General features: G+C 35.9%; 3 protein-coding genes across 8 annotated transcripts in view; 2 read left to right on the forward strand and 1 right to left on the reverse strand.

Annotated features, from left to right (window-relative positions):
• Positions 1-10,956: 10,956 nt before the first annotated feature.
• drn (doctor no) lies at positions 10,957-45,000 on the forward strand. 6 transcript variants are annotated; one of them, XM_069847348.1, is made up of 5 exons: positions 10,957-11,109; positions 12,079-12,232; positions 37,707-38,064; positions 39,803-39,965; positions 42,359-45,000. In XM_069847348.1, exons 3-5 carry the CDS (start codon positions 37,801-37,803, stop codon positions 42,505-42,507), a joined length of 576 nt encoding a protein of 191 aa, XP_069703449.1. In that variant the 5' UTR covers positions 10,957-11,109; positions 12,079-12,232; positions 37,707-37,800; the 3' UTR covers positions 42,508-45,000. The 6 variants fall into 6 exon arrangements, with proteins under 6 accessions (XP_069703449.1, XP_069703451.1, XP_069703452.1 ...); XM_069847350.1 differs by having other exon boundaries at positions 11,105-11,539; XM_069847351.1 differs by lacking the exon at positions 10,957-11,109 and adding an exon at positions 11,893-11,995.
• A 15,499-nt stretch (positions 45,001-60,499) lies between these two features.
• On the reverse strand, positions 60,500-64,304 carry Srp19 (signal recognition particle 19). The gene is made up of 4 exons (XM_069847355.1): positions 64,150-64,304; positions 63,752-63,827; positions 63,024-63,204; positions 60,500-60,759 (listed from the first exon to the last, which is right to left on the reverse strand). Exons 1-4 carry the CDS (start codon positions 64,194-64,196, stop codon positions 60,623-60,625), a joined length of 441 nt encoding a protein of 146 aa, XP_069703456.1. The 5' UTR covers positions 64,197-64,304; the 3' UTR covers positions 60,500-60,622.
• Positions 64,305-64,513: 209 nt separating this feature from the next.
• Positions 64,514-72,089, forward strand: part of Cchl (Cytochrome c heme lyase) — a 17,321-nt gene continuing 9,745 nt past the window's right edge. Inside the window, exons 1-4 of the mRNA XM_069847347.1 lie at positions 64,514-64,637; positions 64,780-64,959; positions 69,034-69,090; positions 70,669-70,791. Of these exons, the coding sequence (XP_069703448.1) occupies positions 64,816-64,959; positions 69,034-69,090; positions 70,669-70,791 (324 nt within the window). The 5' untranslated portion in view covers positions 64,514-64,637; positions 64,780-64,815. The remainder of the gene's footprint in view (positions 64,638-64,779; positions 64,960-69,033; positions 69,091-70,668; positions 70,792-72,089) is intronic.

A 72,089-nucleotide genomic window follows, 5' to 3' on the forward strand; every position in this document is an offset into this window, starting at 1 on the left:
GTTCATCTGTAAGCTAACTTCTTAGTTTGGATTTGTTCAACTTTAAGAGGGATAAAAACTATTCGCAAATTTATGTGCTACCAAACATTGAAAGTATTTTAGCAGCATTTATTTTTATTGTGAAATATTTTTCATCCAAGTATTTTGAGCGAAATTTACATTTGTAAATGCCTCTTCAAGGACTGCATCACACTGGAAATCAAGAACTTTGAGTTACATTTCTTCTTTAACGCTTTCAACATCAACTGTAAGAAAAATGAAGATATCACATGTTAGAATTCCTTAAATCCCTCATGAAATTTATTTTGGAGACCTAAAACCAACGTTACATAATAGCTGATCGGAACATATTCTCATAATTTTCAATGGTGCTCCTTAATGGTGGAAAGTGAACAGATCTGATTTTCCCACAGCCTAAGCTTGCTTTGAAAGGTTCGAATATGTTCATAGAGCTGTGTGACAATTTGGTTCTTTCCCTGAAGTAGCAAATTTAATGAATTGAGGTGCTGTGTGATGTCAACCAAAAAAACTCAGTTATCCAGGACTTGTCATACAACTCTTTTTTCAATACAGTCTTTAAGTTCATAAAATCTTTTTATATTGTGTCCCAACTTAACCCTATAACTTTGGATTAATACGGTAGCTCTGTGTATTTTTATTTTTTTGAAGAGATGACAGGACTGTGACCCATTTTCAAGTTACACACCACGTTGGGGGGGCACACTGTGCATTATGTGTATCTGTGGAGAGTTACATCCAGGGGCGGCTTTCGAAGAGGGGCTGCGGAGCTGCAGCACCCCCAGACATTTGTGGCTCTTGTCTCGATTTATGTTGTGACAAACATTTATTATACAGTCTCTATTTAGCGGCTCGAATTTTTTTTTAAATTTCGCTCTCAATGACATGCACGCAATCGTTAGTGAAGTCACTTCCTCCCCTGGTGCTGCCAGAGCGAAACCAGAGACAAGGACTATAGGATGAAGCCACTTCCTCCCCTGGAGCTGCCAGTCTCGTCTCGGATGCTTTGCGCTTTAGTTTTACCCCTCCTCCCTGCTGCCCCTTGCCTATGAATCCAGAGTTTCCAGGTGCTGCAAAATTTGCAGCAGCTTGTCAGTAGCGCGCAGTTTTAAATACATTTTCCTTAATGTTGTGAGTATAACAAGTGCAACAATCTTTAATTCTATACAATATTTACAGTCTATTCAGTTCAGTACCTTAACAATTCAGGAGAAATGTGAAATTAAGTGCCCATCAGTTGAATCTCATAATGGAAAGAGCCGCTAAACAAAATACAAAGGCTCGCATATTTTTTACTGAATTATCCAGTATCCCTGCTTTCTTCTCTCGATCTCCACACAGTCTGTATTAGATTAGATTAATGTGTTTCAAAAACAATTCCATCAGATGGAGTTTTAAAATAAGAACAGTAAATGTTGTTCATGAGAAAAAGGAGCCATAGCTAGAATGTTTTCAAACCATAATGGAATCTGAAACATCTAACATCACAATAAATGAGGCAAGCACCCTGGTGCATACTCTTGAATATCCTGAATTCAATTTCTGGCTCAATTATTTTTTCCTTTATTGATGTATCATGTATATATATATATATATATATATATATATATATATATATATATTATACAACCAACTACAACATCGCCAGTTAGATATTTCTAAGGTTCAAATCTGCATATAAAAAATTAAATTATGGTTTATTTAACGACACTCGCAACAGCAGGGGTTATATCAGCATCGCCAGTGTGCCAGAATTTTTCCGCAGGATTCTTTTAAATGTCAGTAAATCTACTAACATGAGCCTGTCTTATTTAAACACAACTTACAAGATAAGGCGCATGGAACTAATGTTTAAATAAAGTAAGTTGCTTGGTTTAGTTTTGTATGCAGCCCCCCTTAATTCAATACCCACGAGCCGCCACTGGTTACATCGTAAGTGTGGATTAAGGTGAGTGTATTTGTATAAGTGTAGTGTATGGAATGGTTGAGGATGATGGTGAAGAAGAGGAAACCTGGTGCCGGCATGTAGCCTACTCCTGTGGAATAGCACCAAGGGGGCCACCAGGCTTAACTTCCCTGTCTGACAGACGAATCTCATTCAACAGTGACATAATATGCCTTCTCTTCATATGCACTGTGGAGAGATTTGAGATTTAACCTAGGCATCATAGGCGGAGTTACGGGGGAGGGAGGATGGGATTTGTCTGAACTTTTTTTTTTCCTATCAACGTTAGAAAATATTGAATTCAAAAGATTTGTCTTGCTTTTGTTTATGATTAAGTTTCTATGCTTAATGAATTATTGTCTTCAGATCATGTGTCTGGTCTATAATATTTATTTTAAATTTCTGAATGTATAAGAATTTCTATACCTCATTTGAGGAATGGAAGCACTGTAATGTTTCTTTTGTAACAGCCTGTACTCATGTGTTAGAAGTCTGCAGATGTTCAGGCCGCCACTTGGAGAAATATGAATAACATATACTGCAGAACAATGCAGAAAAAATAAAAGTGTTCCCAGTACAATGTGTAAACTTAAAGATGAGAGATTAAGTAAAATAATTAGAATTTACATTTCATATGATATCTTCAGGAAGGCAAGCTTCAAATAAAAAAGTTTCTGTTAGCACTGTTACGTAGTGTTATTGATGTATACATGTGTTTGTGTTTGAGAGAGAAAAAGAGGGAGATTGTTTTAAGTTATGGTGTCCCACAGGGTTCCATCTTAGGACCTTTCTTATTCCTAATTATTGTAAATGATTTAAGTTATAACACTATGGCCAAATCAACATTATATGCAGATGACACTTCTTTTATAACATGTTCGACTAGTGCAGCAGAACTGCGTCAGCTAACCTCAAATACAGTTTTGGAAGCAGCAGAATGGTTCAGAGCAAATAAGTTAATTTTAAACGAGGAGAAGACTCAAAAATTAATTTTGTCATTGAAAAAAGAAGAAGGGTCTGAAGAAAAGGCAGTAAAGTTACTTGGTATCCATCTTGATACAAAACTAACCTGGGATTGCCACATTGAATACATCTCTCGGAGACTGTCCAGAGTCCTGTATCTCTTAAGAGGAATTAGAGATAAAATACCCGGGCAGTACCTAAGAAGTGTTTATTTTGCTTTTTTTCATAGCATATTGAAGTATGGAATCCTGGTGTGGGGAAACAGCAATAAACTTATTGAAATCCTGCTCATTCAGAAGAAAGCAATAAGAATTATCACACAAGAACCAAGCAAAGCACATTGTAAACCACTGTTCATACAGGAGTCCATCTTAACAGTTGTTAATGAATATATTCTGGAACTCCTTCTTTACATCAAGAAAAATCTTTATGGCTTCACCAGTAGGATGGATAAACATGAGTATAATACTCGGAATAAAGAAAAACTGGACATACCATTTTGCAGACTATCCAAAGTTAAAAGTAGTCCTAACATGTTGGGCTGTAGAATGTTCAACATGTTTCCACAGGAAGCACAGGAAGTGTCACTTGACATATTCAAAGTCAAAGTGAAAACGTGGCTTCTTAGAAACCCATTCTATTCTGTACAAGAATATTTTGAATCAGAAAAGCAAGCTGTTGATATTTTTTAGGTTTCTTTCTCTGAATTGTATTATTATTCTGTAATATATTAGGAAATTCTCATAAATTGTTAATCAAATCAATATCTGTGATCAGTGTGTTACAATTTTCATCTAGATATTAGCCTAATTTTGATAATCTTGACTCTCAATTGAAACTCTAAGGAGTATTTGTGATCATTTTGTTTTATGTTTAGTGTTGTAATAGAATAATTTTCATTTTTGCACTATAATTTCACACGTGTAATTTGACAATGTCATTAGCTTTTGCTGTAACGACAGCTAATAAATACTATACTATACTATACTATACTATACTATTATAATTTGTAGTAGACCTACAGTTCAAGCCTTATACAACTCAGTCGGAAACATTGCAGATATGGATGTAACACTATAAGAAATATGCCCCCCAAAAATACCTTTATTAAATGAAGGGCTCAGAGCCAAAGGCGACTAATCCACAATTACAAAATGAGTAAATAAGAGTTGATATTAAGAGGATCCTGACAAAAATGATTGGTTTCACAATTTATTTTAATTGGTCTACATTGAATAAATACAAAAAAATATCATGAATCTATAACAACAATGTATAGTTTTGAAAAAAGGCTTAATAATGAACAATACAAAATTGTGGGTTGGTCGCCTTTGGCTCTGAGCCCTTCAAATGATCATATTCTGATATACTGTACCACGGTCAAGCTATAATGGGAGTGGGGGGAGAAAGTAAATAATGTCCCCCATAACCTTGTTATATGGGGATTCTATGGATTTGTTTTGCCCCCCCCCCCCCCCCCCCCAAGGAAACTGTTCTCTCTCCGCCTATGTGAGGCATATTAATACACAATTTAGTGATTCGAAGTTGTACACTGCCCTAGTCCCGAGATGGAAATTTTACACGAAATCTCTGACCCCCGCAGGGAATCGAACCCGGTCCAGCTGGTCTGGAAGGAGACGCATTATTACAGAGCTAACTCGGAGGATTACACTTGCAATGTTGTGTGCAGTCGGAGCGTGAGCTCTGTTGTTTACATTCTCCGCTTGGGTCTGTTCAACAGTGTATCTTGAACATCAGATGCAGCTGTATGTGGCATTCACTTGTTTTATGTTTTTAGATCTTTCTCGTAATGAAAGTATAAACTTACATAAGGAAGGGTAAAAGCTAAGCTTAAAAAACTGAGTCAAACAGAACTGCAGTGTTAAGCAAATAAATTTTCAGATGCTCATATATCAATAATAATAATAATAATAATAATAATAATAATAATAATAATAATAATAATAATAATAATAATAACAATAATAACAACAACAATAAAAAACAAAATACATATTTAACCAGTACAGTATTCAAAGTTCTAATAGTAAACATTTGGTTATGAGGAAATAAAATAAATTAACTTCTTAAATCCTATTTTTAATATAAAAACTGAAATATTGTTCTCTTAATTGTCAATGTTCATTCACTATCCAATAATTGTGCGCTTACTGCTGGAAACCTGACATTTTTTATTTTCCACTAATGTTTTTATTTGGCTGAGATGCTATTTGCCAAACAAATTCGAAGGCTGTTTTTCAGATTGATGTCAGAAAGCCTTTCTCTATTCTTATTTTTCAACTATTTCAACACCGAAAACCTCTGCTCGCATACATAAGTGCTACCAAATATAGAAATAAGTTTAGAAGCGTTCTTACGTAACTGCCGAAATTATGTTTCATCAAGGTCTTTGTAGAATTGCACCATATCAATAGCATTTGTCTTCAGTATTTCACAAAGGCAACGATGACTTTTAAGTTCAATGAGTTTGCAGTGTTGCACACAGTTTTGATATCTACTGAGAGTGGAGTTTCGAATACAGCTAATTCAGTGTCAAGGCTGCCTAAGTTTGCAAATTGTCTGCTAAATTTCTGAAGAAAATCAGATAATACTGTAATATATTCTCCAGTGAAAAGAATTTCTTTTGTAGTGACAGATCTTAGTCTGCAGAAATGCAGGGTATTTCCTTCCTTCAGTTGATCAATCCAGATGGAGATTTTCATTCGAAATGCAACTGCATTTTACCCTGAAGACATAGATTCAAGTTGTTCAAGTCCTCGACAAGACCAGCTAGGAAAGCAAGGTCTGCTACTCATTTCGGGTCTTCGATTTGAAGAGCGCATTTATTTTTGTTTTTTCAGAAATGAGACAATGTATTGTCGTAGTTCCAAAAACCTCGAGAGCACTCTGCTGCGGCTCAACCAGTGAACTTCACAGTAATATGGAATATCTGTATGATGCAATTCTAAGAACGCTAGAAATTAAGCGTTTGTTCTTATGAAATTGGTTATTTTCATAATGATTTCCATTAAATTGGTTAATTTTACGTTTTTGCACACAATGTTTTCCTGTGAATAAGGTATTGGATTGGTGTGGACATGGCGATGTCCATGAACTTAAATTTAATTTTCCATCTGCCAACAAACCCCAACTAGTGCAGGAGCACTATCTGTATTAACTGATATCAAATTTCCCCATGATAGTCTTTTTGAATTTATAGTTTCTTGTATGGAGGTAAAAATATCCTGTCCTGTTGTGATATCGTTTAATATCAGATCCAAGAATTTTTCCATTACGAAAAAGTCTTTATCCATCATCATCATCATCATCATCAATGGCACGACAGCCCTTCATGGGCCCTGGCCTTCTTCAGAAGTTTTTGCCATTCCTCCCTATCCAATGCCAAACTTCTCCAATTTCTAACACCTAAAGTCTTGATGTCATCCATCACACAGTCTTCCCATCTCAATCTTGGTCTCCCAACCTTCCTTCTTTCCATCGGAATAAATTTAAAAACTCTCTTCGCAACCCTATCATCTTGCATTCTTACAACATGCCCGGCCCAATCCAATCTTCTTATTTTTATAAATTTAACAATGTCCGGCTCATTATATAATCTGTACAATTCGAAATTATATCTTCTTCTCCATGTTCCGTTTTCTCTAACTGGTCCAAAGATTTGCCTAAGTATCTTTCTTTCAGATGTACATAATAATGTCGCATCTGACTTTGACAATGGCCAAGTCTCAGATGCGTAAGATAGTACAGACCTTATAAGAATTTTATACATAATAATTTTTGTATTCCTAAATATAATTTGAGATTTCATATGTCTTCTAAGACCATAAAAGCATCTATTGGCATCGTTTTTTTTTATTTCAGAACTAACATTATTTTTGTTGTTAATTTCAGAGCCAAGATAGACAAAACTATGGACAGTTTCAAATTTAAAAGAGCCTATTTCCAAGTAAGGGGGTCCATTTATATTAGCTCTCGTGACTGGCATATACTTTATTTTTTCTTCATTAATTTGTAAATTCATCTTTATTGCTGCCTTTTCCAGCTTAATAAAGGCCTCTTTCATTGCTGCCTGACTTCTTCCTGTGATATCTAAGTCGTCCGCATAAGCCAGCACCTGAATCGACTTATAGAAAATAGTTCCCCTAGTATTAATACGCGAATCCCTCATGACTTTCTCCAGTGCTATATTAAAAAGGAGACAAAAAGTCTTTATCCATTCCTCTAATATACAACAATAACACTGTGATGTATCACTTACAGTATGTTGCAACTCTAATCAGAAGCTAAAGAGAAACATTGAACATTTTGTATGTTTCAAAAGTTGACATTCTATATCAGATGCAATTTCTTGTGCAAGAATTGTTATTGTGTTACGTGAAAGACTCACTTTTTCATTTCATTCGGACACAAATTTTTTGCTGCTATTGTTATATCCTCTTTGAGAAATTCACCATCACTGAAAGGTCGACAGTGCGCTACCAATAACTCAGACAACTGAAAACTACATTTTACAACTGAATGATTAAAATACATTGCATTCAACTTCATCACTTTTTCCAATTTTATATGCTTTATCGGATCAGCACGATCCTCACCTTCTATATTTTTGTAATCATTTTGATGCTTACTCTCTCAATATGACGCTTCACATTGAATCTTTTCATTGACAGAAACTGTACACAAATTAGATACTGGACATTATTCCTCACTTTTGTGCACAAAAACACGTTCTCCTAGCTTGGGTCAAAGAAGGAACTAGAACTTGAGCTCGAGTCTTCCAGCACTCCTGCTTAGATGCAACCATGCTTACTACTGCAGGCAGCAACTGAACTTTGTTATGTCTGTGGAGCATGCAAGGAGTCATAGTGGAGAGCTCCACTCCGTTTAGTCTCTGTCTGACAATGCTGCTGTAGATGAACTTCTATTTGTCATTGACTTGAAATGGCGTGTTTCTGATCTTTTTCCAAGCATATTGTATTATTTAAAATAAAACGCGATTGTGTCGATCGATTGCCACAATGTCAGTTCTTCTTGTTGATCCATCCTCTGCTAAGCAATGAACCTTTTCATGCACTTCCTGCTGTGCCTCACAAAGACTGGTTGCAGTGACACTTCAAACACTATGGTGACGTGTATACTGCAGTACTGGTAATATCCCTTTCGGGCAGTAACCCAACACATGACTAAGGGTTTCGATTTACTGGCATCCTGGATAGCAGATAGTTGGTCTTTCAAGGAACGACCAGGAACAGATAGTATTGCTGATACATTAGTGGACATCTTGATGGCAGTAGTTCACTCCGAGAATGATAACTTAATGCTTTTCTGTCACTGATCCAAGAGTTAGATTGAGGATCTTCTGTGTACATTACCACTACTTTTCCTTTTTTGTGGGAGACGACGCCACTGTTCAAATGATCGCCGCAATTCATCTTTTAAGCGTCATCCTTTATTTTTTTTTATTTCAGTAGGTTATTTTACGACGCTTTATCAACAGCTTAGGTTATTTAGCGTCTGAATGAGATGAAGGTGATAATGCCGGTGAAATGAGTCCGGGGTCCAGCACCGAAAGTTACCCAGCATTGGCTCATATTGGGTTGAGGGAAAACTCCGGAAAAAACCTCAACCAGGTAACTTGCCCCGACCGGGAATCGAACCCGGGCCACCTGGTTTCGCGGCCAGACGTGCTAACCGTTACTCCACAGGTGTGGACTAAGCGTCATCCTGCCAGATAAAGTTTTTCACCACTATAGTGTATAATATTTAAGCTGTGAAGACCTTGTTTTTCACTCTCGAGTTTTCCACAATAATGAAAGGAGGTGTTAATCATTTATTGTGAGAAGACGGCTAGCAATGTAATTAGTGCTATACATGGGCTTTCCATTTAGCTTGAACTAATCCAAGACCACGAAGTTTCTTCGTAGCATGTAGCATACTGGTCGGACCTATGATTTCCTTGACACTTGTACGATCTGGTTTAACCTCCTGAGTCCCGAGAGTATACTATACTATACTTCATCTATGATTATGATATAAGATGTATGTACAAACCAATTTTCAGTTTATTCCAAAGAGTATAGAGTGGCGTGCTTGGCTTCTAGAGCGCTCTGGGTGGTGCCTCTACGAAATACGGCAGCCATTCAATAAGCGCCCTCCGTTGTATAATTTCCTCTTCTTTCCATGTGTTGCATGCAGAGAGATCAAAAAAGTTTCCTATGTGTGCTGCAGGAGCAGAAGAAAAAATACAGAGAATGTATCATAATTCAGCTAAATTTTATGAAGTTAAGGCATATTTTGCTAATTAGCAGCATTTTGTTGCAAGCGTAAATGTGTAACAAAGCCCGGCCTACAGTATGTACAGTTTTTGTTTTTTTCAGGTTCACTTTGAAAAATAAGGAACCGATGGAACAGTGAGTAATAAATATGAAACCAGACAAATGGTATCCCACTGAGCGTAGCTTCTTTGTGTTCACGGCACTTCGAAAATACACACACACACACACACACATATATATATATATATATATATATATATATATATATATATATATATATATACATACATACATACATACATACATACACACACACACACACTGAACAACTACGACACAAGACGCCTGTTGCCCAGCGTAGTAGTCTACTATATACAGTCACGAAGCTTGAGTTTTGAGGGTGCTAGAAACAATAGACTGTGACGGTACTATTTTGCATTGCCTGTAATGACGCGATATTAGCGATCCTAGTGGTGAGCAACTACCTAATGTTTCATATTTACTACGTATTGGGCTTCGCGACTGTATATACTAGACTGTGCTTAGTACCTACAACTTCAATTTCCTGCTCATCTTCATTAAAAACAATATACTAGACCATCGCCTTATATGCTTTTGAGTGCTTTATTAATGAACAAAATTATGTAATGTTCTTTATTTCTGTTCCTTACGTCCTTACTACGTAGAGAAGAAGACAGTGAGCTATATCTTACAAAAAAAAAAAAAAAAAGAAAGTAGGCCTATTTCGGGAACAAATGATAAACCAAATAAATGGTTCGCAAATAATGGACTTAAATACGGAAAAAAAAACACTATAATTCCTTCCTGCTTCACAGGGAGCTATGCCTGAAAGCCAGATTTGCACACTATAATTCCATTTGAAACCCAGTTAAAACCTAATATTAATACCTACAACATTAAAACTGGCATCCAAAATTCTGCAAAACTCTCGGGTTGGCCGTATTTTGCCTGGAGGACATAAAAGAGCATAATTGAAGACTTCCCCGGAAAAAGGGTGTACAATAACATCATATTATTGAAGTTATGTAGGTGGAAAAGATAATTTTAAAGCATTTATTTATAACAAATTATTACGTTCCATGGCGAAATAAACTTGAATCCTCTTTTTAGCCAAATGGTTCTGGTATTAAATATAGTCCTAATGAAATATCGCCTTGAAATTATTTTCTTTTCTTCTGACACATGAATTACACTTTTGTCGGTTACATCCTTTTTCCAGGGAGATATTCAATTGTACACTATTGCAAAATACCGCACACGGGAAAGAGGAAAAATGGGAGGAAAAATTTTAAAGGTACGCAAAACCCGTCCTCGCAAAGAGTTCGGGGTAGAAAGAAACAATGTGTGAGCTCCAAGCCTGTTGGCCACTTGTCTCACTCCGGGTTACGCTACTCCACTGAAGGAGCTCTAGAAAATTTTGAAGGGGAAAATACCGACGTGGCCTCTTAGGTACCACATATGCGAGGGGGTAACAAGTACCGTGGGAACTGGGCTTAACTGTGTGCGTACCGTTGCTTACGAGATTATAAACAAGCTGGCGCATAGCGCTTGAAATACGGGTCTAAAGTGGTTTCCTCGTATATAATCTCGTAAGCAACGGTGCGTACCCACATACAAATACCACTATGCCAATCCTACTCTAGCGCTCTCTAAACCTGTTTGTACTATTTCTCTTCATTCTGTATTCTTTACCTGGTCTTGACAACTGTGTATGTATGGTTACAATCTTGGTGTTCTGTGGTTGCAACTGTTGAATCTACTAAACAGTCTGTACCATCATGAAACATTAGAATGCTGTTGGAAATTGTTTTATGTGCTTATCTGTTGTATAGAAAGGACAAGTTACTGGGAAAGATCGAAGGACAGGTATGTTTACAGCATATAACTGCAGACGTGGTTGTGTAAAATAATATTTAGTCTGGTGAAATTCCTTTCGAGAAAAAATTATATTTTGTGTGTGGTTGTATGTTGAACATGCGTTTTAAAAACCCGGAAGATTAATGCAATAGTTCATTGAGATATATTCAACATATACGCTAGAGTGCTTTATATGAATATTCTTTTCCGTTCCGTCTGGTATCTAAATACATTTTCAGATTTTATATGTAAAACGTAAAGTCCAAGTGTCGTGTACAAAATATATGGTTCTTCTACGAAGTCTGATAGAAACAGCTGGCAATGCGAGCCAATCAGAATAGAGAAGTCTAGTCACATGATCAGTCCTGTCTTATTGTGAAGGAATGCCTTGTCATCAGTAGTTGAATGAACATATTTTAATATGCAATAAGCGTCAGTGGTGAGTTTTATTTTGTGTATATTGTAAGATTTGATATTAATGGTTTGTTTAAACAATACAACTTTAGAATACGGTATTGATTATAAGGAGTACTTCCTTGATTTGGAAAGGCAGCGACATGAAAGTCGCCATTTTCTTGAAGCATAGCGATCTTGATTGGTTCGTCTGTGGGTGTATTTGTAGCCAGATCTGCAGCTGAAAATACATTTTGAACTATGTTGGAGCAAATAATATTTAATGCGCAGTTTAGTGGATAACATAATGAACATCTATATTTCATTTGGTTACTTTGTGAGTTTAATATGTGGAATAGTGGACTAGAAGAGCAGACCTAAGTAATACGTACTTTTCCTCTAGGTAACAAATACAATGGTGCAAGTTAAAATGTTGCAATTACGACATTGCAGTTTTAACTGTTGGAGATAACACGTAGGTTGCGTGTTCAAAATTGGACGAGTGCGTAACTTTTAATTGGAATTTAGAAAGGCTGCTTAATAAATAGAGTGCAAATATGTTTTGAGAGTATTGTATTGTTTCAGATGATACTGGAAATAGTATTTTGAAGTAGTGTGGTTATGGATGCTGTGCTTACTCCTCAGACAGCTCGTGAAGTTACATCAGCTCGTCTTTGTTCCATTTGAAGTTCCCTTCAATTCATCTGTCAGCTGGTTTCTTATACTTCACCAGGGCATGGTAAGATAATTTTATATTACTTGCTACTCACAAGATTCAAGAGAAATATAGAAAAAAAGTAGAATAGCCTAGTTGCAAGCTTTGTTTCATGAACACACTAAGAGCATTTTGTTAAAATTACACAATTGCATTCAATGCAATGTACAGTAATAGTGATAGAGAAAATATTACTGTTCTTTTTGACAAAGGAAAAACCATTAGGCCTAAATTATTGTTGTAGAAATTGTTTAAATATTTAGGATTTTCATCTCTAAAAGTTTCAGGTATAAGGACAATTCGGGAAGGTAGTTATCCGAATTAAGGAGGCACAATTTTTTTCCCTAACATTCTTGGACTTCCACTTTGGCGAGAGGTCGAGGGCGTTACGTGTTACCATATGTTTAAGTATATTATTCGTCGACATAGTGGGCCCCTAATTCCTAGCAGACCTCTCGTGGCAGTGGTACAGTTAATCGGGAGAATTACATAGATAATGAGTTAGCAATGTTGCATAGCTTCAGAAATGTAATGGGTATAATTTTCCTCTGAGGACACCCTCTGCAATGGCTGAATGGTAAGACTTTGACTCACGCAGGCGGCCCGGGTTCGATTCCCGGTCAGGTCAATGAAAAAAATCCATAGTGACACTTGTGGCGGATGTCGCAAGTTGGGGTTTTTTTTTCGGGGTTCTCCTGTTTTTCCCCAAATTAGGCATTTACATCATTCCGTCACCATTTCTCCATTTCATTATCATTCCATAGCATTCCTCAAACGCCAGCTGGCGACACATGGAGGGTGCTAGCCTAGGGACGAGTGGGGTTGCCTGCTTGAAACTGGACATACAGGGAACCTTAGTGGCAATAGATCTTAACAGGTCGCAGTGCTGGGCCATAGTGCCCCCCTCCGTTAAATTCGGTTCAATTCAAAATTCCTCTGAGAGAATCATTTGGCACCTTTATTTAATCTGTAATTTCGTAGATACGATGTACTAAATCCCAGCTGTTGTGGATAAGTGTATGAACGGGTGGTTTTATGTGAGATGACACGTCATAACTGATGTTATAATATATAGTAGAAATAGAAATAAATATTATATATAGGATAAGGGTAGGCGAAACTAGCACACCGGAAGTTCAGGTGATACCTTTGACTTAGCCGGGAATCAATCCAACTTTAATCCCATAGTCTGTCTAATAAAGTAATGTATTAGTCATATCTCTACCTAATTCGGAATGTAATTTTGTTTGGGGGACTCGCTACTCACACCCACCGCTTATATGCTGTTGCTCCCAAACCTCTGTGGGTGCTTCATAAAAATAAAAAAAATAATAATAAAAAAAAAAACATTAAAATCAGTTCAATACAAGACAACAAGTATAACATCTAGTGAGGTTAAGTTGGCGGAAAAACGATATATGTGAAAGGTAGGCATCTCCTATCCATCACTGAAATTTGTATACCTTACATATTTCTATATGGGCGGTCGGGTAGCTCAGTTGGTAGAGCAGCTGGCTACGGACTGGAAGGTCTGGGGTTCGATCCCAGGTGGTGACAGGATTTTTTTCTCGTTGCCAAACTTTCAGAACGGCCCCGGGGTTCACTCAGCCTCCTATAAAATTGAGTACCGGGTCTTTCCCGGTCTTAAAAGGCAGTCAGAGCGTGGTGCTGACCACACCACCTCATTCTAGTGCCGAGGTCATGGAAAGCATGGGGCTCTACCTCCATGCCCCCCCAAGTGCCTTTATGGCATATTACGGGGATACCTTTACCTTTTTTTTTTTTTTTTTTTTTTAATACCTTCATTATTAATAATATTTTGGAAAATAATTTAAAGTCGCTTTTTTATATTCTTTAGCACAGATCGTAGTATTTTAACCATGATGTCATTAAGATGTGCTTCATTGTTTGCCTTTGTACCTAGTAATTTTACACAAACAATGCAATTATAATTTTTAACGGGCTGAACAAGCTACTCATGAGTAAGTGGACTATTTTGTAACTTTCTCATGTTGCGATCTCTAGGAATAAAGTTTTTAATACATTTCTGTAAATGTTTACCATACGATTATCTGCTATTTTGTTTTCTTTGGTAATTCTTCTTGTGATTGTTTCAACACTGCACTAGAATTCTGTCAAAATTGATTTGTCAATATCCTGTAACTTGAAATCTTTTGAGATGGAAGGTTCATAGGGAGCCGACTATGTAAAGTTAATTTTATGGCGAATTTGATTATAAGTTTTATAGTATTAGAGCAAAAGAAACTGGGTTGGTGTTGGGCTGTTTGGTTTAGCTGTGAAGGAATAGACCTACCTATTTATAAAAGTATAAAAATGTATTATAGGATAATGACCCTTGCCCATATAGTAACCCGCCAGAGTTTGGCTGCAGTGAGGACATTATTTTCTGAGTTCGAGCCTTATAAAATTATATTTAATTAGGGTTTAATTGTTGAGCTCATGGATCTAGCTGTGTAAAGGAGTTAAGAATTTTCATTATTGACTGCAATAAATTCTGTAAATCATAATGAAGTGTTGTGAAGAATAATACTTAAGTGACAATAGTTAAAGTAATCCTGGTAACTTCTTTCATTTTTCCATTGTAATACATTTGAATTACAATATTACCTCCTTCCAGTGTAGTAAAAAATTTATTGCAGTCAGTAATACTAATTTTTAACTCCTTTATCCACACGCCCTACACCAAATCCTGATTACTTACAATTTTACAAGAATTGAACTCTGGCAATAATTCCCTTGCTGGGTTCAAACAGTGACTTTATTACTATATGGGCAAGAGTCATTGTTTATATAAATTTTGACATTTTGTAACAACTCCATCATATCCATACAGATTACTTTATCTTTACAAGCCTCGAACTCTGGAAATAATGCACTCACTGGTTTCAACCTATAGCTCATTGCTATATGAATAAGGGTTATTATCTGTATAAATTTTTACATCGTTTGAATCACTCCTTCATAGGTAGACTCAAGAGCCCTAACCAATCAGAAACTACATTCTCTTCACTAAATTGTGCATGTCTGGAACACTACAAGTGAAAAATGATTGTGGCAGTTATAAGTAGTGTCATTTTACAAAGTGCTACGAAATGGTGTTTGTGTGCTTTTCACTTATCTCGTTTACAATTCAGAAAACAGTGATATTGATGCAGTGAATATTTGCGTTATATAATGCAGTATGAATAATTACATAACCTACAAATGTGACTTGAGTGAATTTCGATTCTGGTGAGTGTCTTTCGAAACATTGAGAAATCTAAATTTTGATTGCATTCAGAATAAAATCTGCTATTGACGAGTAATTTTTTTTTTTTTTTTTTGGATATGAAGGTTACTTATGTCCCTGGCACTAGAGAAAATTGTTAAAATATCTTGCAAATGCGTAGGATTTATAGTATGGAGTAGTGGAAATTGATGTGATCACTGGGAGAGCTGTATGTCCACCCAAACTGCCCCAATTATGTACTTTACTTATATACCAAATTCTTTGTACGTGAATGAAAAAGATTGCCAGATTATGACAGTGTTTTCAGTGTCGCCAACATCTGTCACATAATGCTACACACCTAATCTAAACTAACTTAACCTAACCTCTCACAATACTACACACCTAATTTAATCTAACCTAACTTGTCACATAATACACACCTAATCTAACCTAACCTATCACATAATACTACACACCTGTAGTAACATTCCTCACGTTTAAATATTTTGTTTGCAAATGTTGCCGCCTTGGCGTATGTGTCGAGAGTCGTCTAGTGAAAGAAGTGGAATGTGATGGCAGACGAGTTGTCTCCATTCTTCATAATTACATTTAGTTTGTTAAGCGTGTGTTTTGTGAATTAATCAGTGTGTTAATGCAATGATAATTTCATATAGCTATATAGTGCAGTGAAAATTGAAATGTGTTGTGGCTGTGATAAAAGCGTTGAAAATTGATTTATAGCGTCACATTGACAATGATAAAAGTGTGCAATATTCATTCACTGGCCAGTGCAACAGGTCTAATTTGTATTTCTTGTAAACTGAGGTTTGTAAGATGTCTCAAACCAGAATATGGGACAGAAACGTACAAACAGGCCTTCGTGATTGTGAATAAAGTAAATAATTAATTGAAAATTAAATAGCAGAGAATGAGGTAATTTTCATTTTATGTAGCCTATTATAATCTTTGTTTGGCATGTTTGTCATATTCAACAAATTTTTGTTTATTTTAATAAGATTGCGTGCACTATTCCCAGTAATCGTGCCATCTTTTGGTGGAGAATGGCTCCTGCAAAACTCGAGCGTCCCCAATTAACCTCCCTGTATAAGCTGAGGTTTGTGTGACATGAGTTGTGTCTAGGATAAGACTAATCAATGTAGTAGATGTCCAGAATTAAGTGAAACCTGCATAATTAGAGCTTATGTGAATGCAGTTGACTGATCTGGAACTGTATTGTGTATTGCGTTAGAATTGTCAACAAGATTGTTATGAGAGCTGTACAAATGACGTACATGATAGTCTCATACAATCAGTAATACAATAGAACCCTTTTTAACCGAATCTCTGAGGGATTACATTTCTTTTCCTTAAAAGGGGGTTTACATAAGATGGAAAGGAAAGGCTAAAATAGGCCTAACTAATACTAACGTATGTGTTATGTACCAAACATTATGATCATTTATTAGTTAGACCAATTATTATTTACAGTACATTTCATTATAATATTTTCCGGTGGCAAAGCTTGGTGTAAATACTGGGTAGGCAGAAAAAATCTGCTTACCTTATATCTTTTTATACAGCAGATGTTTCTCGGTTTTTCTATCAAAATATTTTTTTGTGACACAGACCTGACAAGATGACCACTCATTTTCATCCTCAAACAGGCTACAGATATAACAATATAACTTATTTCTCTCAGAGCACTCTGTTAGCGAAGGATATTTCTTTACCACAAAAGTTGAAACTTTCTATTTTGTCTTCCTCCATCCACTATTTTAATATGTAAATGTAGTGTCAATCTCCTATCTTTGTGAGCACATTTTGTGTCATATGTCCAACTAAAACTGTTCCTCTTTCATTTCTACAAATAATAATACTGACGTCAATGTTCTCTCAGTATGAGTCATTTTACACAAAATTGAATATGTAACACACATGCATGTACTTTTGATTAAACTAATACTCAACAACACAGTCCATTCATAGAACATTAATATAGTGTAACATATTATCACAGTTTAGTATATACAGTTGCGAAGCTTGGGATGATTTTTCGCATTTCTCACGATAGTTGCTAGCCGCTTGGAGCGCTGTGAGGACTATGAACAATAGACTGTGTCACTGCCATCATGATCTAATACAGGCTGTAAGGCAAACCATGTGACTCGCTTAACCCGATCATGAATGGTGGCTTTTAAATCATATAAATTAGTAGGAATGCATGAAGAATAACATATTTCTCTAAAATGTAGTGTAATTGCAATAATAGAATTTAAAACAATGGTTATGAGACACTTCAGACATAATTCTCTTGCGAGTTAAGGTGAAATATTTTTGGTGTGAAAATTACATTGTTCGTTTGTGTAATACCTCCCTTTATTTGAATTAAATGTTGCGAAATTCTTATACATTCATTTATGCACGATTCAATAATTTTCAGTTGCACCACACGGATATTTAGATATGATGAAATTATAGGTTATGTTTACTGTAACATTACTTCAATATTCGCATTTATACATTATAATTAAGCATAATGTCATGTATGATATGTCGCACATTCAATTTGTATTTTAATACTACAATTGAGTACGTACTGAATTATTGTATTTATCTACTTCCTAAGAGACGAAGTAACACAATTGTACGTACACTAATTTCATAGGAGTGGTATGGTAAATTTTTTATCTACAATTAAGGAAGGTAGATGTGCTAAATTAAAATCACAACATAAATTCTTTTTTATTAAACCTCAAAATAGCTTCTATTCTAAACCTAAAATGTTGATGCGAATAGATTATGTTAACATGTAAAATTCTCTTCACAATAAAATAACACAGTTTTGTAATTATTTCTGCAACAAATTATGCAATAAGAAGTAAACGGAACTTATGGACACATTACACTAAATAAAATTTAGTAATGATACGCAATAAAATTATAATATATTTTACTGAGCTCGGTACACTGAAACAGAAAACCCGAACATTCATTATCGTCTGCTCGGGAAAGGGTCTGTGCTGAGGCAATAGTAGCAATCCTGGTGGTCAGCAACTATCTATGTTTGCATATTTATTAAATATTGAGCTTTGCAACTGTATATACTAAACTGTGATATTATTGTGATGGTAGACTACAAGGCTAGCTAGGAGATATAGCAAATTGATTCCACCTTCCTGATCCCAACCCTCAAGCTTAAGAGTCAAGATGTAGCCATGTCTTCAGAGGCTTGTGGCCACAAGCCTTGCCTTACACTAAACTCTCGGATCTGGAAATGACTGTCAACAGTGAACTTAATATATGTAAGGATCGGAGTTAAATCAAGTTTATGATTCATTGTTACAGTATTACGAACTTACAGGCCTAAAATTATTAGGTATAATAACTCAAATTTTTTGGGTAGACTAACCCTCAAAAGCCTCTTAAGAGCTTTGCTACTGATATTTTCTAACTCTATAAATGGTGAGGCACAAATGGTGAACCCAAACCACACTAAAACTCTCTGAAAATGCCTTCTTTTTTATTCCCCATAATGAAGTAATTGGCAAATCATGCTTTTTTTTTTTTTTTGCCATATGCGATAGTGTTATTTGATTATTAGCCTCAACATCATTTAGTATTTCCACTTTCTGCCCAGTAGTTAATTTTTTTTCCATTTAGTCGCCATTATGATGCATAAACAGCATAAACTACCCAAAAAAAAAACTTGGAAACAGAACGCACACAACTCGTGAGAACAAAGGAATCACTCTATGAAAGCAATGCAAAGCAAGAACGTAAAGATAAATAATAATACCGCAATGTGGTGCTGCATTATATCGAATGAGATGCACTATCGAATATGCTGGTACTATTGATTATTGAAAGTCAGGTCGATGTTTCAGGCTTCATTATCACAAAATCCACTTGAAAAGTGTTCTTTAAAAACGGGATTTTTCGTAAATTTGGTTTCTTTAAAAGTGGGAATTACATTATTCTTAAGGTAATTTGGCTGGAACTTAACATACTAGTCTTTTGTTACTATACTTCACTGAAAAATTGAAGCCAGAAGTAAAAGGGGCCGTGAAATGTCAGGAAGCCTGATTTTTATCCACAAAGATGTTACTGACTGTGAAAAATAAGAAGCAGAGATTATTTGAACGAAGATAAACATTTTTCATGTGCGAAACTGAAGGAAATTTTGAAAACCAGATGCTTCCATAGATGTCAAAAAATTTAGAAGGAAATTAAAAAAATAAAATAAAAAATTTTGTAATATGTTAAATTGCTTCCATCATCTACAAGGCTTTGGCTGTTTTGATTCCAGGATTAAGTAATTGAATTTCTCTTTTCATTTCTTTGGTTGTGTCCTCTTTCTCTTTTTCCACATGGGTGAAATTCATATCTTTTTACGAATTCGAAATAGGCCTACGGCATTCTTTGCATATGTTTCATGTATGGTTGTTAATATTATTCTGTCTTTTTCACATAGGCTGTTGCAACATGTGTTCGAAATGGCCTCCTTGTACACGAGTGCATATGTGAGCTCTTTTCACCAAGTTTGATATCGCTGTGCAAAACACTTGTAAACTGATCCTGGTCACGACCATTGTAATATTCTTTAGGTCATCCAATGTATGTGGATCATTTTTATAGGCATTTTCTTTGAGATACCTCGATAGGGAAAGGTCTTCATATGTCAAATATGGCAATCATTGGGCCACAGCCCTTTAGAAGTTAGATGTTCACCAGATAATTGCACAAGAATTCCAGGTTTCATTTGATGTGTTACATGTGGCACCATCTTGGCTGCAACCAGCACCTGACACAGTAAACTATGTAATGAACTTTTGGTACACTGCACTATTCAGTGTAGTTCGAAATAAAATTCACCACACTACTTCTATATGTGATATTGCACACCACACTCCAATTTTTTTAAAGTGCAATGGCTTTTCATGCAAAAACGTTAATTTTTGGAGGACGAAATTCTATTGTTTTGTCTGTTCACATAGCCACTGAGATGAAATTACATTTTGTCAGTGAAGAGAAACCTACCAAAGGGTGGTGCAATTCTATGCTCAACAAATGACTGAAGACACCTGCAGTAGACAAAGTGCCTATGTTTGTCTGGGTTCTTGAGTTCCTGAATACTATAACCATGGTATGCACGGAGATGTAACTTGTTTGTAGCTTTCTGAGCACCTCTATGCAATATCCCTGGTGATACTGCTGCTGTCCTGAGACTTTCTGAAGGAGAGCCTTTGTGTTTTCTGCACATAGCCAGTTTAGCATCAATCATAATGGCTAGTCTTCTGGATCCCTTTTTGTCTGCAACTTTGTCCACATTTCCGAAAATGCTTGATTATTCTGGTTATCGTCGAATTGTTAGGGATTGTAGAATTAGGATATTTCTGACAAAAATCGTCTGCAACACGTGCATAAGAATGACTGACGAAATAATGCTCAACAATGAAAATCCGTTATTTCTGGGGAAACTACATTTTGCTTTCTCGAACAAATCTATACAGCAGATGTCATATGACCAACACATGACAGATAAGAGATTTTATGAAATTGCTTTATAGTTATCAATATCATCCATTAGGAGAGTTGGGACAGTCATCCCATCACGTTGTAGAATTTTAAAATTGTTTCTGCACCGCATTTACTGTAAGTGGTACACACACATTTAATTGAATTATTCCTCAAAAATAATTAAATCTTCAGTCTTGATTCACAACACTTTTATACTTAATTCTTTTCAATTTGCTTTGAAAATCTAAAATTCTGTTTTCTCCAACTTGGCAACCCAAATAATCAGAGTTCCTAATTTGTTTAATTATTAGGTTATCTATTAAAATTTTTCCTCTTTGTTCTTTTCCTTCGTTTTAGTTTAAGAAATTGTCAAATTATATATTAGAACTATTTCGGATATTATTGATGCAACATTTTTTGGAGTGAGCATTGTGAGCCTGTTATAATAACTTGGATCGCCTGCAAATAGAAGTGTTGTCATTATTGTATTATGTAGAATAGTAAAATTAACTTGCCATTCATTATGACATGGTCTAAATAAAGATGGAAAAGAACGAGTGGTGAGCTTTCCTCTTTCATGATTTCTATTGTCAGTTATATTTGTTTCCTTGCCCATATACAAAGGGACTAGGAAAGTTTTGCAATGCAGGGAAACCGTTGGCCAGACATGGCTGACACTATGAGGAATAGATTGATGGTTAAAAACCAGTCTTGGAGGCATTAGGGTGCAGCTTTACCTGCATTCCTTGCCCAGGAGTGGAAGTGAATGCATTTTAAATTGTCGGAGTGGTCTAAAACTGAATATCAGGCAATTATCCACTACAATTTCGCTTGTGGATTGATAATTGATAAGTGCTGGGTGAAGATGTCCACATCAGACATTAATATTCTGTTAGTATTGGGAGTTTAAGGAAGGGAATTTTAACCCTGAAGATTACTCTTGGAAATAGTAGCTGAGAAAAACCTGGAGGCTATGAGAAAAATGCTCCAGCAGGTTAAATGACTGTCATATTGGCAAATAGAGGAGACACACCACATTCCTGCATCAGCTGTTCAGATGGTCCTATGTGATCATTTCATTGTGAGAAAGCTTTGTAGTTTCTGAGTGCCACATTCTCTTTCTGAAGAGCAGAAACCATTTCGCGTGAAATAGCGTCAGAAAAAAAAAAAAAAAATTTGAAAATGGGATGTCACAGAATGTAAAGAGCATCATCACAGGTGATTAGATGTGGCTTTTTATGACTTTGCAATCGAGGCTCAAAACAGAGTATGGGTATCGAATTGAGAGACTGAGAAAATTCAGGTCAGTGAAGAAGAGTATGGTGGTGGTCTTCTTCACTTTGTGGGGCATTGTGTAGCAAAATGTACTTGAATCACAACACATGGTGACAGTAAAGTGGTACAGCGAAGTGTGCTTTCCTCGGGTCATCCAGGAGCTCAAGAATCTTCATCCAAGATTACGACTAAACACTTGGCTACTGCACCTCTGCAATGCACCTGCTCAAAGAGCTAATCTTATTTCATTCAGAGTTTCTTGTAAAATTAGGATTGATTGTACTTGACCAACTTCCATACAGCCCTGATCTTGCTCCACGTGATTTCGTAATCTTCCCAGAGGTGAAAATGAAGCAGAAGTGTCGGAAGAGAAATGGCAGAGTTGGTCCAGTGACATCGCAAAACTTTCTTAGTGGCGTGTGTAATATTATATATTCAGCACACAGAATTTCGAAAGTTTCTATTATAGTTTTACTATTTTTCATGTAACTATAGCAGAAAACTTAATTGTTTTCGTAATTTTACTAATATAAGCAGTATAACGCAAATAAAATAAGGAAAGGAAAGAAATATTTTTTCTGGGAAAACTACTAAGTTTTGATCCTATGTTGTATGGACATTTTGTTGATCTTGTAGACCGTCCCCCAGCGACTGTGAAAAGGATGGCACTTATGCACCTTACATCCTGTATATGCTAGTGGATTATAGTGATTTTCTAGTTGTCAGGTTGAATTTTCTTTTGTCAGCTTTGTTTTGAATTTCAGTATTGGCAAATACAACTGGTAGTTTCCTTGTTACGTTGACAGCATCATTTGCATTTGAAAACACTGCCAACGTTCATGAAACAAAAGTTACTCGCCAGTGTTTTGGAATTTGGACAATAATAATAAATATCATGCATCCATTGTGCTTTCAAAAAACTTGAAAGTTAGAATTTATAAAACAGTTATATTACTGGTTCTGTATGGTTGGGAAACTTGGATTCTCTTTTTGAGAGAGGAACAGAAGCTAAGGGTGTTAGAGAATAAGATACTTAGGAAAATATTTGGAGCTAAGAGGGATGAAGTTACAGGAGAATAGAGAAAGTTACACAATGCAGAACTGCACACATTGTATTCTTTACCTGACATAATTAGGAACATTAAACCCAGATGTTTGAGATGGACAGGACATGTAGCACGTTTGGACGAATCCAGAAATGCATATAGTGTTAGTTGGGAGACCAGAGGGGAAAAATACTTTTTGGGAGGCTGCGACGTAGATGAGAGGATAATATTAAAATTGATTTGAGGGAGGTGGGCTGTGGTGGTAAGGATTGGATTAATCTTGCTTATGATAGGGACCGATGGCAGACATGTGAGGATGGCAATGACTTTCGGGTTCTCTAAAAGCCATTTGTAATTTGCATGCATTTTTAAAGCGGTGTTCGATTTTCGGAGTGGTACTAATTTTATTTGGTCAAACAAGGGTCAAATGAAATATTTTTAGGTTAGGTCTTATGAATCGTAAACTTTAGTCAAACCAATGAATGTTGCCACACAATATATTTTAATACTTGATCAATGAAATCATAAATATTGTTTCAGTATATAGTATTGCGATTTCACCTGCTTTGTTGATATCTGGTAACAGTTGACAACATTGAAAAGACGGCCATATTAACTTTTTAGGAGGTAACCTTACGTAAACCCCATAAAGAAAGGCGCAGCTTCCCATCTCGCTAGAGATACTTTTCAGAAAGGAGGTAAAGACGACCGAAGCGTGAGAGCCCCAGCATACTTTGATGATTGACTTTCACCATGTTCCCGTAAGGCTGCGCGCGCGACCTTTAGTATTGGCCGTGGCTGGTGGCTTTGCTTCAGTCGGTGAGCGACGGCGGGAGCGCGCGGAGTCCGGCGGCGCAGTAAGTAGACCTTGAGATGCGCTCGTGAAAGTGTAAACATGTGACGTCACATTACCGATATCGATATGGGAGAGCCCAAGTGCGCAAGTGTTCCGTGGAATCGAGTGTCATCCGTAGTGATTGTTTCGTTCAGTGTGCATTTGTTCTGGTCCCTCGTGTTCTTCCTAACGTTTCTTTGAACAGCGGTGGAAATGTGGTAGTGAGTGGGAGTACCTCGAGGAAACTCTGTTCCTATATTTACCCATATGTTTCTGAGTGCCGGTAGTAGGGATCTTACCTCTCGAACAGAAAGCACATGCGTTCTCAAAAGATCACCGTGTATAAGGGTCGGTGTCGTTAACACCTACATTGTCTGCTGTGGAATTTTCCTGCAACATGATTAGATTTCAGAAGAATCTTGAGAACATATTTTATCTGTAAAAAGAACAGTCTGAAATAATGGGAGAAAATGAATTAAGCACACATTTTTACAGTAGTGACAAGTGGGGGAAACTTTCTGGTTCAGTTTCATTTTTCTATGGACATTGAACCCTAATACATGTACATAAACATGAATTGACTGACATCGCTGGTAGAAAGCATGTGCTCCCTTCGAGGAGGCGGTAGTTTTAACTTACGAATTCAGACTTCACTGTGACAATGCAAATGTCGTCATAACATCAATGAATTATTGCATGGTTTGTGCTAGAGTGAATAATATGTGTTTATATTGTTGGGATTTACCTCTTACCCTCCAATACCATTTCGTCGTTCTACACGTTACAGCTGGGATACAAAGAATGGCGGGGGGGGGGGACCCCTTCCCTCCCGCTAAGAAAATGCAACTCACTAGAGTCTCATGGCTGACCTTCACGAGTTCTGTTAAGATGGGATGAACGCGTAGCACGAGCTGGGCTTGGCAGACCCCGGCGTAACTCTATTTTAAGCTTACCTCGACAACTTGTTGTGATGGACTGTTGTCTCCACGTGGGAATTCGTTTCGGAAGATTGTATTGATATATAACGCACGTCTACTGCAATAAACGCCTGAAGTTCACTCACTCATTTTTGAACCCAGTATTTTATTTTAGTGTGTTTCATAAAATTTGTGATTAACAACCCATCAGAAATTCTTAGGTGTATAAATTTTGTTTTTAACCTCTGTGTGACAAGTGACAAAAAATCTTTTGCATTTACGTACGATCGTATCATCGAACAAACCCATTTATGTTACGTTGAATGAATCTGTTCTTCACTTGCCATTATAAAAAGAATTAGTTTATTCTAAGAAAAAGTTACATCTAGAATTAAAAAAAAAAGTATGTTTACGATTGTATCATCGATCAAACCTTCATAATTTGATTTTTGTCGGCCTGGGTTGTGTAGTTGGTATAGCGTTGATCTTCTGTGCTCAAGGTTGCGGGTTCGATCCCGTCCCAGATCGATGACATTTAAGTGTGTGCTTAAAAATTCCGGCACACTGGCGACGCTGATATAACCTCGGCAGTCGCGAGCGTCGTTTGTTTAACGTCGTTAAAGGAACCATAATTTTTACAATCTAAATTTTTAAATTAAATGATAGTTTATTTAACGACGCTCGCAATTGCAGAGGTTATATCAGCGTCGCCGGTGTGCCGGAATTTTGTCTCGCATGAGGTCTTTTACGTGCCATTAAATCTACTGACATCAGCCTGTCGCAATTAATTTTTTTTTTACTTTGAGTTTTTGTTGCGTCCACTACACAAAATTAACAAGTTTGAAGTGCGTGGAAAAGAATAATGGATAGTTAATGATGGCGATATATTTTTCGATGAATTGCTATTTGTTCACTTAAAGAGGAATTTTTTTTAAATTAGAGGAAATCTGTTTTACCATTTTTAATCAAACTTAGGTTTTGTGAGAAAGTTTTTTGAAGTAGAACTGAATTGTTTCATGGTGCTTAAAACGTTCGTTTTTGTCGAGTTCCAGCCATAAATATTATGCCTAGTTTAAATTTCCTTCAAGTTCTTTAAGGTTCATTAGAATTTGATGTTGAATATGAAGCTTAGTTTAAAAGAAAGAGGTACCTAGTAGTGGAAGCGGAGCTTTTTACGAGAACAGTGATAGATTTTTCACATCAGTGTGAAGTACTGTTACAAATGTGGAATGTAATCAGGACAGAAATTTAATGCTCGATAACATTTAGTTACTATTGAAGTAAAATGTAAACAACATTTTCCGGATGCCGGTACACATTTCTAAGTGCATTGGCAGTAGAGAAACTGATCGGATTGTCGACAGTTGATCAATGCACGGTGTTGCGTAAGTAATTTTGGACGTCAGAAGAGCATGTGTAGCACTCCTTTGTTTTGTGCACCACAACGAGATAGACCGGTGAACAAAGAAGCTCGCAAAGGACCTTGGTTCGAGCACTTCCGGATGGTTGGCCAGGGCTAGCAAGAGGCGCCCGACCCTGACCTTCCAACAAATCTGCCGCTCCTAACAGCTAGGCATTGACACGAAATGAATCAATTTTCACCCTGTTTGTGCATATTGAGACTCAAAGGACAATAATACGGCATGATTTACTAATCCGATTTGACGCACTTCCGTAACTTCTTGAAACAAAAGTATTCTACTACTACAAATACTGGAAATGAGGGTTGTGCGAATACTTATTTGTTGAGTATTTGTCGAAAATTATTTTTTGGGAAACTAATATTTGTTATAATAATTATATCGTGACCATATATATGTTCATTTTTTAACATCCATATTGTGAAACTAATTCAATAAGACACAGATGGTCGCATTATCATGGATCCTTGAGTTTAAATGTTTCAGTATTTTGAAGGACAGCGCTTTATTGTTTGATACGTTATATGACATACTGTATATCTTCGTCTTATTGTATCTAGAACAATTAATTGTAATTAGCTGATAACTTATCTCTTTGAAAGTTTTGATGGCTGTAAGCGTTTTTTCGACGTTCGCGAAAAAAAAAAATAATATGCATGTATTAGAAATAGTGTTGAATTGCTTACTTGCGTGCAATCAGTGTTGCCAGCCGTAACATAATTATGCTATTCATACATACCATGATTATGTATTGTGTAACTCACACGGAAAATACTCCTGGTATATAAAAGATATAATTATGCAACTTAATTGAAATTTTACAGATTTACGTGTTTTTTTATGAATTCTAGATTTCATCTTCCTTCTACTTCAGCCTACAGTGGTTTTTGCAGTTTAAATGTGTACACTGATCCAATAATGATCTGTCTCGTTTAAATTATGAATAAAATGATATCCATGTAGAAATGGCTTTAGTTAAAAGTTGCTTTAAGGATCATTATTGCATTAGGCCTTAATATGATGGTGCATATCGTAAATGGATTTAAAGTTGAATGGGAAGAATAGAAATGTAATATTATGGAAAGAAGGCAGTGTTAATGTGATATTTTTATTACTTTATAAACGTGATATACACTGTTAGTGGAAATTACAACATCAAGAAGGATACATGTGACTGAAATGAAATTGATACCACAAATTAGGTACATGACAATACACAAATGATTAGAATTACAGAATTGTACCTGATCTGTAACCGTGAGATTTCAGTATGGTGTGAAGCCATCTTTCCGCTGTAATCAGAGCCTCTAAGCGTCGTGGCATGGAATCAGAGAGGGCCTGGATATGCTCCTGGGGAATCTCCCTCCACGCAGTTTGTATTAGAGACCACAAAGTGTCAAGAGTGGGTGCTGGAGGACCATGACGAACAAGTTGCCGACCAACCATATCCCAGACATGTTCGATGGGCGACATGTCTGGCGAACGTGCAGGTCAGAGGAGCAGTGATACCCTCGATCTTGGAAGAAGACTTGCACAATCCTCGACACGTTTGGTCGGGCATTCTCCTGCTGAAATTCGTAATACCGCATCGCGATAATTCACATTACGCTCGCGGCTCCACTCGCCTTGGTCGAGTAATACAATGTTTATGATGCTGCAACACCAACAGTAGCCTAATACATTGGTATAAGAGACTACCAGCAGCCGGCATGAAACACTTCAACTTTATTGGTGATTCATTTTAATGGTATTTTGTCTTCCTCTCCATTCTCTTTCTATATATAGTTATTATTAGACTTCGTTGAATTGCCACAGGCAGCATGCAATCAGGTTGCCGATGTACGGTAGTATAGAGGAGGTGAGCGACCGCCCAGTCTCGTAGTATAAGCAGTTCATGTTAAGAGTTGTGACCGGTCCAAATAGATAGAGCAGCTACAGATAATGTATACCTATGTAAGCACTTGTTTTTGCATTACTGTGGTTGGAATGGTCAAAGCTTAACATTTTTGTTCATTGCAGACAAGAATTCAATCAAACATACCACAATGAGAGTGTTGCTGTTCCAAACAATTGCCCCTGGAATACCCTTACCCCCGCAGCCAGTCTTGACCCGTTGGAAAACGTGATTGGATGCTGTTAATTATTATGCAGAATATTACGGCAAAATAATGGAGGTAATTGATGCACTGGATAGCACAAACAGTTCCGCTGTTGCAACTGTAAAATCATTGCCTTTTGAACAGTTATTGGAAGATATTCTGTTCATTGATTCTAATTTTAAAATCGTGTCCAAAAGCATCATCCTATTAGAATCGTCTAAACTACAACTCTCAGAAGCCCTTAATATAGTGTATAAAGTATCACAAACCATTATCCAAAATAACAATTCACTAATTTCAGAAAAAGTGAAATGTAAGTTGAGAAACATTATTGCTAAAAATTCTGTCTATTTACAACTTTGTACTATAAATGATGTACTATCAGGTCACGACAAGGTGTCTGAAATTGGTGTACTAAAAAGTAATGACTTTCCGTTCTAACTTGAAATATGCACATATTAAATCGTGTGACGTTGAACGTACATTTTCCCAATATAAAAACTGTTTGAGTGACTATCGGAGGAGATTCACTTTGCAGTCGTTCAAAATGTACGTAACTCTTCACTGCAATGCACATAATGAAGGATGATGTGAGTATATTACATTAAATTTTAAGAGTTAATATATCTCACTACAAAATAATTGTGTATTTACATGTTTAGACATTTCCTACTTCAATGATCATTCATTATATTTATTGAATGCAGGATACAGGTTTCATTGTAACCGCAGTATACTGCTCAGTGTTTACATCAGAGGCATATTCCATCCCTTGCACGTCCCCTGCTCATACAATCTATACTGCGTACATAGTAAACCTTACGATTCTCGTGGCAATTCCACAATGTCTAGTTATTATTATTATTATTATTATTATTATTATTATTATTATTATTATTATTATTGGTGGTGGTGGTGGTGGTAATGGTAATTCTAAATCTAAATAAATTATTCATATTTGAGTAAACATCATACTAAATATGAAATGAAATACTGTTTTGAAGTACTGGTACCGAAAAATTAACCAAAATTTAATTGAAGTATGTACAAGATTTTAAATCTATGGAAAGAGAAAAATTAGTACTGTATGATAATTTTGTGCAAAAAGAAAACTATAATTTGTAAGTGTCTACAGTTCTATACGATAATTTCTTGCAAATGGGATGACAACACTGATGACTAGTTATTTGTAACCCACTTCTGAGGTTGAGGCGCCTGGGAGGAGTTACGCTGTCCCAGTGATATTTAGGATGACTATGAATATGTGGCTCTAGGAGAGGTTTCAAACCTAAACGTAACCTAATTTCTAGACTATGGACTAACATAGGAACAATCCCCTTCAAGGGAAAATTCCTTCGGACCCGGGGTCTCATGAGCTGTAGCTCTGACACTAGACCATGAGACTAGTCACAATGGCTGTTATAGTCGGGCTTTAGATTCATGAATTACATGCAAGAAGGTGTTGGTGCCATTGCCTGTATTAAGGTTCATATTTACACTTTGACAATATTACTATTCCACCTAAACACTTCTCTTTTTGTGCCATTACCCAATAAAAAAATTAAAATTATTATCTAAGTTAACTGAATAACAGAAAATATATGCTGATACAATTACAACAAGGTGGCAGTCAGCCTATGTGTCGCCATTACACAGAAACTTTAATAATTTTTTACACTTATACCAGTGAATTAAAATTGACGTAAAAATAGGGAATATAAAAAATGTATAACCTTCTCCCACATTCTTCCGGAGAAAGATGCAAACCCTCTCATATTTTGCTATCCACTCTACCAATGAAATATATTACCAGGGACGCACCCAGGATTTGGTTTGGGGGGGGGGGGGCTTCAGATAATGGGCTGTACTTGTAGTGCTCGTTACCTTCAGAGCACACTAATGTATAGCTAAATTTAATTTAAATATTAATTTCATTTTGTTACAAATATTTTCAAAGAGAGGATCTTATATTTACAAACACAAATATACTATGGAGTAAAGGATACCAACTTAAAAATATGAGGCTATTGAAAAATTTTAGTAGGTCTGCTCACCTGCTACTTGTTCTAAAGTATAGTACTTAAATCTCATTTTCAAAGTATGCCACACATTAAAAAAATTGGGTCATACAGAAAGTCACATACATTCTTGCGCCTTGTCACAGGATCACTGGCACATTGAAAGCAGGTATAGCTCGCGCAAGGAACGATTACCGAAGAGCAGTGGTGGCATTGCTGTCTGTTTTGACGTGTGTGTGTGTGTAGGCACGCCGAGGGACGAGAGGTGCGGGCCGATGGAAGTATTGTCCCTTCCAAGATGAACAAATGAGGACATTGCTGTGGAAATAAAGAACGTAGCAAGAGAAAAATTCGAAGCTAATTATTAAACTCTCAGCTTATGTTTACGAATGAACTTGCGATACAAGACACGTATTCACATGCAATGGAACAAACTGAAGTCGTAATGTAACTATCGCAACGCAAGACTGGTTCTATCGATGTCATTTCTCTTCCGACTGTACTCTTGAATATCATTTAAGCTATCTCGTGACCTTTCCTGTCGCCCGCTCTTCCTTATCGCATTGTTTCATTCGCATTCCTTCCGTCGGTATTCCCTGCTTGCGAGACCTATAACTATGTAGTTACGTCTGGAAAGAAATTATGTATCGATCTAACTATTGATGATGGAAAGATAACTCAGGCTTTGGAAAATAGGAAAAAACTCAAGCCAATAATCTAAATAGTCGTACTATGTGGACGACAGAATCTGCCGTTACGTGGTCATAGGGACCATTGTGAGTTTGATATGACTAAGTAGAGAAAGCAGGAAATTTTATAGCTATTCTAAGAGCTCGCGTAGATGCGGGCGATAGTGTGTTAAGGAAGCATTTTCGAGTTATGGTAGAAACGCTACTTACGTAAGTTGGAAAAGGAATGTGTATACCAAACTTTTTATTCGGAAAATGGTTCTGTTTGAAGCCATTGTAGGAAAATGCATGTAATTTATTTGAAATACCTCTTAATGATTTTCGTGGTTTTTCTCATATAACAAATGGCCCTAAATGTCAGCCTACTTCGTCGTTCTAAAAATCTTTACTTCAGAACAGTAATCATTAAGCAGGAGTGACATTGCTACTACCAGAAAGATGGAAACAAAAACCCAGAAAGAAAATTTCGGACTTTTGCTTAAAGGTGTAGTGAAGAATAAATTTTAGATTTGGCAATACTGTACGTTTGTGTGCAGTGTATCATTTTTTTTAATGAATGTGATACTTTCGTGTACACAAGTTATCGAGGCAGTTTCTAATCTACATCTAAAATGTGTTCTTATCCGAAATGGAGTCAGGCCTCTTTATTTCGGCTAGCGAAGATTTTACTATATTGACGCAAATTTTAGTACACGTTGTTGTGATAAATAGTGGTTTAACCATGTCCTTTTACCATTGAAATCCACATTTCTGTATATTTGCTAAATCAAATCGGGAAGCTAATCTGGACTGTTATCGTAGCTACCACTGATCGTCCAGTTGTGTTACATTCCATTGCCAGTACTTTTTACCCTTTTATTTATGAATACTATTAGTATTTGATAAATGGTGGAATGGTGACGGGAAACAGGAGTACTCCGAGAAAACCTATGTTAACAGCAAAAATGAAGCAAGTGACGGGAAGTTGCACTGATTTTAATTGTTGCACACACGCGGTTCCGGCCTTGCCAACACGGAAGCGGTGGGCATGCTGCCAAGGACGCTTGAGGAGTCTTTTGCGCCCCGCAATCGAATTTTAAATTCCACGCGGCCATGAAAATCCAACGCAAATGCGTGCGTTACACCGAGGCCAAAGGTCTGATCTGTAGCGATGTTGCCATGTTGCCCATCCCTGCGGAAGGTCATTCAACTCTACCATTGGGGTGCGCAATTCACGAGCTGTGTATTCGATGCCAGACTGTTTGTTCCTACAGCGTCATGAAGACGTCACAACCTACGCAGCAGTTCGTGACGTCACGAGCTATCAGCTGGTTTTCACGTTGACTAATGCGCGCCGGGTTATTGTTCGTCTGCATTGTTGCCAACCCGCGGATATCGTCATTAGAATGGCGACGTTTCCACGAGCCTCGTGCTTGCGGTGAAGGCTCTGCTGTTGGCGACACTGGAACTTGTGCTTCGTCAGGCAATGACGCATTAGTCTCAGCTGGGCACGGGCGGCAGTGCGTGGTGACGGTGACAGTCGTGCTTGTGCTGATAACGCGGACAAAGGAGTTGCGGGTTGCTGCTCGTTCTGGAAATTGGACAGGATTTTCATACCAAACGGTAAGAGCTCTTGTGAAGGATTTTACTTTGGACCAAGCGTACGTGCTTGAATCATGGACTGAAAACATTTCACTAATCTAGCTTCACGTTTGGTGAATGGATGTGATAAGCGGAAAATACATTCAGCAGTTCTTCGTGCATAGTGAATCGGGTTATAATTCTGAAGAGTGGTAAAGCAGTACAATGAAGATGTTGACGTCAATCGACAACCATTACAAGCTCTTAGTGAACAGTTCGAGACGTCATGTTATCTCTTGATGGACACATGGATCGTTTCCTACATAGTTTCTAAAAGTGAATAAGTTTCTCTTCAAATATTCCTTCTGCATCCGTCAACAGTAGCACGTGCACGTATTGGCTGTCATGCGACAATGGTGGTGTCGTCATGGCATCGCGAATTCGAACGTTTCTCGCGAGTCTGCTGTTCTGTGAGATATAAGACTACATGGAGAGCTGCAGTGTTGAAGCAGCTTCAGTCAGTATTATTTGCTTAATTTCTGTTTTGTTACTTATGAGCTGCGTCGTTGTATATGTGGTCATCTTATTTGGGAATGCCAGTTGGGGCGTGGCGCCCCGGTTAATTTATTTGCCTGAATGCCTGCTTATATTCAGTGCACTGTTTTAGTCTATCACACGTCATGAGATTCTGTGGAGGGGCTGTTGTACTTTATCCCTGCATTAAGAAACTGAGTCATGCCTAAGAATGATACGTTTTAATGATATGCTAGATTACATTTTATGACTTCTAGTACTGCGTCAGAGGTGTAAAAACATACAAATATGACATTGTTCTAATTTTAAGAATGTAATAATGTTAAATATAAGAATTACTGTTTCACATGTAATTTTTCACCTCTTGACTGCAGTTACCATCTTGTCTCGCGTCAGGAATGATACGCATACAATTAATGCTTGTTACATTGATTCCCCTTTCGATATAGTAGTAAAAACCATTATAGAATAGTGTGTGGATATTTTGTTGCTACTAGCTTCTTGCAAGAGAATATGGACGACACGTGGAGTCTTTCGTCCATAGTTTTGTAGATGGAGACCTGGCCTCATGCTGAACACAGGTTACGAGATCCCGTCGTGTACGCGTGCTGTAAGTCGAAGTAAATAAAAGAGAGTACTTATGAATGTTCTGAAGGGAATGAAAAAGACCAGATTTTGTTGAATACAAATCGAGACGCGTTATGGAAAGTTTTTCGTGCATTATTTCTTCCCAGTGACATTCCTTCATTGTCTTTGTTACATAGAATCAACAATTATATTCAAAATATTTTGATGGAAACTCGTACTGAAAGCAGATCACTTCATTTTTTGATATCAACAAAGAAATTATCTAATTGTGTTTACATGCGGCCGAGTTTAGTCTCTTGTTATATGTTACTCATGAAAAATATTTCAGTAGGTGCGTTGCAACCCGCCACACACTTGTTTTATTTCAAAACAGTATTGCCAGCACGGGTTTCTGTTCAGCTGCAATTTGATATTTATCAGCAATAAAATTATTTCGAAGTTGATTAACTAGTGTAGTATAGACTTAATAGAAACAAAACGAACCAATAAAAATTAAGATAAGGAGAACAAAAGCAGATTTCGTTTTAAAAAAATTGACTTCAGAGTAGGCCTACTAGCGCACCATAATCTGCGGCGATGTTGTTTAGATAGGGATGAATGGTTTTTGTGAAAGCCTTCGAAGAAGACTGTTTGAACACGCAGAAATTTTATGTTGGACGGTGAATGATAGGTATTCCTCTTCCACAGAATTTGAATTTTGAACCAGACAGCCTCAATATTAGTACAACCGATATGTCTAAAATTACCTTTTAGCCTGAATATCGTGAGATGGATCTTAGGAAGTCTTGCATCTAAAAAACTAAGCACTGTTGAGAGTCGCGTATATGTGTTAGTATATATACTTCTAAAGCCACGCAGTAGATTGATACAAATTTGTTTAATCAGAGCTTAAGTTGAGACTTGGGTAATGTTGGATTTAATTCATGGAAGCGGAAGCTATGACTGAGTATGCTGTCTGTATCATGAGTTCAGCATTATCAGTAAGCGAGAATGATGCAATCAGTCTGAGTAGTATGAACATCCTTTACTGTAACTAATGGAACAATTCGCAAACATCTATAATAAATAGTCTTGAAATTTTTTATTGTATGTATGTATGTATGTATATATATATATATATATATATATATATATATATATATATATATATATGATTTTGTCGCTAGTGGAAGGAAAGTAGCCTAGATATAATGAATTCAATTAGCATGATGTAATTAGAAATATTTAAAGCATTTTTTTTTTGTATAATTTCAATTCATCGTTCGAATATTGTTCAGGTCTGTTTTAATTAAAAATTATTTACTATTGCTGAAAGTTCATAATTATGGTTATAATGCAAAATAGTGGACTGAAGCAGTAAGCAACAATTCTTTAACTAATGTTTACAAAAGTTTTGTTTACAGTATCTTTATAATTGAGGCTTTCTCTGGAACAAGAACTTATCTGCAAAATCTTGAATTTGAGATACAGAGCATCAAACATTTTAGTTCTCGTATAAAAGCACTGAGCAGAACGACATTCAAATGTTTCTAGAGGGCGTTGTTTGTTGGAGGGAAGTAATATTTTGTCAGGAGGGAGCTGTGTTGTACTTGCTAAGGAGTCAATATACCGGTGTTGTTGAAAACGGGAAAACGACGTAACGTGAATTACGGTGTTATTCCAGGGAACGCCTCAATTGATGTTACCACTCTGAAATGTCATATTAAACCTTGTTCTACGGTTGATTATTGGTATAGAGTTAAAAAATTATACTGATAAATCAAATGCATACTCGAGCATTGCACATGGATTGGATCAAGAATTTCATTTTGTAAATTAAACGTAAAAGCTACTCGTTTCGACAAATAAATAATTATTGATCAGAAATTTTAAGCTTCAGATTCTCGAGGACTTTTTCCGCACATTGCAGAATGTTGTATTAGGCTTTTGACAGAAATATTGTAGATATAATGTAGCATAATTTTCATCTCATTTCAGTTCATCTCTTAAGACTGCCAGGACGAGAAATTATGGAAATTTGAGGATTGTACCTAGGATAAAGTTTGAAGATTTGTTTCTTACAAAATTTCTATATTGGTGTAGAATTTCACTGAAGCTGAGAAATTGCAGGGATGCAGGTCCAAATGTTCCTTCTTCCTCACTAAGGTACTATACTACCACCAAAGCACTTAGACATGAATGACCTATTGTGCTCCCCATATTAACTCAGAGAGCCCCAGTGGGTGACCAGCTTCACGGTGCTTTTATTTCCTTGGGAGACATGCATTTCCTGAGGTATCAGTGCCTGATGTGGCTTGAGCCTGGACAGTCCAGCAGAATGTAAGGTGATGACTCAACATTCATCTCTCATTTCCTGTAACTTGGATCATCTATGAGGGCCAGTATATGTAGATGTTAATTCAGATGGCAGAAACGTAAACTACATTTCTGCACTATAGACTTATGGGAGAAATTTGGTACATCATGCAAGCAGATCTTTAGAGATACTTGCTCTCCTTTTTATCCTACTGGATTTCATTAACACTTCAAACCCAGTGGTAGTACTAATAATCCTGACACTTTTTTTTAGCAGAGGAGGGACCCGAAAGCTTGAACTGCAGCCTGAGACTTGGTGTGCTTACCGCACTTGTTCTGGGAATATTTGGCGCTAAATGGTCGTACTCATACGAACTCAGCACTGTGTACCGTGAACTTAACCCAGGCAAAATTACATTTTGAATTAATGACGACGAGATGAGTCCAAGATCCAATTCCCAAAGTTACCCAGCAATTTTGCTTCATTTGGTTGAAGGAAAACCTCGTAAAAAAACCTAACCGGGTAACTTGAGGCCACTTGTTTCATAGGCAGACATGCTGTTACTCCAGTGATGGACACACCTGGCACTTAAATTGTGAAGAACCTGACAGTGGTACTAATGTACTAGTATGCCTGCATTCCACACACGTTCAAAGTTGCTAGACTTATCGAGAAAACCAACCATTCGACACTCCATTTAACCTAATATTCATGGTAAAAAAAATGGATATTCGTATATGAAATATTACCTCACGATTTTTCATAGCGGGAACATATAAAAGTGCCAATATAAGGGTATGATATTTAAATATCTCTGGGCATAGTGTTGATTCTCATATTATAATTAAGATATTCACTTTCCATTGTATATTATTGCCAACAACTATGTTAGTGGTGTACTTTTTGGTGCATTTTTGGTCAACAGTCTGAAGACTTGTTGTAACCTTATAAGTGACACCAATAAGGCATCTATGCCAGAAGATAATGCCCCATAAAAAGATGAGAAAGTACCACCTAGGGATGAAACAAAATTTAATCTAATTAGCGAAACATGGGCGAAATTTTATTTTAGAAAATTCAGAAGTTGTGTGTACTTTCATTCTGTTTGCTGAACAATGTGAAACATTGTTGTTAATCATAGACTGGTATCGTGGGTCATAACGGGGACTTGCAGATGTGCGCAAATAAAAATATTAAGTGAAAGTTGTAAAAATAGAATTCGCCCCTTCATTAGTTTCTAAATAAAGTGAACAATTTCATTGTGTTCGAGAATGCATGAATTTTACGAAGATGGTAAAATGCGAGAGAGATTGTTACACAACATTTGTGTGTGCTAATTGTTGTCAGTAAGGTTATGCATAATTCTTTCAACCCTTTTTCGTTTTATGTTGTCTTGAACTAGACAGACACACAGTTTGGGTCACTGCAGGGACATACATTATTTGACTGTGCTGATGCTGATGTATTGCAGGTGACCTGGTCCTGACGGGGTACTTGCTAGGTCCTGCAATTATAACTTTGTGTACGTGATCAACGCCGTCGCTGTCTGGAAGAAACAAGTTAGGATGGAACGTGAGTCGAATCCCATGCAGGCCATGTGCCGTTCAGGCTGCGGCTTCTACGGCTCACCGGCAACAGATGGGCTGTGCTCACTGTGTTACAAGGAGGCGCTGAAGAAGAAGCAGCAGCCACCCAACACGACGCCTAGCAGCACAGGCAGCGGCGGTTCAAGCACCAACTGTTCAAACGTGCCGAGCAGCATCGACACAGCCCAGCCCACCATCCCGGTCATTGTGCCGCCCACCACAACCACCGACCTCATGAAGGATGTAAGTACAATGTATTAATGTAACATTCTTGGCTGAAAGGATTATTTCAACATTTCTACGAACTTAGAGACAATGTAATTGCTAGAAATTTATATGGGGGAAAACAAACCACTGGAGAAAAACATATGCCAGCTTCGTTGATCAAATTTCTGAAATATCAGAAATATGATTCACTGATTGTCAAACTGAATCATGTTTGCTGTCCTTTAAGAAGCATTATATATATTGATATGTTCGCTAATGTGACAGATCATACCTCATACACGCAAAGACTTACCTCCTAGACGTAATAGTTCACCAAGAAGCCAATTATATATCATGGAGGAAAGTGATCACTCGAGAAATGCTATTCCTCCATGGTTCTATGTTCATTTGTTTGCGATTCCTTACTGCCATTCTTAAATAGTATATCTATTATTTCGTTGTTATAAGTGTTGTTATAACTTATAATTGAACACAGATTACACACAAACAGCGTTTTATTGGAGTATTGTTTGGTTTTGATTTTCTGTAAGAATGGAGAAGTATAGCCTACATTTCTATAGATTCTGAGAAAAATGCATGAGAATAGTTCTTTAAATATGAACTTTCATAGCTTGTCAGTATTTTGCAAGAAAGAACTGCAAATCGAAACAATGAAATCTTGACCACATGCTTGCAGTATTATTTATAGGCCTATGTTTACTTTTTCTGTCGCTTAATTTGGAGAGTGTTACATTCGGAAAATTTCAGACAGTCGCAGAAGTCTGGAGACTACTTGTATGAGCTTTTGGCTTTGGGTTGAAAGTTCCCTGTGGATTTAGGTTTGCACAGACTTGCCTCCGGGTAAGTCTTTGCTTGTATGAGGCCCTTGTTGGTTTACCATACCCATTTTTATAGAATGTGAGTCACTACATAATTTGACTTGAAATGTGCAACATCCAGACAGATTATGATTGGACTGACCTGTACAACAGATGAACTGTTTTCACTCATACCCTGAAAGTTACTATGATAGTGCTTTTTTTTTTCTTCCCTCTACTAATGATGAAAAATCAAGTTACGAAAATTGAAAACTACATTGTCTCAGTTTGCAATGCTGCTTTTTAAATGAAGGATAAGGAATAAAGTACTACAAACTATTTATGTAAGGATATGTCCATTTAGTGTCGCATATTTATCATTCACAGATGAGGCATGCTACACACCCTGCTGGGAACCTCGAAAATAATGTTGCAACAGGACAGTCAGCTATCACTCGTTAAAACAAAATATCAATAGGTCTAAATTCTATTACAATCGTTCATTACGTTTAGAATTCTATTTACTGTATTGTTAGATTGTAGTAACACTGAAGAGCGTTGCTGGGCAACACAGTCCATGATGGAGAGGCCTCCCTTCCATTACATTGCCAAATTGTGAAGTGAAGCATGGCCAAGGAGAGCCGCGACCCCAAAGGACTCCAGGTGCTGGGGTCACCTGCAAATGTTAGTTTGTCTTTATCAGTACAGTCTTATTGGTTCTTGCACTTAAACACACGTTACCCCCTCTTGTGATAATATAAGTGGTGCAAGTCATGTAAATACCTACTGTTTCATAGAAGAGGATGCTAGGTGAAAAGTGTCATCACATGTTACCCCCTCTTGTAATATAAGTGATGCAAGTCATGTAAATAACTACGGTTTTATAGAAGAAAATGGTAGGTGGGAAGTGTCATGAACAAGGACAGTTGTGGCAGCTAGAGTGTGTTTGTTTGCAGAGTACAGATGGTGAAGGAGCTGTTGGAGGAGGAGGCAGCAGTGCCGAGAGTTCAGTGAGCAGTGGCGACGTCGACGACAGTTTTGATGGGAAAGACTCTGACAAAGAGGGAAAGAAGAAGAAGAACCGCTGTGCAGTCTGCCGGAAGAAGGTTGGCTTAACAGGTGAGATGTTCAATTATGGAATAGGTTAACTTCTACTGTCGATTGTTTCTGAGATTTATCACAATCTTCTTACTCCCTTCTTCAATTGTAGGGTCCTTTTAAGGATGGAATAATTTAGTAAGAAAATAAGTTCGACATTTCCTAACGAGTTTAATTCTTTTGTGTAGCTTTCTGTTGGATTCACATGAGTGAGACATTTAGCTCTGAATTAATTGAATTTCAATGTTTCACATTTGATTGTTCTATTTTCACAATTGTTTGTTATTAAATAAAATCGTCATTCAAAACTACGATCATTGGCAGTCGCTGCAACAGGTACAGTGAAACCTGTTCAAGACGGAAGTGACATGGTTCTAATCTTTTTTTTTTTCCGTTGTGCACAGGTTTCCATATTATTCAGGTGTGACATTAAAATGGAATTTTTGTCATTACATATACATGAAAAACAAAATGGCATGCCGCAAACTGCAAGAAGTACAAAATATTCCATTTAACACTCATCACATTAAATCAGCTTTCTGTCGCTTATTACGTTGGTAAATCATCTTGATTAAAATCTCATTTTCTGTATAAATATTATGTAACTCATTAGTCATTAAACATTACTAAAGTTTACTAATCTCATTCTATTTAATATCTAACACTATACTCTAATACTGTACTGCATATCACTGCACATTATTAATTAATTGGACTAGGAGCCATCTATTAGAAGCCTTGAATTCTGGTTTATTTAACTTCTTTCCCAGTTCAATAGCTTGCTTTGCAAAACAGATCCAGAAATTGGCTTGTTCTTTGAAAGGTCATGAAGAACCCACTCCCACAACAGTTCATTTATTTCCACATAAACAGTTGCTTTCTGGTTCCTTTTGTGTCACCAATATTGGCCGCACGCCACTCACTCATTATGATCTTTATTTTTTAAAGTGTCCCATCTGAGTTTTCCACAACTGTACTTCAATGTTATTTCACATAGACTTTGTTTCTAATTTTCCTTTATCTCGATAACTTTTACTTCATCACTTAATATTAATGCCACATTTTATGCAACTTTTTTTTTTTTTTAACCTGGAAATCACTACACTTGCGCTCTGTTTAGCTACGACAGTATACGGGTGTGAGGCATTGAAAATCTTTGAAGGGACTCGTCTGCCTAGTCAACAGGGTAATAAAATTTATGACCGACAGGCCAACACACCCTGGTACCCTCTAGAATTTTGCAAAGAAAACTTGTTTTTATCTTAGTGACCTACATATTTCGTATATTCCTTGAAATTACACGCTGTTTCAAAAATATAGTTACAAAATATAGTGTGTGTCCAAAATATTGTTTCCGTTTTGAACAGTAGCGGACAGTTTCCTTTTCTGCGTTGGACAGTTTCCGTTTTATTCAGGAAAAATTACACATAATACATACAAATTTCGCCGGGCCCAATAAATTGTTCCGAAATAGACAGGATTCCGGATTATTCAGGTTCCGATTTGAACAGGTTTCACTGTATTGGGTAAAGAGTGTATCGCAGCATGCACAACCATGCTTAGAGCCGAAGCTGCTGATATGTATTACATTTCAAATTCCAGTGCAGTAAATTTTACGGAATTGACTTAGTGTGTTCTTCCCGTTTAGTAGTCATTTAATAAGGTGTGATTACTTTACAAAAAAAGTCAGTTGTTTTGACATACTCACTTTTAAAGAATAAACCATGCCCTCAAATTGTGGTAACTGTTCCATAATTTATTCATTTACATCATGGTGTGTTACGAAATGTTTCGCAGTTCCTAAAGCAGTAAATGTCATTAAAGGACACAAGAATGTTGAAGACAAGCTCATAGCTTTAAATTTCCACGGACTTCAAAGTGAGTCACATTTTAACAATAAACACGTGCTCTATTTTCGCGTTCTTACTTTTTCACAGCAAATCTAACTTCGAGCAAAATTGATTTAGAACATATAAATGAGTTTAAAATATGATCGTGTAAGTGTAAAAAACGCATTAACAAAAAACGTATAACCGCAACAAATTAACATAGAAATTTTGCTGGGACATCAGAAAAAAAGGAGTGTGTGATAAATGTATATGTGTGAAATGTATAAAGAATTTTTACTGTACAATGAATATGAGTGGTTTTTAGTTGATAAACTGGGGAGATATTCGTTCAAGATCTCACTGATCCATTGTCTTCTATCCGTTGTTGTGCATGTGTTAGGTACATAAATTTACAATAGATCAGATAAGCCAAGACTATTTAAGAAGAGCCAGTGAATTGGGTTATGTTTTGTATTTTAATAGTAATGATGAACCTTCGACATTCTTTACACTGAGAAAATAAAGTTGATGTAGTTTCAGGTGCAAATTTTCTGGCTAATTGATGCTGATATTGTTTTGTTGCAGGGTTTGAGTGTCGATGCGGGGGACTGTTCTGTGCAGTGCATCGGTACAGCGACAAGCACAACTGCACCTTCGACTACCGAGAGATGGGAGCCCAGGAGATTCGTCGCAACAACCCTGTCGTAGTGGGTGAGAAGATCCAGAAGATTTGAACCTGTTGTGCCTAGTAATAGAAGTGATTAGGGATCAAATAGCTATTGGGGTAAAATGTTTGTTCTAAATTTCACCGGCAGCTGACTGCAGGAAAGAATAAAACAAAATGTAAAGCTCCAGTTGTGCCATTTGTGACGCACGCGGTCAGTGCTCTGGATTGTGGTTACAGTTGCCGATATTTTTTGATGAACAAAAATAAAGAATGGATGGCACATTGATTGAAACTGCACTGACAGGACACTCTTGAGTCTGAGACTTGAAATATATGTAAGACGAAAGTGGCTTTCTTTCCCCCTTTTACCTCCCCCCTTTTTGCTTTGTTATAATCTAGTTTAGGTCAGACATAAAATAATTCTCACACAGTTAGGAGTGGAAGGAAAGCCGAAGAGGAATGGATTGTGTTGCGAGTGCATACGGCGAGCTGTAGAAGCAGTCTCCATAGTCGTGTGTTGTTTGTTCGACGTGCTCTCACGTTAAACGTGCGTAAAGCACATAGAACATGCATAGGTAATGTATAATTTACATGTTTTCAGTAGATAAATGCCTTTACAAAGACTTACGTTGATTTTAAGAACTAAATAGGAAAGATGGAGGAATAAAAAGTATATATAAGTAAAGTTGTTTTGAATGTTTACCATCTGCTGATTTTGTTGTAGTCCAGGTTTTTTAAGCTTGCCTGACTCTTTGTCAGATATATCATAAAGCTGATGTTGGTTTTTCCCTGTTTCATATCAATTTCTAGGGACTTCTTTATGGAGGGGTTGGTAAAAAGATTGCTCATCATACAAATTGGTGTAACTTGGCCACTAGCTAGTAGAAAAGTACATGTGTTTTGCAAGTTTATTATATTAAATTAACAACACAAATTAGACATTCTGTATCCTCCTGTTCTTGTATAACTGCTTAGAGATTTTAACCAAAACAGTGTTACACACCGGGAAAGATAACTGAACCAACTGTGGAATGAAGTCGTGGTCAGTACTTAAGACTCGATCCTCAGAGTTGAAGTGGTATTCAGTTTTCTTTCCAGTTTTGGTCGTCCTAACAAGCTTTTCAAAACATGAATAAGAATCAGAACTTCCTATTATTGATTAGGGATGTTGATGAGTGGGTAATTCTTGCTTGTTTTAAGTTTTGTTTGATGAAGTATACATATAATAATGGTAGACTTCAGTTTGGAGTTCGTCTGGGAATTTTTTTTAGATGTGACTGTTGGCATGACTGTTACTTTGTTTAGTAGTTTTGTTGCATGCCATTCATGGGAGAATGAAGCTTCTCTTGCTCTTCTGTTCTTTGAGAGAGGATGCGATTTGTAGCTCATTTATTTTTATTGTTCTCATGATTCGCATTGTGTGTGTGAGTCTCTCTGGCAATGTCGTCACTCTGATCTGCGTTTTGTTGGGGGTTATCTCTCACTAGCAAAATCCGTCCATCCTGCCACACAGAACAATAACATGTGACTCTTCTCGTAACCCAAATTTGACAGACCCTCGGAGAGTTGTTGAGATCCCCACAGATTTTTATATTCTTTGTATTAGATTGTCTGGGTTCGTCACGCAATGTGACAAGTCATTTATCCTAAAGAGATAACCCCGAGGAGTTATGTATAATGGTGGTTGTAATTATTTTGTAAATATGTTATGCAAAATGTGACAGATTTGTTAATATAAAACTCTGATCAGAATGCTTGCCACAAGAGAGAGGTGTTTTATTTCGTAATGCTGTTTCTCTCCCTAAATATGCAGCCTACCATTTTTAAGACTGCACGACTTGTCAAATTAGAAGTTCATTTTAGTTTTCACACCTTACTAGTAATTGGTCGTCATTCCATCACAACTTCCAGCACGTCTCGTCGTGGAATGACTGCTAGTGTGTACGTGCCCAAGTATGACAATACAAATTATTCGTAGTTGCAATTGCTTGTGCCTATTATATTCGGTTTGTAGCGCAACTCTGCATATTTTGAAGCACAAATTGAATTTATAAATTGGCAGAAACTTTTATACCCTTTTCTCTCTCTTTCTGTCCCTCTCTTTCTCCGAGTTGTGTGTGTGATTTTCGTAATAAGGAGGAGTGGTACTTTTTAGCAGAGTGGACCTGTAAGTGATGTGCGAGTGAAGTGAACACAAATAGCCTGAATGCAAGCAGTTTGCCTTGCCAAAAGTTCTTTTCCTTGACTTGATTTTCTTTCATTTTGGGCGTATGTGGTTTGAATATGTGGGAGGGAAATCTTTCTTGTGGTTGTTGAGTGATTTCTGACTGCTAGCTCCTTTTATTCTTGAATATGTAAGAGAAAGACTCCCCTCTCCCAATTATGTAAATTTTGTGGGAACCATTAGTTGTGCAAATCATTATTCAGTGTACATTTTTATTTACTCATTCTATTTCACATTACATGTAAGTCTCGTCTCGCTGAGCAGTGTTTAACCTACGTATTGTTCTGAAAACATTGTATGTGAGGTAATAATAAAAACCTTGAATTCAATAAAGTCTTCACCTTGTTTTAGAAGAAAATGCATACTAGAGATTATTGTGTACCATTGACCATTATGATCCAAGCTTCAAGCATATTGTCTGTTTCTGTTTTTACTAGTAGTTACATGATAGTTCAACACAGTGAGGGAAGTGGCGGGGAGGGGGGACCAGAGGCAATATGCTACCCCAAGATTTTCCCCTGGCATAGCCCCTCCCTTACAACATACACATACATGATATATACAATAAATTGTTTTGTGCAGTCAGTAACTTGAATCTTAGAAGCTCATATAAAAGTTCTTTTTTTTTTATCCAGTGCCACCAGGTTATCATTTGACATTTCTGACTTCGCCTGGGAATGGCTTATTTGTAACCCATTTCTGAGGATGGGACGCCCGGAAGGTGGAGTTATGTTCTCCAATGATATATTATGATAGGAAGATTATGAAGTGCCAGGAGAGGTCTTAAACCTAAGCCTAACCTAATTTCCAGACCATGGACGAACACAGGAACATTCCCCTTTAAGGAAAAATTCCTGTGTTCTGACCGGGAATCGAACCTCGGACCTCATGAACTGTAGTGACTAGCCCATGAGGCTGGTCGATGTTAAATTTCTTGTAGGCTGGATTCATTGGGTCTAGTTCAATCATCACTAACACAATCACTTTTGTGTCACTAAAGTTTCTCTTTACTTGTATAACAAATGTATCCATTACAGTATTATTATTACAAACACCACTACATCAGTAATAATGTAATAACAAAGAATGAGAAGTACTAGATTTAAACATTTATGTTAACGGTTACTTAATGATGCTGTATACTGAAACAGTCAAGCTCAAAATTCAAACTCGAATCAAACATTTCCAATACTGCTTTATGGAAAATTCCTAAACAGTGGTGCAAAATTAATTTACTTCCTATAGTGGTTATGATTAAAACTTTATTTCTATTATTAACGAGTACTTAAAATAGTATGTAATCCTATTTAAATAATAGATAAGTAAATATATTTGTTATTGACAAACATTTTAAAAGAATGAGATCTGATGACACAGCAATGGTTGCCACAGACCAGTCTTCTATACTTGAAATGCTACCATTGTAAGCATTCCAGGGATTGACTTATCAAATAAACGTGTCTAAATACATGTTGAATACAGTTTGAGAAGGCCATGGTTTAGATCTACGAATTAAACAGATAGTACTTTTTGCCATGAAGGAATGTATGAACAAATTTTTATGGATCACATTTTTTCACCGTTTTCTGGCCATAGAAACCAGTGGTACTATTCCATACAGATGCATACCGTCTCACTTCCCTCACTGGTTCAACAGATTTAACTCTTGAATGGTTACATATTAGAATTTTTTTTAGAGATTCAGTCCAGAAATTTGAGTGTTTTTCCTAAGGCAGACCTTTCCTTTTCAATTGAAAAAATTTAAACTTAACCAATACAATTTTATTTCAGGACTCGGATAATCTTAGAACAGTAGTTGACGTATTTTACTTCCATCTTTTCCTTTTTTTATTACACGAAATAGAGAACTAGCATAGCTCAGGGGTGAAAATCTAGTCTTTTGATATGATACTGTGTTTCGCCATAGATTGAAGTCCCTCTTAGACTGACTACTTGGTTAGTTTTTTCCGAAGTTTTCCCTAACTGAGAATTTCAGATAACCCATTCCAGTGCTACATAATCTTGTAGTCAATAAGTATTGTTAAATAGCAGATTGAAAAAGTGTACGAAACTGTGAACATAGTAGTGCGGGTGCTGTAAAAAATGGATTGTCGCAATTCATGCCTACTGAAAAAGTGGTTTTGGACGTAAGTGTGTACAGCTATTTCTCCCTAAACTGTAGAATGAATTTTGTTCATATTCAGTATCTATGAGCTTGTCCAGGAATGATGCAGATAAAAAATGGATCATTTCAAATAAAAAATTATGACTGTTTTACATAGTACAAAAATTAGAAAAAATAATCAAATGAGACTGTGAAGTTAATATTGGTGGGAAAAAAAATTCTGCCAAGAGAAATTATTATACATAGCGGTATCAGTTTCTGGCCTGGTTGCAGGTTTGCGCATCCACCACTTCTACCACCATCTTTATTATGTTTAATTGAATCAAGATTGAATTGTCACTTTTCCCATTAGCATTTCATTTCTTTTCGTTTAAAGCTCTTTGTATCTGCATTAAGTTAGAACAATGTGTAGCAGTTCCTCTGCCATTGAATAATGATCAGAATTTTCACTAGTTTGTGCGTTTGTATCTAGTCTGTTTCTACCACAACTAGAGCCAAATTGTGAATGCTTGTTGTAGGCCCCTTTGTGGCAGCATCAAGTAAGTAGTGTTGTTGCTGTTAGTGCTGTGTATTTAAACTCGACAGTGACTCAACTAATGCATTTTCAACATGAATCCAGTTTGCTATAAAAACTAGTCAGTTTGCATTAGGTGGAAGATAAATTGAAAATTAATTTTGGCTCAACCAACTTCAGCTCTAAACATTGAGCAGACTATAAAAAATACCATGGGACAAGAGAGGTTTTCGGTATTAGTAGGCACTGTATTTTTTAGTGGAATAAAATAGGTGATTTCAGTAGATATTTCCTGAAATAAGTCAGTTAAATGTATTATCTTGTTTAATATAAAACTGTTACTTATTTTTATTACATGCTAGCTGTACCTGTGTGCTCCGCTGCACCTATTAGAAATAAATATAAAGTAATTACATAATTAAAATAGGATGTTTGATCCAGGGAACATTCGTGTTTGATAGAAGGATAAATTTTTAGTATGTTATTTAATTTAAATTGTATTTAAATAATTAAAATGCGATCATTTGGTCCAGAGAGCAATCATTTGGTGCAATGACAATTCCTTTAACATGTTTTTTAATTGTTATTACATGCAACCATAGTTTAATGAAGATTGACATATTTAGTTTTAATGTGTATATTTTATATTACTTGCTATATGTTTCAGAAGTTACTGTAATAACATTGTAGAATTATGTCCATCTAGAGAAACTACAATTTCCAATGGTGAAATAATAATTAAACAATTAATTAGCTTCCAATATTACTTCATACAAACACAGAAACATTCTCTGTAGGCTATGTTTAATAGCTTTCGATTGTTGTCCAAGGCCCCTTATAGACGAAGTCATTTGTTTTTATTTCAGTACAGTGCCTTAGATGGCGTTATTGTAATTTTAAAACTCGTGTATCTCATTAAATATCAGTCCTATCAAAATTTTGTATAGAATAAAACTTATTGGAAATTATTTTTAAAGAAACTTTTGTTATGTAACATTTTTCATGAAAATTAATAATAAGGGAGATATTTCGATTTATTTAATTCAAGCCCCCTTATAAATCCCCCTTTTAAATTTTGAATGCCATATAGTCTAAAATCTAAGTTACAACGAACTTAATTTATATTCCAATTTTTATATAAATTGGTTCAGCCATTATCGCGTGAAAAGGTAACAAACATCCAGACAGATAGACAGACATACAAACAAAAATTTCAAAAAAGCTATTTTCGGTTTCAGGATGGTTAATTATACATGTTAACACCAATTATTTTTGGAAAATGGAAAATTACCAGAAAAATTTTGGCTACAGATTTATTATTAGTATAGATATAACATATCATCCCGCGCCGTGGCGTCGTGATCTAAGGCATCGTGCCTAAGACTCGTGTTACGGAATGTGTGCTGGTTTGAGTCCTCATGGGGAAAGAAATTTTCTCATGAAATTTTGGCTAGTGTATGGGACCAGTGCCCACCCAGCATCGTGATGCACTTGGGGAGCTATGATAGGTAGTGAAATCAGGTTGTGAAAGCCAGCTATAACTACTGGGGGGGATCATTGTGCTAACCACACGATACCTCCATTCTGGTTGGATGATGATCGTCCACCTGTGCTTCGGCATGTGGATGTGAGGCCAGCAGCCAGCTCGTCGGCCTGGGCCCTTCATGGGCTGTAGCACCACAGATTATTAGAGCACATATCAAATGTACAAGTCTCCAGGTATTGATCAAATTCCAGGAGAATTAATACAAGAAGGTGGAAGCGCATTATCTAGCGAAATTTATAAGCTTGTACTTGCTATTTGGGAAAAGGAAATTGTACCAGAACAATGGAAGGAGTCCATAATTGAAGGGTTCAGAACCATAGTGGGCCAAGCACCGTTTACTAAAACCGTAGAAAACAAGGTTTAAAAAGTTATTACCATAATTCAATGGAAACATATAGCAAGTAATATAAAGTATAGACATTAAAACTAAATGATATATCAATCTTCATTAAACTATGGTATTCACTTAACTTTAACTCTTGATTTCTCCATTTTTAATAAATGCTGCTTGGCCCACCACTTCTCTGAACTCTTCAGTTGTACCTGACTAAGAAGGGTCAAAGACTAACTGTAGTAGGCCTAACTTTCGAGGAATATCACTTTTGTTGACATACAAAATTTTGTCCAATATTCTTTTGAGAAGATTAACTCTATATATAGATGAAATTATTGGGGATCATCAGTGTGGTTTTAGGCGTAATAGATAGACTTGATGAGATTTTTTTTTGTATTTGACAGATATTTGAGAAAAACTGAGGACATAAGGGTACAGTACATCAGTTATTCATAGATTTCAAAAAGGCATATGACTCGGTTGAGCGAGAAGTTTTATATAATATTCTTACTGAATTTGGTATTCTCAAGAAACTAGTTTGATTAATTAAAATGTGTCAGTGAAACGTACAGCAGAGTCCGTATAGGTCAGTTTCTATCTGATGCATTTCCAATTCACTGCAGGCTAAAGCAAGGAGATGCACGATCATCTTTACTTTGTAACTTTGCTCTAGAACAGTGGTGTCGATGAAGGGGAAATAGAAATGCCCAGTCTTTCTCCACCAGTACCTCCTAGGTACCCATACCTGCTCTGACATGAGCTATGCTACAAGGAATGGGTTCTGTGACTGACACTCAATGTCATGTACGCATCGTAATAATGTTTACAAACTTTGCATGTATTTGTAGTATGTTAATATAATACAACAATATTAGTACTCGGCATATCAATACAATTATTCTGTTTTCTCTGGTGGTGATTTGGAGGTCTTTGCAACTACGAGCCGGTCAGTATACTAACACACGAAATGTTGCAGCTGGGTTAGAATCACATCCTCGATTTTCTATTCTTATTCTTATTCACAACTGAGATGAACTGCTCGCAGACATAGGTTCCTCCAAACATGGCTAACATACGAGAGGCGAGATTCTTCAGTTTAGGATACAAATCTTCATCAATTAGTCTTCATAATTCTATCCCTAGTTTTCCACTGCTTCGTATCCATGTATTATTCTGCATGTCGACAATCTCCAGCTGACAGTTTAGTGGATCTTCTTCTGGTTTGACTGCAAATTGATTTTCAAACATTAACATTTCCACATTCACATCATTGATGTGATGAAACCTGGTTTGAAACTCAAACATTTTCAGAACAGGTTGGTATTTCGTAACAACATAAACCTTTTGGTTTACTATTGATTGGAGACATGGAAAATGATATTATGCCTTTTGTAGCTGAGGAACCATAGCTTTAGTTTATCTATAAAGGACTTAATGGCATCTGCCATATCCACAATATAGTGATTTTTTCCTTGTAGCACAGTATTTAACTGATTTAAATGATCACATAAATCTGTTAAGAAGGCAAAATCCATAATCCACTTGCTATCGGATATTTTTGGGATGTCAGTATTGTGTCTACTTCTGCACGGATATTGTAGAAACAATGAAGCATATTACCCCTGCTTAGCCAACGGACTTGGGAGTAGTAAGTTAAATCATCTTAATCACAACATATGTCATGTAAATATTCTTGAAATTGTTGATGCCGCAGTGAATTAGCTTTAAGTTAACAGCTTTCACTATTACTGGCATTACGTTTGCTAAATTTGCTGATTTTGCACATAGTGCTTCTCTGTGAATACTACAGTGTACCATTTTCACAGAATTTCTAGATATTCCTATTTCATTCAGAAATGCATAAAATTGATCCATCAATCCACGAGAGTGACCTATCATAGGGGGTGATTACCATATTGGTATTGGATGTAGGGTGACGAACTCTCTCATATTTTCTGGAAACTCCTGTACTTGAAGCCACTGGCGCATCTCAGTCGGTTAAGGTGGTGGTTGCCTGCCAGTCTAAAGTTGCACTCTGGCACAGGTTCAATCCCCACTTGGGTTGATTATCTGGTTGGGTTTTTTCCGAGGTTTTCCCCAACCATAAGGTGAATGCCAGGTAATCTATGGCGAATCCTCGGCCCCATCTCGTCAAATACCATCTCGCTATCACCAATCACATCGACGCTAAATAACCTAGTAGTTGATACAGCGTCGTTAAATAACCAACTGAAAAAAAAATCCTGTACTTGTGCCAATATTTTTGGATCCTCCTGGCTGTCATATTGGTCTCCTAATCCCCCTGTATATTTCCTTTGTCAATCACGATCACCATAATGCAATGTAATAATACCGCCAAATATATTCAGATAGTTAGCAATATTAATAGTTTAGTAGGTAGGCTACCAATGAGTACAATTCAGTTCCGGTTATCATGTAATTTTTGGTATTACTGTATGCACAGTATTGACTGAGAAAAGGTTTTTTTTTTAATTCTTTTTTATTTTATTTTATTGTAGCAGGATTATAAATAAAATATTCTGGATCATCTTGCTGACAAGTATAAATACGTTAAAACTGAGGAACATTGTATTTTTTTTTTTTTTAATTATACTCAGAATTGTGACCAAAATCATATTTATATTATATTATTTAAATTGGTAGCTTTATATTAAAAATATAAACCATTTGATCAATGGATTCAAGTTTCACACTCCAAAAGAATTGCGTTAAAATTTGTCATGACCAATTCTCCCGTATTTTTGTGATTATTAGTTGGTCACCCTAATTGAATGTAACGACTTCTCCTGGGTTAAGTATGGTAATTTCGGTATCTAGGAGAGTAAATGTAACAAAGAAAATATTTTTAGAAAATTTTCACGTGTTTCACATTACCAAAAAAAATGGTCCCTAGGTATTAGCAGTGCTTCCAGTGGAAAAAAAAAACTTAATCACGAGCATTTCCAATCTCAACCACAAAGTTGTCATGTTAACTTATACTCTGCTTCGGTTTTAGTGAACAAAGAGGGGCAATAAGAGGTTTTTCTCTGCGTTATTCTGTTCTGACCATTATCATTTTTCCACAAATACTTAATCACCTTCACTCTGCAAAGTCCCACGCCAGGCTTTCAGAACGAATAAAAAATGACTGGAAGTTGTACACACTCGTGTTTAATAAAGACTGTTATTTATACTGTAAGTTCGCTCATAGTGAAGAAAATAGAATGGACTTCATTTTGAAGTACTAACTCTTTTCCAGAAAGATGTTAATTTGTGTACAGATACGAAATTAAAATTTGGAGCGAGTCTTGATGGGAGTCACCTGTATGTAGGCAACAATTTTGCATGACTCTCCACAAGTAGCATATATACAGGAGTTCTTGTTTATTGCACATGCGCAGTGTGTTGTAAGCGAAACTTGTACAATAAGGGAGCTCCAAATTTTACTTCCTTATCTGTACAGTATTTGGTATTTTAATTGACTTCAATAACATCTGATACTGTATATAGTTATGTTTTGTTCGTAATTTCATTGTAAAAAGGAACCCCTTTTCTCATATTTCGTTACTTATTTCTTTCTGTCGGGGTTGAATCTATGTTGCATGGTTTGAAGGCCATTTTAAGAATGTAAAATCTATTGATATAAATGGGGACCCTGAAAAGTAGTGAAAATGTTGGTCTTGCCAGGTATTTTTGCCTTAATGGTAAATATAAAAAATCTTAAAACTAAATAAATGCTGCAAATTTACAATATATTGGCACAACAGACAATATATCTAACATTTACTTGCAAAAATTACTGTATCTTAGTATTATCACACTAGAAATTGCGCTTTTAACACAATCATTCAAGTTCTTAACTTGACAATTCTAACCTAATCTTAAATATCAATTCTGGTAACGTTTTGTACAAAAAGCTTAAAAAGTGTAACATTTCACAGAGAGAAAATTATTCACGAAATTTTGTTTACAGTAGTTTTGGAAACAAAATACATTTACAATTACTTATGCTACTACATATGTCATAGAAGCAACTTTTCTACCATAAAATATTCGTGTCAAAATCCATTCACGAAATTCCAGGGTCCCTAGTTCAAGTTAACTTCAGTCACTTGTAAATTATACAAGCTGTGACTGATATATGGGAGGAAGATGCATTTTGTTATGCGTGAGTGCCACTGAAGCAGGATCAACTTTTATAGAACCTTTTAATACCTTTTCCGTGAATATAAAAATATTGAAAAAGATTACAATATATGTATACTGTATCTATTTTGTGTAAATTTGTGCAGAATCAATTACATATTGCTACTTAAAATGTACTGTTTATAATTAAGTATGTCTTACTACAGGATTACAAGGAATTCATTTTCAGGATTATAAGGAATTAATTTTGTGTACACTCCACAAAACAGAAGTTTATCACATTTAGTTGTATATGTATGTACATAGCTTTTCAATAATGGTTAGTCGGTCTTGGTAGCGTAATTGGTATAGCACTGCCTTCTATGCTCAAAGTTGTGGGTTCGATCCCGTGCCAGGTCGATGGCATTTAAGTGTGTTTAAATACGACAGGCTCATGTCAGTAGATTTAAAAGAACTCCTGTGGGACAATTCCGGCACACCGGCGATGCTGATATGACCTCTGGAGTTGCGAGCGTCGTTAAATAAACCATAATTTAATAATAGTTAAGGTGAACTATAAACATTAATACAAATTTTTCAACATGATAAGAGAAACTGAGTTGTGAAATGTAGAAGAAAATTATTTTCTCCTACATTTTTGTGACACTTGTCTTTGAAGTTGATTTAATGTGGGAGTGGGGGAAGTGAAAGTCAGTACAATAGAACCTTCATTATCATCGTTAATTTTTTCCACAAAACTGTGACACTAATGTAATAAATTAAACATGTCTTACAACAGCTGTTTGTTTCAGAAATTAAACCTAGCTACACGCGAATATCTTTTAGGTTATAACTTCGAAAAAAAAAGTATAACAAATAACAAATCAATTACATTTCTTATAGAACTTTTAACAAAGACTTAATATAGCTGTTCCCAAACTTTTTGAAGGCACGACAAACTTTTGGGTGAGACTTTCTTTTGCGACTTCCCCCCACCCCCAACTACCGTGCTGGTACTAAACCCCATTCGAAAAATATAAATCCTTGTAAAATAAAAAATCATTAAAATTTTATTCAAAATCAGTGGATACCATACCACCCAAAGTATGACCTAATTGAATTATATATGGTGCAACAATCACATAAAATATTATTCTTCTGTTTACCATTCTTTCCATGCATCCTTCAGTAGGCAGTGACCCAGCCAATTTCTTTTTCTCTCTCAGTCAGTTTCAGCAGTGTTCTTTCTTCACTCACTCTTACTAGCAAAGTTTTATTTCTGATTCTGTCTGTCCATTTCACGTGCTCCATTCTTCTCTATATCCTCATTTCAAAAACTTCTAGTCATTTCTCTTCACTTTTTTGTGATGTCCATGTTTCTGCCCATACAGTGTCGCCCATTTCAAGTCTTTTTCTTGATTTTGTTTTTGTTGTAAAAAAAATCCTTCACACCAGTAGTTCGTTGCGAATATTTAATTAATATGGCCTCAGTTGGTAATTTTTATGATAATTTGATGAAGTTCAATTCGACCAAAACATTTCAGGGAATGTTTAAAGGAAAATTGCTTTTAATCTGTTTTCACATAAATTGGTCCTCCAGTTTGGTGTCTTCACATCCACTGAAAATGAATTTTCAGTCTATTCACGACTTTATCATGACTTCAAGAAAATATTACTATTTTTTATCAGTTCTAGAGCTCTTCTGTAATGTCACCCAATGTAACAGAAGCATCTTGAATATATAAGCTCTTTTCGGTGTGATCAACAATAGAAAAGTGATTTTCTTCCATTGACAAACTTAGACATATCAATCAAGTAGGCTAACTTTAAAATTAATTTTCAGTCAAAGAAGTTTGCATATGGCGAGGATTTATTATTCAGACTTTGAAGCACTTCATAAAGTGATTAAAGAAAACTTTCTGAAGATACCTTCCTCTTTAAAGCCAGTGAATTTCGATGAGTAGAAACCTTCGAGAATAGAAAGAAAGGATGGAGCATAAGCTTGAAACAATGAAATCAAAAAGGTATACTAGTATGGCTGTTAAATTACCTATAGTTTATCTCTTTTTCTAATATGTTTATCAGCTGTTTTGTTCGTATTATTACGATTACGAATTGTTTCGTGTTGTGAATATTTGAAAAGTGTAGTCTATTTCAGCAGGTGTTATTCTTTTATAAGTAAGCTAATACTCTGTTTGGCTCAACTGTAGAATATGTTGATATGTCCCCCTATGCTTTAATATATGAAGGAGTGCCAACATTCTTCTCGATAAAAGAAAGAATGTGGAAATGAAGTGTTCAGTCCATGTCACAACCATAACACTTTTAATAAATATACAGTGAAATGTACATTGATATAATAATCTGCTAATACTCCTGTTACCCCCACATCCATTTTAAACCTTTTACATATGACCGAAACCGTTAGCAGCAATTGAATATTTTCTGGTATTTCATGGAGGATTATGGGGTGTAGAAGGTGTAGTTTGAGTCATATCTGTCACACTCGTTTCAGGCATATGTGCTTGAATTGCTCCCTCCTGTCTTTTTATCCTCTTGGGCAGAAACAAGGCTTTATGCAAAGAAACTCATTGTCGAACACACTAATTAAACAATCGCAAATTCAATGCATTTGACCTTTATAAAATTTAGAATATTTTTTACTACTTGAGCATGGATTTTGATAAGTTCTCTTGACATTTTGTTTTGAAGCCAGAACTTGTGGAAACCACATCATAGGTTATTACTGTTACAAAATTTTGATATTTACATTACTTGTAATGAAAAAGTTACGTAAGACTTAAAAAAAAAAGTCCATTCTTATGATACTATTTTCCAACTTTGCATTATATGAGAAATTCGTTTGAATCTTATCTCTGTGAAGATATCTTACAATGGAAATAGTACTGTATCATTGTCAATGTAGGTGCTTTCAAGCTGTATTGTAACCAAAGCACCTCTTGCATTTTGAAGTCATCACCATTGTTAAGACTCTGAACCATTGTGTCAGAGGAAGGAACTGATAAGCCAATTTTTTATCACTATTTCATTGCACACATCAATAGTGGAAGCTAAAATGAGTTCATGTAAGATAAAGATTTGAGATATTTCACAATTCTATATGAAAGTAGGAAACATGCCTTTAGCACAGATTGTCAAATACCAAAATATTACTTGATTATCCTTTTGTTTTGAGTAAATCTTTATCATTATCTTTCATTCAAATATAAGACCTGATGACCTGTTCCAAAGTCATTCTTTTACATACAGATCATTCTGCTTTTTAATAGATAGTTATTAAATTGAATGAACATAACGTGAAATTAGCCTATTGCAGGATGGTGTAACAATGTTCATACAGCTGAACCATCCCCATATAGCAGTCTTAAAAAATTACACTTACATGGCAGTCTCAGTTGCCTAGTGTTAGATCTTACTTCTTGCTTTAATTATAACAATTAAGACAGACTGTACATATCAGATAGGCATTCCATCACTCAGCAAGTTCAAGGAGTTATGCAGCTAGCTTCTTTCATCAAAGATCCTTTAGATATACATTGCACTAAGAAATTCAAATAAGTACAATATTTTCTCCCTCCATCCTCCAGATAGTCTTGAAAACCATGTTCTTATGCAGTGGCATATGCTGAATTTTGTCAAGAAGGGGTTATTATTAAAATTGTTCAAAATTTACATTGTATTTTAAATTTTGTATATTATTATGTTACGATAGGCCTATATTTATTGAGAAGATTAACACCATATGTAAATGAAATTATTGGTGACCATCATTGTGGTTTTAGGCGTAATAGATCGACTATTGATCAGATTTTTTGTATTCGACAGATATTGGAGAAAAAATGGGAGTATAAGGGTACAGTACATCAGTTATTCATAGATTTCAAAAAGGCGTATGACTCGGTTAAGAGAGAAGTTTTATATAATATTCTTATTGAATTTGGTATTCCCAAGAAACTAGTTCGATTAATTAAAATGTGTCTTAGTGAAACTTACAGCAGAGTCCGTATAGGCCAGTTTCTATCTGATGCTTTTCCAATTCATTGCGGGCTAAAGCAGGGAGATGCACTATCACCTCTACTTTTTAACTTCGCTCTAGAATATGCCATTAGGAAAGTTCAGGATAATAGACAGGGTTTGGAGTTGAGTGGGTTACATCAGCTTCTTGTCTATGCGGATGACGTGAATATGCTAGGAGAAAACCCACAAACGATTAGGGAAAACGCGGAAATTCTACTTGAAGCAAGTAAAGCGATAGGGTTGGAAGTAAATCCCGAAAAGACTAAGTATATGATTATGTCTCGTGACCAGAATATTGTACGAAATGGAACTATAAAAATTTGAGATTTATCTTTCGAAGAGGTGGAAAAATTCAAATATCTTGGAGCAACAGTAACAAATATAAATGACACTCGGGAGGAAATTAAACACAGAATAAATATGGGAAATGCGTCTTATTATTCAGTTGAGAAGCTTTTGTCATCTAGTCTTCTGTCAAAAAATCTGAAAGTTAGAATTTATAAAACAGTTATATTACCAGTTGTTCTGTATGGTTGTGAAACTTGGACTCTCACTTTGAGAGAGGAACAGAGATTAAGGGTGTTTGAGAATAAGGTTCTTAGGAAAATATTTGGGGCTAAGAGGGATGAAGTTACAGGAGAAAGTTACACAACGCAGAGCTGCACGCATTGTATTCTTCACCTGACATAATTAGGAACATAAAATCCAGATGTTTGAGATGGGCAGGACATGTAGCACATATGGGCGAATCCAGAAATGCATATAGAGTGTTAGTTGGGAGGCCGGAGGGAAAGAGACCTTTGGGGAGGCCGAGACGTAGGTGGGAAGATAATATTAAAATGGATTTGAGGGAGGTGGGATATGATGGTAGAGACTGGGTTAATCTTGCTCAGGATAGGGACCAATGGCGGGCTTATGTGAGGGCGGCAATGAACCTCCGGGTTCCTTAAAAGCCAGTAAGTAAGTAAGGCCTATATTTATCATATGCTTATAAAATCTTTGAAACATTAATTTTTTTCAGAGCCATCCAATTTCTAACAAGCAGCAAGTTAACTTTCATATTGTGTCAGCTTCATTTTATTACAAGGTCGGTACTAGGCAGTAGGTCTCTCTTTAATAAAGATTAGCATTGTTATAATACGAATGTCTTGCAGTACCAAGCACAGGGTCCACACCTGTGGAGTAATTGTTAGCAAGTCTGGCCACAAAACCAGGTGGCCCAGGTTCGATTCCTGTCAGGACAAGTTACCTGGTTGAGGTTTGTTCTGGAGTTTTCCCTGAACTCAGTATGAGCAAATGCTGGGTAACTTTCAGTGCTGGATCCCGGACTCATTTCACTGGCATTATCACCTTCATCTCATTCAGACGCTAAATAACCTAAGATGTTGAGAAAGCGTCTTAAAATAACCTACTAAAATAAAAACCAAGCACAGGGATTACATTGAAAGAGGGGTAGGAGGACTATGCCTTATGTCGATGTAAATTTTGTTACTCTGACAGTGAAAAAAATTAGAGGAGGGAAAACGATAATGGATTAAAAAATACTCAAATCTAAATGTGTCACTTTTTTTAGGTTCAATGGTGGGGGGGGGGGGGAATTCAAACCTGGTAATCCCCGCCTTGCGGATGCCCCTGTTCATATTGGCCCAATGCCTAGGCACTTGACAATGAAGTCATTTGCCATCTTGCACTACAGCATTTTTGTACGATGTCACCTTGTAGTAATTCTGTGCATCTTCTGATGTGTTCCATGTTCATCTCTTCATTTGCATCACAATACACAGATGGATGTACGGGAAATTCTTATCGTGTGCAGGTGGCTTGCCAAACATTTATCTGTTGTCAACCTGAACATCGCAACAGTAGATTTGCATGGCTTTCAGGGGGATTATGTTGGGGCTAGTTAAAATTTTGGAAGTTACATCTCTTACTCCATCCGAATTTTGTCGGTTTTAGGCACTCTGAATTTACTTTTGGTTAGTTGTTTTACAGAATAAATTGGAAGTTTGTTATTAGATTGTTTTAAAATTTCAGTGCCCTTTTTAGCCAAAAAGTCTGCGGTTTCATTTTCCTTTATATTACAATAGGAAGGAATCCACTGTAGACTAATTTTTTTTTTTAAATATTTTTTTATAAGTTTTTTTTTTCTTTTTACAATCCTGAATTTTAATTCCTTTTGTAGACTGTTGTGAAATTGTAGCTTGTATGGCAACTCTTGAATGTGATATGTGTTTTGGAATTTATTTAATCTATATGAAGCTCTGCAAAGATATATAAATAGCAGTATCTTCTCCTTCAAAATTTGTTGTATCCTCTGAAGTTCTGGCTGATACGTATATCTAATATCAGGCAGTACATCTCACTTGACGATGTGTCAAAGGAAGAACAATTGTGCATCGGAAGTCTGACTAGTGTAATATGTAGCTAGTCAGCGATGTATGCAATGGAGGGGGAAAGGAACTGGCCACTCTACCCCAGTATCTCCTGGTCTAGTTTCCTCATAAGTGGTGCCTTCTTAGTTTCACTTGTCAGGTTCAAACCTGTCTTTGGACAGTTAACTAAACAAGAAAGGGGGAAGGAACTGGCCACCCTATCCCATTATCTTCTGGCCTAGTTGCCTCATGAGTGATGCCTTATTGGTGTTACTTATGAAGTCTTCAGACAATATTCTCCCACAGAATGGTAAATTGAAAAGAGAGAAAATGTTTCTCCAGCTCCTGCTCTTTTTGAATGTGAGAAGGGATCTATCTGTATAAATCTGTAACCACTCCTTAAGAAGTGAATATCTTGTCTCAATTGTTCCTACACCTATAGCTAGAGTATTCAAAACTAGCTTATCTGTTTCAGATTAACATCGTCCATGAGGGTCAAACTTTATTCTATATAAATGGCATTTAATAGATTTTCTTTCATTAATACATTTTTTCCCTTTGAGAAAACTTTATAAAACTTTTCTGTATCTTGTAACTGTATACCTTAAACATGTGGATCATATTCCATATTTAAAAACTGTAAATAAATTCTGTAAAGCTTTATTATAGAGCTTGCATTTTAAGTAAAAGAAAATTAAATAGAAAGGAAAAGGAAAGTGGAATGAGAATGAATTCAATACTATATGAAGTAAACAACACATACAAACTTTCAAAAAGTGTGTAAGATTGCACCAACAGAAATTAGTCAATATTTATTTAGTATTAACGATTGTACAAAATCAATTGTAACATAGTTTTCAATGTTATGTATACAGTTTTCTCCTCACAACTTAGAAGCTTATTTCTATCGTCTTCCTTTCCCCTTCTTCTTGGAGGCTCCCGAGCTGGACTGGGATTGTCCTTGATCAGCACTCCCTTGCTTCCCAGAGCGAGACTTCAGCTTGGGGATCATCTGCCCTAGATACAGCATCACTGAATCACCTGCAACCCATTTCAAATTAATTTCAGTAAGATCGGATGGGGTATGTGTTGTCCAAAAATTGCACTCTTCAAGTTCAAAGGAGTAATACCCCAAAATAATTAAAGACTAGAAATTTTTACGGTACTTTCGATTTTCTTTAAACGAGGTAAAAACTATTATTTTGTATTTTATCAATATAGAAGAAATAATTTATTAATGAAATTAGTGTAGCTCACATTGTCCAGCTATCCTGCATAGAATTGGAATATATCAATCCTCTAACTGCCCATTGTGCAACTCAAACCAAGAAATGGATTTGGAACACCTCAAAATCTGTGCTTCAGTGGCTGACCATGATAATATATTTGAAAAATATTGGAGTGCAAGAGGTCAAATGACTTTGTCAAATGCCTGGCATTAGAAAAGAACATTTTCCAGCTATTTGTGAGAAGTGTAAAGTACACATAAACATATTGTTATTGTTAATAGCATCTAAGCAGGTGACTAGTTCCAATCTGTGGTGTGTTTATACAGAGTTAAATGATATCCAGTCAATATTTGATGATACAGATTTTTTTTAATGGGAGATAGTGCAGCATCTGAAAATAATATTTTGTAATAAAAGTGCCGAAAGGGCTCTACTGCAAAATGATTATGAAAGATGGAGCACGGCTTTTACGGATTTTGCAATTGCCATTTCCACAAGTGTTGCAGTTGCACGCTTTTTTTTTTTTTTTTTTTTTTTTTTACAAAAATTATTACAGATCATAGAAAAATCTATACATGTCAAAATGACAGTCTTCATATTTTATCTCGAAATGCGTATATTGTAAGATACATTTCCAAATGGCAGTAATCTTGTGGCAACGTAAACAACAGTTCTCGGTTTTTTAGTCGGAAATTTAAATATGTAATCACAGCTCGAATAATTTGCGTCAAAAATATGAAAATGCAACCAATGAATTTACAATTAATACTAAATATTAACCACCAATAACAATTTGTAAATCTCTGCAGAAGCGTTTCATTCTAATATTATTATTAATAAAGTATTCTTATGTAGATGTATTTTATTAGGAAGTGTGTGGAAAGTAAGTGCAGAAAATATTTTTCACACTTCATGCAGGAAAACTGACTTCCAGTACCAGTTTTCTTGTCAGAAATTCTATCTTTCCATACGTTTATAGAAACATTTTATTTATTTATTCAAATGGCATGAACATAACTTTGTCTTATATTCATTCTACTTCCAGCTTCCCAGTATCTGCTAGTGTCTATTGTTAAAGGAGGAGAGCACATTAGATAGTTTTTTCCCCAATATCTCCTGTTGATTATACAGTGTAGACTAATAGTTTTTTCCCCCCAATATCTCCTGTTGATTATACAGTGTAGGCTAATAAGTAAATATCTTAATCATTCTTTATATCTGAAACTTAATAATATCTATATGGAATAAAATACTTTCCTAAAATAAATGCAAACATTCCATGTTGCCAATTTCAAATGCTGATAAAATCTTCTACTTTTTCAATACTCAGTCATGATTAGTGTTAGACCAGCAGTTCTTTTGGAATCTGTAAGTAAATGAAATCTCCCTGGTGGGGATACCAAAGCTGAGCAGAGGAAGTCATCTTCCTATTGTGAATTATACTTTGATTCTTCTCATTTCTTACTGTTGGCCTGGGTAGCGTAGCCAGTATAGTGCTGGCCTTCTGTACTCGAGGTTACAGGTTCGATCCCAGCCCAGGTCGATGGCATTTAAGTGTGCTTAAATGCAACAGGCTCATGTTGTCAGTAGATTTACTGGCATGTAAAAGAACTCTTGCAGGACAAAATTTCAGCACTGGCAACACTGATATAGCCCCGGCAGTTGCGAGTGTCGTCATATAAACCATAATTTTTTTTAAATTTCTTACCAGTAGGATAGCATAATGCTATTTGTGATCATATGTAATGTAAAGATTAAGTGAGAGTTATCATGATATCGCCATTTATATACTTAGCACTAAATCAAATAAACTAACGTAACTTGAATTAATCTTGTGAAAGCTGTATACCTGCAGAAAAAAAAATCACGACAATTTCATTCTTTACATGATGTAATGACTAACATTTTTTATTATGTTCAATATTGTGACAAGACTGTACCTTATTTTTTTTTTATTATAATACAAGTACAGACAGAAGGGACTCCCGAGCAATGGGAAAGGTATGCCTCATTACCAAATCATTGGCAATGTGCATGTATGATATGTAGAGGTGGTACAACGCATACATCACTCACGTGAGGGAAAGTCTGGGTTGAGGGGCGAGCCATCATCAGCCTTCAACTGGACTCTGATTCGCCCACGGTACAGTAACTCCTTGCTTCTCTCTCTACTGTATAGTTTATTCTCCACGCCCACTTTCATGCCAGCTGCTGCCAAAACATCACGAATCTCCTGGTGTGTCGGATTCTCCACTGCCTGTGTGTACAAAGCATCTCTGACCAATAGCTATCGTTAATGGCATCTTACATAAAGAACCAAAATTCCATTATGAAAATATGATAGGTCTACATCTATTTTTTGTCTCTTTCTCAAATATAAAGCAATTTCTTCCATATTCTATGTGCTCTGGGAATTGTTTATTATTACTTTGAAGAAATTCAATATCAGATGCAGCATTAGTCAATCATGTGTTGGGATTAAATCATGTTAAAAGATTTAATAGATGAGAATTTACAAAGAAATACATTTCATTTTAATTAACGTTCTGTAATCAAATGTCAGCAATCCTCAATAGTATTTAAATATGTAAGAGGTTCGAATATTAGTAAAAAAAAAAAATATTTTTATAGAAATACTAATCTGATAACCTTTATAAAGAAGAGAAAATTCATTCTTTTCTAACGGAACAGCCTGTAAGGAGTAACCATGGCATAGGTAATGCAACCAACATTCATATGGTTTTTAAAGTTAAGACCTATTTGCATGTGCCATTGTCCCCGAACCCAAATTGCAGAATAACCACCTTGTCTTTAGGAATTCTTCTTCCTTCCGCCAAAGTCTTTTTGCTGTTTATGTATGCCGGATATATACAAATCCACCTGCAAATAAAAATACGTGACAAATGTCATTACTTTTATTACAAATGTTACGTCATTGTATTGAAAGACTCTATTATATAAAAATGGATTGAATTAGATACTGCGGACCAACCACTCTTTCATGTTTTGCTACAAGTTAAAAAATTAATGAGCTTACAGGTCAAGAGACTGTCCCATCAATTGTAACAGCTGGATTTGTGTACAACATGTAAGGTCAGGTTAAAGCTGACAAGGTCTTAGGTTTTAAAAATACCTCAAAAATATATCTTTATTTGAATCTTACTCCATCTGTACATACTAAAATTTCTAGGAAGTTACTTACCTTTCTCTGTCACTGTGTTTCTTCTCTGGGCCCCATGCTGTTGCCATTATTGTTTACCATTTACCACTACCAACAAATTACAGTGAGGCCAACTCATTGCCTACTATATAGATACAGTAAAGGACAGGCCAGAGTCAGAGAGTAGAGACTAAATGAGACGGTAGCCATGGAATGCTATATATAGTAATCCGTATTTTATACGAGCTATGAGATGCCTTTTCATTATTTTAAAATTAGATGAATAACTATAATAGAGGAACAACCTACAACCGATGGTATCCAACCGACCTGTGTCAAAAGTAAATTAAATTCTGCCACTTACCAAAGACTACCAATAGCAAAAACTTTTTTTTGACCATAGTTGTCTGTGAAATATATCATCGTTGCCTGTGATGATGATCATTTGTTCATTTGCAGTAATGGAGGATCACTAAGAAACCGTCTGCTAATGTAGCTGTGGTAAATATTACATTTTTAGAAAACTTGAGGTATGTATCTATATTTTGTCACTTAAATATGTGTACAAATATTAATACTGTTAGCCCTGAAACTTTATTACAAGTTTTATGTACTTAAATGATACAATTGTTGTCAGTATTGGAGTAATGGTCGCTTTACATTTATTAATAGTGGCGGTCATATAAAGGACTCTGTGCAGTAAACATAATGGGGAATACGGTGTGTGCGGCAGACGTTGTAGCAGCACAGATTGTTGGTTCTGCGACACCAAAAACAAATATTTCATCGAATCATCGTTCTAAGTTACATGGAAATCCTCCTCCAGAATGTCCTATGCACAGGAAGGAAAAGGTAAGTTTTATTCTTAAGAACATTTTTTACTATGATTATGTATTAAACATTGTATTATGCCGCGTGCGGTACCATACAAAATTAATTTACTAGCCTTCTGGGACCAATAATGGACTGAATATAATCCCTGATCACATATTAGGCCTATATTAGATTGGCCATTCCTATGTTATAAAATTACAACATATAAAAGAGAGTAATCGCTAGGATCTCCACTGTCCAAAATGAATTTTTTTGGTAACAACCGCTAGATGGAAGTACAGTTTCAAGCTATTACTTCATGCATTTCCATCGAGGTTATAACTTGACTTCTTTTGCAGTTACCAGATGACAGCATAGTGACACTGATAAAAGTTGTTGTCTTGAAAGTCCATTAGGTCTGTTTTAGTCTGTTATAGTGATCAATAATATAACATAGCCTATAGTGCATACATTTTATATCCACTCTGGCGGATGTAGAGCAGACCCAGGGGTGCATATTACATTAAAAAATGGAAAGATAAAATGTATGCACTGTATTTTGGGATAAACTTCAGTTTACGGGTATTTTCTTCCCCTCTACCCACATCACCCACAGTTCATTACTTATTCGTGTACTAGATGTGCCCTTCCCTTGTTTCCTCTTGTTCTACCACATTACTTTTTCTCTCTCTCGCCATATCTCTATTTATCACAAATCATATGTTTATTTCACATTATATTATCACACAATTATTAGTCTAATTTAATTTTACTTATCTTGGAGGGAACAAGATTCGATCTGGGAATATTTCATCTTCTGATTACTAAGTCAATGCATTATTATTATTATTATTATTATTATTATTATTATTATTATTATTATTATTATTATTATTATTATATATTGTTACCTATTTAGTCACTATTCATGTTTTATGACCCTAAATGCTGTGTTTAATTTAAAGCTTTGAAGAGTCATGAGAGCCACTGGTATGACTCAGTCAGCAGAGGTGCATACCTTCTGATTCAGAGCTGCATTCGTTCGTGGATTTGATTACCACTTGGGCTAATTATCTGGTTGAGTTTTTTCTGAGGTTTTTCCTAACCATAACCGAATGTCAGGTAATCTATGGCGAATCCTCGATCACGTCTCGTTAAATACCATCCCGCTATCACCAATTCCTTCCATGCTAAATAACCCAGTAGTTGAAACAGCGTCTTTAAATAACAAACTAAAAAAAAAAGTCATGAGAAAATTTTCATAATACAATTAAGAAAATTTCTCCATACTTATACCTTCTATTCATAATATGAATTGTGTGTGCATGCAATGCTTACCCACTTCATTTACGTGAATCGGGTTCCGCATATTGCGGACAGATGACAGGACTGTGACCCATTTTTCAAGTTGCACACCACTTCAGCGGGCCACGATGTGCATGATGTTTATCTGTGAAGAGTTATGTCGTATACTGGAGTGAGTGTATGTATACGCATTCGTTTAAGTGTAGTGTTGAGAATGGGTGAGGGTGATGATAAAGATGAGGAAGGGAGAAAGGGAAAGCTGATGCCTGCACATAGCCTACTCCTGCCGAATAGCACTAAGAGAGCTGCCAGGCTTAATGTCCCCATCCGATGAACAAATCACTATCAACAGTGACATATACCTTCTCTTCATATGCACTGCGGAGAGATTTGGGATTTAAATCAGGCATATTGGTGCACAATCTAGTGATCTGAAGTTGTGCACCACCACCTCTCCTAGTCCTGAGGTAGAAATTTTACACGAAAATCTCTGATTTTGCTGAGAATCGAAACGAGGCTGGCTAGTCTGGAGGCAGACATAAGATGAATTGTTTATGCTTGTAAATTGAATTACTGTAATCTGCTTACTATGCATTGTACATTTTTTTATAACTTCTGAGTTGTTTTCCTTCCCAAAGTTACAATGCTGATGAAAGATTTGTGATAGAGTATTACTTACTTACAAATGGCTTTTGTGCGAGATCGTGCATATTTGCTTGGTTTCCGCACAAAACCAATCCGCGGAAAGTCTAAAATTCCACATTCAGTATTCCCAACCTAACACACATAACAATTTCCCTCTTCTTACTGCTTAAGTGACATATTGATTTTACTACTTTAAGCTTTTAACATATTATTTTTAGAGACGTTCAATATAGTAATAATTATAAATTGGAAACTTACCACTGCAATTTCACCTAAATTGCAATGTTAATTCTTGTTTTTAAATATTTGCAAAAATTAAGTAAACTCTACAACTCCACTAAAGTTACTGCATTCATGATGCAAGTAACATTAAGGAAGCCGTGAAAAAATGAACAAGATTCCAGACTCATCCTAGACTGGGGGGAAAAAAAAAAGACAGACTTATATCACGGCCTGCTGGAGTATAGTAAACACAGAAAACATTTTAAAGCAACAATGTTAAAGATAGATATTTTTGTTTTGCAAATTTGCCGTCATTGAACAGAAACCAAGATGGAGATTTCATTGCAACTAATTAGAAATTCCTCTTTCAGGTATGTAATAAACGATCTTCGCACAAAATAATGTACGATACACGAGCGGTATGTTTCTTTCAATTCTCGGAAATTAAAAAAGCTCAACTACGTTTCGCTTTTTCAAACTTTTCCTCGAACATGAAAACTTCAACATACCACTCTTGTAACACATATTACTATTAGAGAACCCGAAGTTCATTGCCACCCTCACATAAACCTGCCATCGGTCCCTATTCTGAGCAAGATTACTTCAGTCCCTAGCATCATATTCCATCTGCGTCAAATCCATTTTAATATTATCCTCCCATCTGAGTCTTGACTTCCCCAAAGGTCTTTTTCTCTCAGGTCTTCCAACTAATACTCTATATGCATTTCTGGATTCACCCATAGATGCTACATGCCCTGCCCATCTCACTGATTATAGTAAATGAAGCTGTAACTAAAAAGAAAGAATATTTTCCTCAATTGTATTATTAATGTTTAATTCATGCCTCAATTGTATTATTAATGTTTAATTCATGATTTTCAGTTAGACTTTGCAGCAATATGTACTTAAAATTCACGTTTTTAATCAGAATATAGGAAAAATGCATTTATGGGAGGCTATGGTATGCAATTGTTTCGGTAATATTTATATAGTGCTTGTATATTAGTTTCGTGTCTTAGTAAGAGAACCAGAAAATTAGAAAATTAAAATCTGTAATCTTCCTTATGTATGTACAGCATATTAGATTCCGTTCCAGACATGATTAACTCTCTTAACCTAATGTAATATTTATTTGCACAATTTTAGGTTTCAACTCTGTTAATCTAGGGGTAATCAATTTTTTGCAAAACAAAAAATTTTGGTATACTAAAACTGAATCATACTGTATCAGTATGCATATTATTTTGTTAATTTCTTACGGAGGATTAATCTTACAATAGATAACCACCAGATAGTGATGATTGGAAAATCGAACTTATCTGTGACTCGTACTTAATCTACCGATATTGTAATATTTATGTACAGACCCAGAAATAAAATTTGGGCCATCTGAATTTTCCGAGTTCCAGTTATGTCATGAGTACTTACTGGGCATGCACAGTGTGTTATAACTGGAACTTTAAAAATTCAGGTGGCTCAGATTTTGTAACACTAACTTCTCATAGTTACTTTTCATTAGTAATTATTAACGTAATATTGTATTTTGTCAATAGTGTAAAATAATATGTCTTGCATGTGAAGAAAAAAAAAAGTCTGTCAAAGTTAGTACTGGCATACAGTTAGTATGGAAGTACCAAAACAACTATTAATTATTGTACTGCTATAAAAATATATTTAGGATTATAAGCTTTATAGATTTATTAAACATTTATTTTAGGTCAAGATGCAATTCATAAAATCGAAAATGTTTAATTTTGAATTAGGCTTAATCTTATTTAGTTTAACTTAGTATTTTGATATTGTTGGCTACAATACCTGTTGAGAAAATGTATTCAAATTAATATATTTCATGTTCTTTTATGAGCACGATTGTTATTAATTTTTATTGACATGGATTTGTTTCATATATCGAGTTTCTTGCTTTTCTTTTCTTTTTTTCAGATTGAAACATCTGGATGCCCAGTCTCTGGAAACAGTGATATTAATCCCTTAAATATGGTAATGAGTTTTTTTTCTAAAAAGTGAACGAATTTTGTCATAATTAGAGTCCTGCATTTGGTTACTTTCAATATGAGTTAGATATACATTGATCACACTAGCTTCGTATGAAAAGCAAGTTGCAAGTCAACAGTTCATGCTTCATTGAACTTAGTAGTCTTCCTACAGGCACCAGTGCTGTGTGTCTCTATCTGTTTATTCATGTAACTGTGTGTAAGTCAGTGAACAATAAGAATAGCACTTGGATTTAATAACAAAGAAGAATATATTTAAAGGCAGCTTATATGCAATAAAAAGATAATTTTTACTAGGAATAGACGAAATTAAAAAAAAAAAAACAGGAGCCACCACATTTCATCCAGACGTGCAATGTGGATACGATTCGAGCTAAGATAAAGATACGTTTACTGAAATATATTAAACAATATTAAATATCTATTCAGTGTATACACACACTCTCAGAGATGATCTAAAGCTATGTAGGACAATATCTTGAGATGCTCAACAAATGTAACAATATTAATTTAAAAAGCACATTCGAATTTTTTCCTACAACTGCTGTTGTTAACATTATGTATTAGTTGTAGTGACATAAAGGAAATCGAAATCTTAAAAAATTTTGACCTCAGTAAACAATTCAGGTGCCACTTACAATTTTTATCCGCTATGACTACCTGGCGCTTGGAATTTGTCTACCCCTGATTTTTACTATAAGTGAAATGCATTTAGATACTTCAGATCTGATTAAAGTTTGGAATTAACAAATGAAAAAATATAAATTTCAGTCTAACTTGAAATAAAACACATGAGTCCATGCTTTACGAGTCTACAATTTTTTTTCCCTCCTCTTGCTGTTATTTATACTTGCTTTAACAGTTTTGATCATATCGCAATTTAATCTTTTGGGTGAAATGCAAAGGCCTATGTACTATTGTTGAGACTGGTTCTATCGTTGTGAACTAGATGGCGAGTGTGTATGTATTACTGATTTATTATAAATATGATTTCGGTGATGAGGCTGGTGATATTCAGGGATTTTGTGGCCCGAATTTCCTGGCATTTGCCTTATGGTTGAGGGAAAACCCTGAAAACCTCAACCAGGAAATTCAACCCGACCAGGAATCGAACCTGGGCCCTCTGCGTAAGAGACCAGCATGCTGACCCCTACACCACAGAGGTGGTCCAAGTCTACAAATTATAATTAACTATAAACATTTTATGTGTTTCAAATGAACAAATTTTCCTTCTTTCTGATAAAATAAATTTTCTTCTTTTCTAATGATGTTCTCGCTACCAAATTTTTCTATTGTAGCACTCATTTCCAACCACCTAGCTTTGTTTTGTTTGTGTATGTTCTGTAAATACGAACTGGCTTCATATGGGTGAATGACATAAGTCAAGTACCCGCCATTGGTAAAAAAAATGTTGTGAAGTAATTTTCAATTTACCAATGTCATTTTAAGTGGATTTTCTTATTCAGTGTTTCATTCTAGTCTCTAGTTGTAGATTGGTTGTGTGTTAAACTAGGTGTGCACTTTACCCACAACACTAATTAAAGAGTGATTTATTTCCATATAGATGCCACCGCCAAATCAGCAGCCAGCTCCAGATCAGCCATTTCCACTACCAACTCAACGACAGACATCCACTATTCCCAAGGCAGGTGCCGAACATGAGTTCTGGGTGTACCCATCTCAGCAGGTATGTGTGTTTTTGGTGCTCTAAAACTCCAGTCCCTTCAACTTGGCTTTAATTCAGGTTTACACTTTTGATCAGGCTGCAAAAGGGTATCTGTCGAATACAGGGGGGAGAGCCATTAAATCCTTCCCATTGAAGGCTTTAAGGAACCAACCTGGACAAATACCCAATGTCCCATCCCTACCTTCCCGTGGTGCAGCTGTTAGTAAGCATAATTTTACAAGCTGAACTAAAGGGAGGGGTACTCATCAATTAGCACTGGTCAGCTTGGTGAGTTAATGACTGAATTTGGTATAATTTTCCTCTATTCAATACCTAATTCCCTCTTTACCCTTTCCTATCCAGTCCTCTGACTGAACTCTTACTTTCTTCGACCCAGATGGCATTAGAGCATTCTAGGCCTAGGGGTTCATTTCACTTTCCTTTTTCCTCTTTCTACTTTTCTGTTCCTAGTGCTGACCTGCTATGGCACTAAAATCGTCCTCCAGTGGCTTAAGGAGAGAAAGCTGGTGATCAACAAGATCTCCCAGCTAGGTCCAATGGATCCGTCGACCAACAGCAGGTGTAGTCCTCCAGACATTCTGGGGTTGTGTGTGAATGAAGTAGCCACCAAAACGTTAAAATATGGTGCTCACTTAAATCGGCTACAACTTGCCATTTTCACTCCAATATGAAATGAGTACCATTAAGGTAAAATTATCCGGAGGTAAAATAGTCTCCCAATCAGATCTCCGGGCGGGGACTACTTTAATGGTACACAATCATCAAGAAATGGATTCGGAACACCTCAAAACTATGCTTCAGTGGCTGGCCATGATAATATCTTTGAAAAATATTGGAGTGCAAGAGGTCAAATGACTTTATTGTCAAACGCCTGGCATTAGAAAACAACAACAACACTTTTGATCATCTATTTTCTTCAGAAACATTTGTATGCTTTCCAATTAAATTATTTATTTGAGAACTGTGACTTGTGTGTATATACAATCTTGGTGATATTCAGAGGATAATGATTATTGACGTGATATAAGAAATTTTGTGTTTGACATTATTTTAAATCCAGGGTTACCATATTGTGTGATGTAAAAAAGAGGACATCCATAAAGATGTGTTTTAATATTTACTTATTAAGATCAATAACAAATAAATATGCCATGTCAAACAAAAAGACAATGAATAATGCCTAATCCATATTGTTAACATCTTCATGTTGGCACTACTGAAGCAGTGATATTATATTTTGAATATATCGCATGAAGCATGTCCAGTTTCAAAGAACGTCATTTGATCGGCACGAAATC

This window comes from Periplaneta americana, chromosome 15 (assembly GCF_040183065.1).
Source record: "Periplaneta americana isolate PAMFEO1 chromosome 15, P.americana_PAMFEO1_priV1, whole genome shotgun sequence".
Classification (NCBI taxonomy): domain Eukaryota; kingdom Metazoa; phylum Arthropoda; class Insecta; order Blattodea; family Blattidae; genus Periplaneta; species Periplaneta americana.

Coding starts and splice junctions, on each gene's coding strand:
- Srp19 (XM_069847355.1), bottom strand. CDS start 64,196: ATGGCAACAGCATGGGGCCCAGAGAAGAAACACAGTGACAGAGAAAG. Junction 63,828..64,149: donor AAACACAGTGACAGAGAAAG/GTAAGTAACTTC, acceptor TTTTATTTGCAG/GTGGATTTGTATATATCCGG. Junction 60,760..63,023: donor CAACCCAGACTTTCCCTCAC/GTGAGTGATGTA, acceptor AATGGGTTGCAG/GTGATTCAGTGATGCTGTAT.
- drn (XM_069847348.1), top strand. CDS start 37,801: ATGGAACGTGAGTCGAATCCCATGCAGGCCATGTGCCGTTCAGGCTGC. Junction 38,065..39,802: donor CCACCGACCTCATGAAGGAT/GTAAGTACAATG, acceptor GTTTGTTTGCAG/AGTACAGATGGTGAAGGAGC. Junction 39,966..42,358: donor GAAGAAGGTTGGCTTAACAG/GTGAGATGTTCA, acceptor GTTTTGTTGCAG/GGTTTGAGTGTCGATGCGGG.